At 47.1% G+C, this 70385-nt stretch overlaps 5 protein-coding genes and 2 pseudogenes across 5 annotated transcripts in view; 3 read left to right on the forward strand and 4 right to left on the reverse strand.

The window, feature by feature from the left end:
- Positions 1-1880, forward strand: part of LOC123054716 (importin subunit beta-1-like) — a 4217-nt gene extending 2337 nt beyond the window's left edge. Inside the window, exons 2-3 of the mRNA XM_044478548.1 lie at positions 1-1390; positions 1477-1880. The exon at positions 1-1390 is cut by the window's left edge and continues 1158 nt beyond it. Of these exons, the coding sequence (XP_044334483.1) occupies positions 1-1390; positions 1477-1657 (1571 nt within the window). The 3' untranslated portion in view covers positions 1658-1880. The remainder of the gene's footprint in view (positions 1391-1476) is intronic.
- A 10595-nt stretch (positions 1881-12475) lies between these two features.
- LOC123050172 (uncharacterized) lies at positions 12476-14806 on the forward strand. Its single transcript, XM_044473005.1, has 6 exons — positions 12476-12606; positions 12697-12736; positions 12845-13293; positions 13799-14053; positions 14124-14427; positions 14520-14806. The coding sequence occupies exons 2-6, from the start codon at positions 12698-12700 to the stop codon at positions 14619-14621; spliced, it is 1149 nt and encodes a 382-aa protein (XP_044328940.1). The 5' UTR covers positions 12476-12606; position 12697; the 3' UTR covers positions 14622-14806.
- A 5070-nt stretch (positions 14807-19876) lies between these two features.
- LOC123054717 (beta-1,2-xylosyltransferease XAX1) lies at positions 19877-22560 on the reverse strand. Its single transcript, XM_044478549.1, has 3 exons — positions 22069-22560; positions 21701-21964; positions 19877-21451 (listed from the first exon to the last, which is right to left on the reverse strand). The coding sequence occupies exons 1-3, from the start codon at positions 22265-22267 to the stop codon at positions 20238-20240; spliced, it is 1677 nt and encodes a 558-aa protein (XP_044334484.1). The 5' UTR covers positions 22268-22560; the 3' UTR covers positions 19877-20237.
- Positions 22561-23448: 888 nt separating this feature from the next.
- LOC123055980 (protein SDA1 homolog) lies at positions 23449-39608 on the forward strand (annotated as a pseudogene).
- LOC123054718 (uncharacterized) lies at positions 33390-35014 on the reverse strand. The gene is made up of 2 exons (XM_044478550.1): positions 33904-35014; positions 33390-33724 (listed from the first exon to the last, which is right to left on the reverse strand). The coding sequence occupies exon 1, from the start codon at positions 34675-34677 to the stop codon at positions 33958-33960; it is 720 nt and encodes a 239-aa protein (XP_044334485.1). The 5' UTR covers positions 34678-35014; the 3' UTR covers positions 33390-33724; positions 33904-33957.
- LOC123056322 (uncharacterized) lies at positions 34401-34539 on the reverse strand (annotated as a pseudogene).
- A 29211-nt stretch (positions 39609-68819) lies between the features above and the next one.
- LOC123050173 (uncharacterized) overlaps positions 68820-70385 on the reverse strand; it is a 1637-nt gene continuing 71 nt past the window's right edge. The window contains exons 1-2 of the mRNA XM_044473006.1: positions 69155-70385; positions 68820-69072 (exon numbers count right to left, since the gene is read on the reverse strand). The exon at positions 69155-70385 is cut by the window's right edge and continues 71 nt beyond it. Coding sequence (XP_044328941.1) covers positions 69045-69072; positions 69155-70320 — 1194 coding nt within the window. The 5' untranslated portion in view covers positions 70321-70385 and the 3' untranslated portion in view covers positions 68820-69044. The remainder of the gene's footprint in view (positions 69073-69154) is intronic.

The following is a 70385-nucleotide window of genomic DNA, read 5'->3' on the forward strand; positions in this document are numbered from 1 at the left end:
ATGAAAATGTGGAACAAGAGGGAGTAAACCTTGAAGACATTTTGGAACAAGACGAAGAGGAAGATGAGACTCTACAAGGCATTTCCATGACATGCCTAGGCCTTGCAGCTAGAATTATGAAGGGTGGAGTTGTCCCCCTTGTGATGCATTTTGTCAAGGAGAACTTGAATGGGCCACATAAGATAGCAGCATTGTCTCCATTAGGTTTTATCCTGGAAGGTCCCTCGGTCAAGCAACTTGCTCCTCTAGTTCATTTATTGCTTGTCTTGATGGACCATCCGGAGGAAGGTGTAAGAGGCAGGGCTGCCTGGACACTTGGGCGGCTGTTTAAGCTTGTTGGTGCACATAGAATCGTGAGAAATGAGGTGGTAGTCCTGGATCGGATCATGAAGCTCTTGATAGAAAGGAGCAAAGATGTCCCTGAAGTGTCCGTTGAAGTGCATGGAGCTCTATATTTTCTTGCAAGAGGTTATGCAGAAGATGCAAAGTCAAGGTCAAAATCAAACTCATGTGAGCTTTCACCTTCTGTTAAGCCTCTTATTGATGCTCTTCTTTGTGCTTCGGATCTGGCTAGGGAGACCCCTTTTTGCCTTCTTCCATCTCCTTATAAAGCTTTGAGTGAGATTGTGAGAGTTAGTGACACTGGGGACTTACAAGTTCGCCGGGCTGTTATAGGCTTGATGTCTCATATTATGAGGAGATTCAACATTGTGCTTAATGGTCATGGTGCAGTTTCATCTGTTCAGAGGAAGAACCAACTTGAGGTCTTGCTGTGTGGTCTAGTTGAAGTCTTGATCCACAAGCTTGGAAGTACACTCAAGGGGTCTGCTAAATGTGTGTTGATGTTGTTGTGCCCTCTCTTAACCCGTGAGAGTACAAGTGCACGAAATGGAGCAGCCCTTGCCATTGGTGCTCTTGCTCATGCCATTGGTGCTGATTTTGGACAACACATGCCTACGGTGCTACAATATTTCAGTGTGAAGCGACTCTCTCCACTTTATTTAGAAGTGATATGTGATATATGCCATGTCTTGGGAAAAGAGGGAAAAGAGGAAGAAGTGGTGCCATGCTTTGATCATATTATGGAAGTTTTGTATCAAGGTATGGGAGAATCGACACTTCAACCTCCAATTCTATCAAGCATTGGACAGATTGCTCTTGCTATTGGTGAAAAATTTGAGAAGTACCTGCCTCCAGTTATGGAAAAGCTTATAGTTATGGAAAAGGTTGCTCAACTCGATCAGGATCCTCTTGGGGATCATAGTAACAAGGTTAGAGAGGCGATATCTAAGGCCTACCATGGCATATTAGGGGGTATAACCGACCCAAAGTCTGGATTCAAGGTAGGAATGGCTCTACTTGACTTCACTGAAAAGGAGAGAAAGAGAAGGTAACAGATGCCTTGTTTTTTCTTGGTCGGTCACATAAGCACTGTTTATACTCGTTGACTGATTGATTTTTCTTTCTTTCTTTTAGGGACAGTGACAGAAGGTCCAGAAGGACTAGGACCATGACAGCCAGGGACACAAGGACCATGAAAGCGCTAGTTGATGCCTTGTCTCAGCTTTCTCCTAGAGTGGGGGTTTGGTCAGAGGCGTTGATTCGATCGGTGCACGAAGCAAATACGCCCTCCTTAAACAAATATAAGAGCGTTTAGATCACTACTTTAGTGATCTAAATGCTCTTATATTACTTTACAGAGGGAGTAATCATTGGGAGAGGAAGGACGGTGTGCTTTATTTTGATCCAGTCAACTAAAGTGTGTCGGTTAACTGTTGGAAACTCTGTTTTATGTCGAACTAACGTGTGTGGGCTGTGGGTTTGTTGGAAACTGCATGTATCCTCTCTAATTAATTAGAGTTATTATTATGGTGTTGACATATAGAGCCTTACGTCATATTGTCTCTATTACTCTATCTTGTTTAGGGACGTCTTTGGTTTGACTAAAGTGGGGACGTCTGTGGTTTGGTTTACTCTAGCAAAATTGTTTGTATGGAGGGTAAAGCGTATGGAGGCTTGTTTGTACCCGATACTTTTAGGGTTAATGCTATCAATGGTGAATCGATCATTCGCTATCCTTTTTTCTGGGATCTGCTCTTTTCAGTGCAAGGTTTGAGGGAAGGTAAGATTAGTGGGTCAATAACCTGCTTAGCTTTCCAAGTAAGGCAGTGAAGTTTCATATTTCTGTATGTGCTGCACCGGCCACCTATGGCTATGGCCGCGCCGGCCTCTGCGCGTCGTGCCTCCCCGGCCTCCTCTATTGGCCACGCTGGCTTTTGCGCACCGACTCAACTTCCCACTGATGCTATTTGCGCCGCCGCCCGCCACCATGGCGTGGCTGCAGTCCTGCTTCGGCCTGAAGAGGTCCCAGCGCTGCGTGTGCATCCTCCTGTTGGTGCTCGGGAGAGGTCCCGGCTAGACAAGGATGCTACGCTCCTCTCTCTTTTCTCTCTTGTGGCTGATGCTTCCAGTGTTGCGGCTACTACCAGTTCGTCCCCAGCAGATAGTACTAGGGAGCAGGGACAGTGCACACAAGCTCCCCTTTGTATCTCTCTATCTCTCTCTCTCTTTTTTTTTTTTGACATGCTCGTTCTTGAACTGCTGTGAGTGGTAAAAAAAGAAACAGTAGGTAATGGGGATCATGGAGCCATAAGATTTGCCTCGTCTATTAAATAAGGAGATAATAGATTTTAGAGGTTTAAAGCACGCCCACACAATTTCAGCATGACAATTACTCGCCCTGAAAAATATTCTCTAATTTCTTTGCGCCTGCGGCCATCCAAAGCTTGGCCTCCTCGACAAGCGGTGAGTAGGATGGTCGGTGGCGCACTCTTGTGGCGGAACACCCGTGCATTTCTTTCATTCCAAATGGTCCACGAGACGAGCATGGTGAGAGAGGTCATAGCTCGCCGGTTAGGGTTGCGGTTGTCGGTTCTCTTGTCCCACCACTCGTAGACGGAATCATACATGAGCCAGTCGGGATGTATCCATGTCCGCGAGACCAAGCTTCTCAATGAGAGACTCACATAGCCGAATCGTGTAGCGGCACTTAAAGAAAAGATAGGCTTCCGATTCTTGTTCCCTATTGCAAAGCTTGCAATGGCCACAATTTGGCCAACCTCGTCGCTCCAAGCGATCGGCGATCCAAATCCTATCTTGCAACACCAACCAAGCAAAAAACTTAATCTTTGAAGGTGTCCAAGCCTTCTAAACCATGCGATCCAAGGGGGAGAGAGTCATGCCTATGAATTGAGTCATTCTGGATGTTCCGCAGTCCTACAGCCTACAAGTTAACCTAGCTAGGTACGAGTGAATTCATGTCTCTTTAAGCTATCTTATACACGTAAGTAGTCTTGTACGGATGTTTTCTTTTGCTTTTGAACAAGTTAAGACTAATGCAAATGTAAATAGCATGGTAAATTACGGACCTCAGAGTTGATAATTCAAGTACAAACACCATATTAACATTTTTTAACCCTAGAAAAAGTTGTTGAAAACACATGCACCGTAATTTTCTATGTAAATAGCATGGTAACATACGTACTGTAGACCCGATAACTTACGCACAAATCCCATGGTAAATTTGAGCCGGGGGAAATTTTGTTGTAAAAGATAACCCCGTTAACTTACGTATAAATAACATGATATTCTATGCTCCGCGGACTTGATAACTTGCATATAAACACCGAGGTAACTTTGACCCAAGGGGAAGTGTTGTTAAAAACGTGCCCCCGATAATTTCTGTGTAAATAACATGGTAATATAAGCACCATATAACCGATAACTTACATACAAACACTTTGGTAAAAAAATTATCCAGGAAAAAGGTTGTTAAAAACGTACCCCGATAATTTCTGTGTAAACAACATGATAATATAAGCACAACACAACTAATTTAGAAAAAAATGTTGAAAAATATACCTTGCTAACTTATGTGAAAATAGCATGGCAATATATGAACCACATACGTGATAACTTACATACATACACCATGATAACTTTGACCAAGGAAGGAAAAAGTTGTTAAAAAAAGGAAAAAGTCCATTTTAAACCTTGAATTTGTAGAGCCTAGCTAAATCGAACCCTCAACTTCAAATCCCGGTCGTTGGCACTCTGAACTTATCAATCCCGGTCTAAATTGAACCCTGGAGCTATTTGGCGCACCGGGAAAGCGACGATCCTGGGATTGCATCTCTCAGTTTGCTTCTTTGGTGGGCGGGCCAGCCTAAAAAATAGTATGGAAAAATGTCCATGAACTAAAAAATGTTCGCAAATCAGGAAAAAAGCGGAAATCAAAAATATTCTTAAATTTAAAAAATCTCCAGGAGTTTGGAAATTTCACAAACTAAAAAATTGTCGCAAAATTGAAAAGGTTTCTTGCATTTGAAAAAAAATCGTGAACACCAAAAATGTTTTGAATTTCAAAAACTGTTCACGAATTTGAAAAAAATATCACGAACTAAAAAATGAAAAAATTCTCACGAACTCAAAAAATGTTCGCAAATATAAAATTGTTCTAAAAAATTACGTGAGATTGACAATTGTTTGCGAAGTTGAACAAATATCGACAAACTCGAAACATGTTGGCAAAGTCAAAAAATATTTGTTGAATTAGTTTACATGATTTAACAAAAAATCACAAGTTTGAAAGATGTTCACGAATTTTAAAAAACACCCGTAGTCTCATGCGGGCCACCCAGTAACTGATTCTTTTCGTACTCGTGCCCACTTGCATAGCAAACCTAAGCTAGTTTTTTTGAAAATGTCGTTCTGGCAATGGTCTAGTGCCTAGATCTTTTTTTTCTCTTTTGATTTTCTGTTTCTGTAATTTCTATTATCATCTTATATCCCATTTTGTTTATTTTTAATTTATAATTTCCTCAGGCATTTTATTTACATACTTGTTTTTATTTGTTTCTTTTTTATTTTCCTTTCTCTATTTTATTATCATATTTCGTTTTTAAATACATGAACATTTTTCTCTTAAATATATGTTGAACATTTTTCAACTTCGTACTTTTTTACGTGAAAAACAGCTTAAGGTTCGATCTGGACCGGGATTGATAAGTTCGTGGTGCCAACGACCAGGATTCGGAGTTGGGGGTTCGATTTAGCTACGGTCTACAAGTTCAAGGTTTAAAATGGACTTTTCCCTAAAAAAAATACCTGGTAACTTATGTGAAAATAATACGGTAATATACGAACCACAAATCCGATAACTTACGCACAAACACCACGGTAACTTTGACCAAGGAGGGGAAAATTGTTGAAAAACATACCCCGATAACTTATGTGAAAATAGCATGGTTTATACGAACTGATGTGAAAATAATATGGTAATATACGAACCGAATTCCCGATAACTTAAATAAAACCACCGCGACAACATTGACCAATGGAAAAAAGTTGTTAAAAAGGTAAACCTCATGTGAAAATACCACGATAACTTACATACCAGAAGCGTGGTAACATATGTAGCCCAAGCGCGCTAACTTTGAGCAGAAAAAAAGTTATTGGAACATAAAAATATGGGATGTAGTTTCAAAGATCTGGTCGCAACGAATCTTTTATGTGAAAACAATTTTTGCATCGGTCCAATGGTTTGATCTACAATTCTTTTTTGAACTTTTAAATAGGGAGATTTAAGATGACATCAGTTTTGTTGTCCTCTAGTGCATACATATATGTGTATGTGGAGAAGGATGGGGGAACCATTTTATGCGCCCGGTAACTTGTGTGAAGATATCACGATAACTTATATACCAACTTGAGATCTAGTTTCAAAGATCTTGTCGCGACGAATCTTTCATGTAAAAACGGCCTTTTGCATCGGAACGACGATTTGAGCTACAAAATATTTTGAACTTCTGAAATAGAGAGAATTTAAGATGACATCAGCTTTATTGTCCTCTAATACATCGATATATCTACCTCGCACACCAGATAGTAGACTTGATAACTTACGTGCAAACACTGTGATAACTTTGACTCGGTGGGAAAGAAGTTGTTGAAACACAACCCGGTGACTTCTTTTGTAAATAACATGGTGATACACGCAACGTATGCCGGTTTCATCAGACGCGGTGTCTTGGCTCCTAGGTGCATATGCACCCATTGTTTAAATACACATTTTGAAAAGATGAAAAATTCGGAACAAAAATCCTGCGGGTATATCCGGACATTATATGTGCGTGCACAAAGTTTCGATGAAAAACGACGTTTTTTGTGGCTTGTGTAAAAAAGATAAAGAAATGCCTCGTGAATAGTTATAATGGAGCACCCGAAATTGTCTTTTTTACACAAGCCACAAAAAACCTCGTTTTTTCACCGAAAACTTTGTGCACGCACATAGAATGTCCGGATATACACGCGGGATTTTTGTTCGGAATTTTTCAACTTTTCAAAATGTGTATTTAGACAATGGGTGCATATGCACCTAGGAGGCATAGCCAATTTCCGGGTTTCATCTCTCTTCACCCTTTTCTTAAAGTAGATCATTCGTTCAAATTCAAGCAAAAAGGAAATACGCCACGTACACATGTGAACACACTCTATAAAGCCATATGTGCTAAGATACTTCGATTTTTTTTTTACAGAGAAGTTCCTCCATGAACTTACACATAAAGTGCGGCATCAATGATGCACAAAAGAAAAACAAAGAATTCACTTTTCTATGTACCAAGACAGTAGTACAAAGGTTAAAATCTTTGATTTCCATCCAATTAACAACAGAGAAGATTTGGTGTGTTGGTTATTCGGTCTGGTAATTGTGGTTGTGAGAGTAATAATCTACCATGGCTACTGGTAGGGGATCTGAATGAAATCCAATTCCTCAGTGAGAAAGAAGGGGGAAATCCTAGGCCACCTCAATACATGGAAGCGTTCCAGAATGCCATTGATGACTGTGGCCTGAGGGATTTGGGCTACATTGGGGATCGATTTACTTGGCAGAGGGGGCGTATACGGGAGAGACTTGATCGAGGATTGATCAATGATGGCTGCGCAAACATGTTTCCAGCGGCTGCGCTACAGAATATGCACTATAACCATTCTGACCACCGTCCACTCTGTGTGGACACAGAATATTTTACTCATGTTGAAGGCAGTAGTGGAAACACTAGGCGTTTTGAAGCGCGCTGGTTACGGGAACATGAGTTCTCAGATATAGTGCAAGAGGCATGGAACTTGGCGGGGTCTAACCCAGCCCTTGCTACTGTCCAGGAGAAGTTAAACAATATGCATAATTCTTTCCATAATTGGGACAAGAGAGTTCTTAAGAAACCAAAGAAAAGGCTTAGGAAGGCACAGAAAGATCTCAAGAAAATCATGACCGGACCAATCAATGATGATTCAGAAGAGAAAAGAAAGGAGTTATCCGAGCTAATTGAATATTTACTTGAACTGGAGGAAATACACTACATGCAGCGATCTAGAGCGGAATGGCTGAAGAGTGGTGATCGTAATACGGGATTTTTTCAGGCCTATGCAATTGCTAGACGAAAGAGAAACCTTATTAAGAGGCTTAAAGATGGCAATGGCAATGAGATGGAAGGTACAGATGCTCTTAAACCGCATATTCGGAATTATTTTAATAACTTGTTCACGTCTGAGGTGAACCATGTTGATCCATCTATTATCCATAAAGTTCAACGTAAGGTAACTGAACAAATGAATAAGATGTTGATGGCCCCTTATACTCATGATGATGTGCGTAAGGCCGTTTTTAGTATTGGTGGTCTTAAAGCACCTGGGCATGATGGTTTACATGCTATTTTCTTCAAGAAATTTTGGCATATAATTGGAGAGGACATATCCCAAGAGGTTCTTTTTGCCATAAACTCAAGACAAATTCCTGCAGAGTGGAATGATACGTGCATAGTTCTTATTCCCAAAACTGATTCTCCTGAGTTAATTACACAATACAGACCCATAAGTTTGTGTAATGTACTGTACAAAATAATTTCTAAGATGCTGGCGGCCAGACTAAAGGGAATATTGCCGGAAATTATCTCTCCCACTCAGAGTGCCTTTGTCCCTGGGAGACTAATCACAGATAATGTTCTTATTGTGTACGAGTGTGTCCATAAAATAAAGAATAAGAGATCAGGGCAGTCAGGACTATGTGCTGTGAAGCTGGATATGCACAAAGCTTATGACCGTGTGGAGTGGATTTTCTTGAGAAGCATGATGGAAAAACTTGGATTTCATGACATCTGGATTGAAATGATTATGTCCTGTGTTTCATCAGTGAGGTATAAAGTAAGATTCAACTCTCAAGAAACTGATATTTTTACCCCTTCTAGGGGAATTAGACAGGGGGACCCTCTCTCCCCATATTTATTCCTCATTTGTGGAGAAGGATTATCTAGTATGTTGCAGTATGAAGAAGAAGTTGGTGGCATGGAGGGAATTAGAGTGTGCAGGAATGCACCATCAGTATCACACCTTTTATTTGCTAATGATTCTCTAATTCTCATGAGAGCAGATGTGTTAAATGCAACTTCCTTACAACAAGTACTGGATACCTATTGTGCAAGTTCAGGGCAAATGGTGAGTCTGGCTAAATCAAGTATATTTTTCAGTCCTAATACTAGTGTGGTGTCTAAGGCAGAAATTAGCCAAATTCTTCATATAGACACCGAAGCTCTTTCAGATAAATATCTCGGGCTACCAGCTATAGTTGGTGCAGATAAGAGTGATTGTTTCAGGCATTTTGTTGAAAGAATTAAGGAGAGAATACTAGGATGGATGGAAAAACAATTGTCTATTGGGGGCAAAAAAAATTGTTAAAGGCGGTGGCACAAGCTATCCCTGTTTTTGCTATGTCTATTTTCAGTTTGCCCAAGAGGATATGCAAAGAAATTACAGATATTATTGCCCAGTTTTTGGTGGGGTGATGATGTAGATCATAGGAGAATGCACTGGATGGCATGGTGGAAACTCTGTGTTCCAAAAAGTGAAGGAGGTATGGGCTTCAAAGACCTATATTCTTTTAATCTAGCTATGTTCGCTAAACAGTGCTGGAGACTGTCACTGATCCAGATTCTTTGGTGGCGAGAGTTTTAAAAGCTAAATATTATCCTAATGGAAGCATTCTTACTGGTACTCCAAAAAATGGGTCATCCTTTACTTGGCAAAGTATCCTTAAGGGACTGGAAACTTTTAAGAAAGGGTATATTTGGAGAATTGGGGCCGGGGAAGAAGTGAATATATGGAAGGATCCTTGGATCCCAGCTAGTTCTGATTTGAAGATTATCACTCCTCGGGGCCAAACAGTGTTGACACGGGTGTGTGTGAGTTAATTGATCCTATGACGGGCACTTGGGATGAGGACTTACTACAACATATTTTTGTTGGGGATCGTAGCAGAAATTAAAATTTTCTACGCATCACCAAGATCAATCTATGGATTTTACTAGCAACGAGAGGGGAGGAGTGCATCTACATACCCTTGCAGATCGCGAGCGGAAGCGTTCAAGAGAACGGGGTTGATGGAGTCGTACTCGTCGTGATCCAAATCACCGATGATCCAAGCGCCGAACGGACGGCACCTCCGCGTTCAACACACGTACGGAGCGGTGACGTCTCCCACGCCTTGATCCAGCAAGGAGGAGGGAGAGGTTGAGGAAGAAGGCTCCAACAGCAGCACGACGACGTGGTGGTGGTGGAGTGACAGTTCTCCGGCAGGGCTTCGCCAAGCACACGCGGAGGAGGAGAGGTGTTGGGGAGGGGAGGGGCTGCGCCTTGGATGTCGTCCTGCAGCCCTCCCCTCACCCCTCTATTTATAGGGAGAAGGGGGAAGGGGGCCGGCCCCTTTAGATGAGATCTAGAGGGGGGGCGGCGGCCAAGGGGGGAGGGAGCTTGCCCCCCAAGCAAGGGGGGCGCCCCCCTTTAGGGTTCCCCCCAAACCCTAGGCGCATGGGCCCTAGGGGGGTTGGCGCCCAGCCCACTAAGGGCTGGTTCCCTTCCACCTACAGCCCATAAGGCCCTCCGGGGCAGGTGGACCCTCCCGGTGGACCCCCGGAACCCCTCCGGTGGTCCCGGTACAATACCGGTATACCCCCGAATATTTCCGGTGACCGTATGGTGACTTCCCATATATAAATTTTTACCTTCGGACCATTCCGGAACTCCTCGTGACGTCCGGGATCTCATCCGGGACTCCGAACAACATTCGGTAATCACATACAAACCTTCCTTATAACCCTAGCGTCATCGAACCTTAAGTGTGTAGACCCTACGGGTTCGGGAATCATGCAGACATGACCGAGACACCTCTCTAGCCAATAACCAACAGCGGGATCTGGATACCCATGTTGGCTCCCACATGTTCCACGATGATCTCATCGGATGAACCACGATGTCGAGGATTCAAGCAATCCTGTATACAATTCCCTTTATCAATCGGTACTTTACTTGCCCGAGATTCGATCGTCGTATCCCAATACCTCGTTCAATCTCGTTACCGGCAAGTCACTTTACTCGTTCCGTAATGCATGATCCCGTGATTAACTACTTAGTCACATTGAGCTCATTATGATGATGCAATACCGAGTGGGCCCAGAGATACCTCTCCGTCATACGGAGTGACAAATCCCAGTCTCGATCCGAGCCAACCCAACAGACACTTTCGGAGATACCTGTAGTGCACCTTTATAGCCACCCAGTTACGTTGTGACGTTTGGTACACCCAAAGCATTCCTACGGTATTCGGGAGTTGCACGATCTCATGGTCTAAGGAAATGATACTTGACATTAGAAAAGCTTTAGCAAACGAACTACACGATCTAGTGCTATGCTTAGGATTGGGTCTTGTCCATCACATCATTCTCCTAATGATGTGTTCCCGTTATCAATGACATCCAATGTCCATGGTCAGGAAACCGTAACCATCTATTGATCAACGAGCTAGTCAACTAGAGGCTCACTAGGGACATGTTATGGTCTATGTATTCACACATGTATTACGATTTCCGGATAACACAATTAAAGCATGAACAATAGACAATTATCATGAACAAGGAAATATAATAATAACCATTTTATTATTGCCTCTAGGGCATATTTCCAACAATTTTCTATCCTGTAGATGTCCGCAGAATACTACAGATTCCTATCAATCTCCATGCCTTTGATGATTTTATTGCGTGGCAACCAAGCCGGACTGGTATTTTCTCTGTTCGCACAGCTTACCATTTACAATGGATGCATACTTTTCAAGCACATGCAACTAGGATGAAGACCCCTGGTGGATCCACACCTCTGGCAGTCTGGAGTACACTTTGGAAACTCCCAGTTCCACATAAAGTTCAAGTGTTTGGATGGAGGGTGTTACGAGGAATCATCCCGCTGCGAGCTATCCTCACTAATAGGCATGTCGGGTCTAATGGAGCCTGCCCAATCTGCCATCAGGGGGCGGAGGACATCAAGCATCTTCTATTCCAGTGCACACATGCAAGGAATTTGTGGGACCGACTAGGCTTGCTGGAACTAGTGAATCAGTCATTGCCAGTGGATAGATCGGGATCGATCGTTGTCGCGCATATACTGTCACTTATGGACAGTCATCTATCTATGCATCCGAACATCAATTTTAAACAGGCCATTTTGGTGGGAGCGTGGTACCTATGGTGGATTAGGAGGCAGGCCACACACAATGGAACATACCCACCCTCATGGAGATGGCCTATCTCAGTCCTGTCCATTGTGAGGAATTTCCAAAATGCCTCTAACCGAATGACCGAGTTGCCTGAAACAAAATGGAGGAAACCGGACCCAAGATTCATAAAACTTAATGTTGACGCAACTTTTTTTGCACATGAGGGCATTGGTGCAACTGCAGCTATTCTCAGAGACATCAGGGGAAATTTTATTGTGGCTCAGTGCAAATTCATTGCTATTGTAGCCGATGCTATCACCACGGAGGCAATGGCCATGAGAGATGAATTACTATTCGCTAATTCCCTTGGATTTAGTAGGATAGAAGCGGAGTCTGATTCCCTTCAAGTCATTAATTTCTGCTCTGGACAAACAAGATGGTGGGATGAAGCTACAACCTTATTTGCAGAATGCATAGATATTGGTTCATCTATTGGAAAGGTCACCTTTAAGCATTGCTTACGATCATGTAATAATGTAGCGCATGTGCTAGCTAATCATAGCTATCGTAATAAGTCCTCTTTTAGTTGGTTGGACGAGCCTCCCGATTTTTTGATGAGGGAACTCGTGGACGATGTAAGTGTGTTTTAATTCAATAAAGCTAGCCATGATGGCCTTTCCTAAAAAAAAAGGGTAAAAGTCCCATATAAGGGTCATTTTTTGTATCACAGTCCTTAATGTAATATAAGGAAAATGCAAAAGGGGAAATAATCGCACAGGCCCAAACAATGTGGCCCATGCAAACCAGGTGAGCCCACCCAGGTTATGAATGGCTGCGCCATTGGCCTTACAAAGGCACCCCCACCCGACTCCACCACCTAGGAAAACCTAAACCCTAGATCCCACTGCCGCCGCCGCCCTCCCTGCACGTTTGCTCGGGCTGCTCCGCTGCTGCTCCTTGGCTGTTGGCTCGCACCGGGAAGACGAAGAGAGGAAAAGAAAACCCAGGTATGTTTCTTTCCCCTCCCCTGTTCTTTGGTTTGTTTATTTTTGTTTTTCGTTTCTCATGTGTATTTCTTTGTTTTGTTCATTTTTCAGCATGGACCAAATGGAAGTGGATCAGCCACAACCACACCATGTAAGTATAAGCAGAGCATAACATTCCTTTGCATCCAAGTTTTTCCTCCTTTCCTTTTTCCCCCCTCAACCTAATAAGCTCATCCCCACCTGTTCTGTACAATTGCAGCAAAGTGAGAAACAAATATTCCATAGATGCGTGACAGATAAAACCAGAGACTTTCGTGCTAAAAGCTATGGTACTCTTATTCAGCCCTATGAGTTTAGTTGTTCTCAAAATGGAGTACTTGGAGAAAAACATGGTTTTATACATTATTCAAATAAAGCAATAGCTTTTGCTGGGAATCCGGAAGAAGGATTTCATTCAACAGAAGTGCAGAAACTAGCAGCTACTTTCTTAGTTGAGAATGAATTGCCCTTTAATCAGCTAGACTCAATTGGGCTGAACCCAGAAATTGATATAGGGATTGTTAAGACCCATGGTGTCGCCTATAATAGGGAGATTGCAAGAACTGTGACAGCTTATGCTCACATCCCCCAAAGTGTAGACTCCTGGTTAAATTCATTAAGTATTCAAGGTTCCGTTGACGTTCCCACAATTTTAAAAGATAGTATTAGGTATGGAAACCCTCCTCCCCTCTTTATCCTCTCTGGTTTATATTTGCTTACATTGCCTCATACACTTGTATTTGCTTACACTGCCTCGTACACTTGTATTTGCTCCATACATTAGTCTAGTCTTTTAGATTGTGCAAGTTGCTATGTCTCATAAGTTTCTCCCATTATAATGTGCTTTGCCTTGTATTCATATTAGATTTGTCACATTAAATTATGCTGTTTTGTTAGTGATGAAAATTTACCTAAATTGTGCTATTTTGTTAGTGATGCAAATTTATCTCTGTTAGGAATTTGTATGTGGCACTTGAGGTTCTGCTAGTGGCTTTTCATATTAGATTTGTCACATTAAATTGTGCTATGTTGTTAGTGATGAAAATTTATCTCTTGTAGGAATTTGAATTTGTATGTAGCACTTGAGGTTGTGCTAGTTGCTTCATATTAGTTCTGTCACATTAAATTCTATTATTTTGTTAGTGATGTAAATTTATCTCTTTAATCATGGTAGGGATTTGTATGACCTACTTGAGAGGTTATGGGACAAAAACATGACAGTAGATGATGTGCACCTTAGTGGAACTTATGGTCTCAATGGCGACATGATGCAAATTAAGCCATCCCATGTTCGTGTAAGGAATCTTGGTGATGCTAGGCGGCCTTCGCAAGGTTTGGCAGACATGATATTCCACAATATTCTGAACCGCTGGACAAATGATGTTGAACTAAGTCACTTTCATCAATTCCTCCTTAATACAAATATATGGTATGCACTAGCCAACTAATTCTTCTAGCATTGACCATCATATGTGTTTAACTCTAATCATTTTTGGCAGCAAAGAAGATGTCCTCAATCATCCATTCCTAGGAGGCTCCGGTGCTAGGGAGGGCATGTACAAGGAATTGTTTAGAAGAAATTTTACCCAACGTCAAAAAGATTGGTTGCAGAACAACATTAACACACAAGGGTGGCAAGTCCGAGTTGATCCTGCTGATCCAAATACAGATTTTGGTTTTAGAGAGATTATGATTTTTCAGAAAATTAATAAGTGGGCCCAAGCGTTTGAGCCAAATACTTGGGGTGCCTTACACTTTGCAAAAATAGCCGTATCCCATTATCACGAGCATGATCCTGTCGGGGTAAACTAACCAATCACAAATTATTATATTATTTTGTTTTGGGGCTGTATATATAAATAACAGACCCTTTTTGTGTGTTTTGTGTGTGATAGCGTCCCCAGCTTGATGCTAAGCTCAAGGATCTTCTACCTGGACTACTTGTTGGAGTATATGGTGCAACGTTTAATCCGGACTTTGTAAAAGGTCCCGGATGATCTACCTGGCCTTCCTTCGCCTAACTGGAGTGTATGGTGCCAAACCACTTTCAAGGTCTCGGCTAGTTGACTACTTATTATCTAAACTTTAGGGCTACTTATCCAACTTGTACGCATGTGAGCTTGTGAGCCACTGTGGCACTATTGACTTGGAACACATTTGTTGTTGTGTGCTTGCTTTGTTCGTTGGATTTTATCCTTTGTTGTATGCTTGTCAGCTTTGATCTGCTTGCTTCCTACTGTCAAAGCTTGCTCCTCCCCACGTTTCTTGTGCGCCGCCACCGCTGCACCTTCTTCCTCTAGCTCTGGCGCCAAATGCCAGGTCCTAGCCACTACACTCGTCACCCTTCTCCTTTGGTGGACCTGCGCACACACAGCTTGGATCAATCAACGCTGGCAAGGGCGTGAGCCAAGAACGGAGAGAGACACAGGTTGGTTTTCTCCAGTCCAGCATCCATTGCTTTGTGTGCCTTCTTTTTTTGTTTTTCTATTTTGCCTGGCAAACCTGCTACACAAATGCAGGGTGGCCTTTTACACTGCCCACTTCACCTCACCAGTGCACCCATGATGAGCTAGGCCATCCAGGGCGTGCTCTACAACACACTTTGTCAACCTCCCAAGCGTGCACACATACTGTTGACTAGGTGCTTATAACAATTGCAGTCTGACAAGTCACAAGTGACAACCCACTACATACATCACTATGCCATTTTACCAAATTTACCACAAGGACAAGATTAGACTGACAAGATGAAACCGACAGCCATGGACACGGCGATTAGCAGCTTCCTTTGGCCGAGCTTCGAGCTGGGGCAAGCGCGGGCGCAGCGCCTGAACACACAGACACACACTTTGTGAAAATTCAGGCGCAATGTCAGTTTTACGATACATGCAAGATGTGTATTGTACTCCCTTCGTAAACTAATATAAGAGCATTTAGAACACTACTTTAGTAATCTAAACATTTTTATATTAGTTTACAGAGGGAGTACCTGCGGGTGAAGGGCTGCGGATTTCGATGGGTTCCACGTGTAATGTAGCAGCTGTACGACCTCACATGACCAGTCGTGCTGTTAGCGCTCGCCAGATTCGTAAGTCCACGTTGCCTCAAAGATCGTGGTAGTGGGACGACCCAGTAGCTATAACACTAGTTAGCTTCCTTATTGTATATAAGCCCGTACGTCTCCAGCGAGGCGCCATACGAGTCCGCTTACGGCAGGCTGCCGTTGGCGAACCTCGCCGACGAGCCGGAGGCTTGAGGAACGAGCTGGCTCATCAGCTTCCACCGCGTCTCCTTTATGGGAGTATTTAACCAAAAATTACCACAATTCGTCGAATCATGCCTACGAACTATCACTTTACAACTTTGTGCCAAAAACTATCGCTTTTTTCCTAATCTGTTGCTAAAAACTACCAAATGTGAAAATTGCTCGCTTTGCCTGGGTTAAACCCGAATCTGACTGCCCGACCCCACCGTTTAGGTGCCAGCGTGGCGAAGCGCTTGCCGGCCGTTAACGCCCGTGACCGCCTGTCCTCGTAGCCACCCGCGGACCCAAGCTCCCGCCGAGCCCGTGCCCCCGCTCGTCTCCCCTTGCCCGCCGCAGTGGTCACCGGAGCACTGACGGCAATCGCCGATCCCATCGCGACAGGATCCTGCAGCCTCGCCTCCCTGGCGCAGCCCCGCCGTCCAGCGAACCGCCCCGCACCGCCCGTCGCCATGGCCTCGCCTCGAGCGGCCGCCGTCCCGGGGCTCGCCGCCGGCAGGCCTCCCCATCACCGTCCAGCCTCGTCGTCGCCAGATCCGGCAGACGCCGCCCCGAATCCGCCTCCCCCGGACCTCCCCGCCGCCCTGCTCGCACCGGAGCGCCGCCTGCAGGTCGCGCCGTCTCCTCCAGATGCGGCCGCACCGCCGTAGTACCTCATCTTCTCCGCCTCCGGTGAAGGCCGCCGCCGTCTCGATCTCTTTCTACGGTGATGGAAAACTTAACGGTGCTGACTTTTTCCGTCCTGACATGTGGGCCAACATCTATCATAAACGTGCCAAATCGGGCGCTTTACAAACTTGGTAGTTTTTAGCAACGGATTAGGGGAAAAAATGATAGTTTTTGGCACAGAATTGTAAAGTGATACTTTGTAGGCACAGTTCAATGAATTGTGATAGTTTTTTGTTAAATACTCCCTTCATGGCAACTATGTCATGGAACGAGCCGGAGCCGGACCAGTCGATGTATTCGACCTGAATACTCTCGCCGGGCACGGAGGAGGAGGAGTTGTTGGAGTATCGTAAGACGCAGGCGTCGTACATGGCCCCAGCGTCCCATGTGTAGGGGCACTGCTCGCTAGGAAAAGATTGTGCCGCTGCCGAACGGACGAGACTTGCCTGCTCCCTTCCCATGCTCCCATCCGTGCTCCCGCATACGTGGCTTGATTTGATTGGAAGAAAATAAGGCCCGGCCCCACCCCCTGAAAATCAGGGGGAAAATGATTAGATTAGAAAAGAAAAAAGGAAAAGAACAACCGTAGGATGAAGTGGGAGCACGGATGGGAGCATGGAGAGGGAGCAGGCAAGCCGAATCCCTGCCAAACAGCTCTCGCACATAGTCCAGTTATAGTTGAGGTAGCACATGATGTGGCCGAATACCTGGTCCGGCGGGTCGCAGTAGCTGCTGTTGCGGAAGCCGCCGTTGCCGATGGCACCAGCGCAGAGGTGTTCATTTGTCAGAACCGCTCTGTGCTGCCGGGCCTGGTTGTCACGGGAATGGCACGCCCCGTCAGGATAAGCCCAGCCCAGCTGGAACGGCCCAGGAGGGAAGCAAGGCCCAACATTTTTTCCAAATGGTACAAAACATTTTTCTAAATTACACGGACGTTTTTTCATTGTATAAATTTTTTTTTGAAATGTCACAAATATATTTGTTGAAACGTATGAATATTTTTAAATGTCACTTACATTTTTTAAAAATTGTATGGGTAATATGTTTACACTGCATGAACGCTTTTAAAAAATTATTTAATTTTTGGAATATGTATTTAGGATATTTTTAAAAATATAATCAAAATTTTAAAAAGTAAACAAAAACAAACGAAGAAGCACGAAAACGAAGCTAACAAGTGTTATAGCTACTGGGTCGTCCCAGTAAAGTGATCTTTGAGGCGATGTGGACGGCTGTCTCACACGCCGCTTAGCGAGAATTCACAGGTAAGCGTTTAGAAGTTTTAAGATGTTTGCCTAAAAAAACAGTTTTAAGATGTACCCCTAAAAGTTTTGTACCATTGAAAAAACTCTCAAAAAAAGATGTACCCCTAAAAAAGCAGTTTTAACATGTTACCAAAACATTCCTTCCTGGTTTTTTCTTTCTTCATCTATTTCCTCTTTCTACCCTAGTTTTTCTAGTTTTCTCTCGGTTTTTCAGTTTGTTTTTCTTATTTATTTTCTTTTTCATCCAGTTTTTATTTGTAATTTTCCTTCGGCCTTCCTTACATTTTCCTTTTTACTTTGTTAATTATTTAACTTTTTAAAATTGTATGAATATTTCCAATTCGTGGACATTTTTAAAATTCATGAACAAATTCGTGTCATTTTTCGAATTTTCACGCATTTTCCAAATCCACCAAAAAAATTGAAATCCATAAACGTTCATGAACATTTTCCGAATTCGTGGACATTTTTACATGCATGAGATCTTTTAAATTTCCCAACATTTTTTACATACATGAAACTTTTTCGAATTTATGAACACTTTTACTAATTCATGACATATTTTAAATTTTCCAAAAAAAATAAATTCATGAATCATTTTCAAATTCATTAACATTTTTTAATCAACAAACATTTTTTTGAGTTTATGAAATTTTGTGAATTTTTGAAAAATATTAGAATATAACTGCCTGAAATACAAAAAAAATGAAAACAAATGAAAAACTCGCTCGTAGCTGGGACAGACACACACACACTCTCATGATCGTATCTATCTTCTTTAGTTGGTAAGCGAGCGGCAGTGTTGGTGTTCCATTTTCGGTTCTGTGGTGGTTCCTATCACTACTATTAAAGAGGAGTCCGCGGTTGTTCGTTTCATTACTCCGCACCCCGTCACATTGATTTTATTTTTTTCATGTCAAGCCCAATTCCCATTGATTTTTCTCTCCTCCCACTTTTTTTTCTTTGTTAGTTGGGCGCCTCTTTCTCACCTCTCCCCAACACGAGCGAGCAAACCCTCCCACTATGGCGTATACCTAGATGGCCGCTGCCTCCTTCTCACCTCCGTCTCCACCCTCTGCGCCTTGCCTGCACCCTCCACCTTGTTTTTCCCTTCGATTTTCTTCATCCATGAATTTGGAACAAGTTCCTCGACGCCGATGCCTTCGTCTCTCTCTCTGGTAGCCCCGAGGTGCGTCTCCACGAACGATCTCTGTCTGCCTATACTCTAAGGAGTAATTTATTCGTTCACTCCACTCCGGTGCCTGCTGCTAAGGAAGAAAAATGTTGTTTTCTCCGGATCACCAAAGAACATGGCGTAGCTCAATAGATGGACGCAGTGTGACTAGGAAGAAAATAACAATGAAATCCTCAATAAAATGGCAAGTGAAATGAAGAACAAAGAACATACATTCTTCTTGCGTGCAGGTGCACTGTCCAAAATGAGTGTTACAAAACCAACCAACCTGTGCTGTTTTGTTCGTTCATGTGAATCTTTTGTTCCGCATTTCTTGTTGTCGCGTTTGCCTGCGTGTGTGCGTGCGTGTGCCTACCAACCTGGGCTGGGGATGGAGACGATAGTGCTGTTGCTACGCTTGCAGCTTGTGGAAGCCGCCGAGAGTTGTCGGAGCGAAAGCAATTCGACCCCAAATTAAGATAGCACAAGGTGGGTGGTCCGACTGTCTGGGGCAGCAAAGAGGGAAGGCGACTTCCAATTCCAGGTTTAGCAAACAAAAACAGAATCATTCTTGTGCGCTGTGAAATGATTTCCCGCTCGGTGGATGGCTAAAGGTAGGCCCATGCCCATTAACAAATACTCTATGCTTTCATTAGTAAAGTGGCCTTTTAACAGCCTACACGCGTGTTCCGGGGTGTTCCACAGAGCGTAGATGATTTCCCGCGCTTTAGTTTAATTTAACTTGCAGTGGCAAGGACAAGGATGGTGAGAACGTTCTACTTCTATCGCACGACCTGGATCGGCGCACCACGGCTTGCAGTCATCGGAAGGAAAAACGAGGGGCAAGGTTCATGATTCAAGCTGGAGTAGAGATGCAGCATATTTGCAGAAATAACATTGTAGTATTTCATCAAAATCAATCCACTCCAGCTAGCTGGGTTGGCTGGCTGTATCATTTTTTAAAATTCGACGAAACTAAGGTTCATACTGAAATCACACCGTGCTGGCGTGCTGGCCTATTTTGAACTGCAGGTGAACTGAAGAACAAATAATGAACATTACAAAACCAACCAACAAACCAATCTGATCATGACCCTTTCCAATGTGCACTAGTTTTACAATGTTCCGCGTTTCTTGTCGTCGTGTTGTTCGCTTGTGTATGTGTATGTGATTGTGACGTGAGTAGTATACCTGCCATCACCACCCTGGGATGACAATGGAGACGCCGCCGCCGCGGCCGCCGCTACTCCTGCAGCTTGTCGATGGCCTGGAGCAGGAAGGGCCGGAACCTGGTGAGGTTCACCTTCACGTCCTGCTTCATGATGGTCTCGGCGAGCGCCTGCCACCCCTGCTTGTGCAGCGCCTTGGGGTCGCTGAACACCAGGTGCTCCCGAGGGTACTTGTCCTTGAGGCTCGTCTCCTCCTCGTCCACGTAGTACTCCACGTACCGGAGCTGCATCTCCCGCGCCGGCTGCCCGTAGAAGTTGGTGGCCATCCAGTCCATGTTCCCCCACGGCACGATCTGCACCACCACCGCCTGCGTCGGCAGGAAGATCTGGTTCGTCAGCCCGGCCCCGTGCACCGCCAGCAGCACGTCCGCCGCGTTCACCAGCGCCGCGAACGCCGGCACGTCCGCGCCCGCCTCCGCCACCGTCACGTTGAACCCCAGCTCCGTCGCCGCCGCCGCCACCTCCTCCAGGTTCAGCAGCTTCCGCGTGCCCCCGCGGGAGATGATCAGCATCTGCGGCCGCATCCCGGGCACCTCCCCGAGCGCCGACGGCCGGTCGCGGCGGAGCGCGTAGGCCGACCGGATGAAGCGGTTGTAGTCCACCATGGTGTAGTTGCGCGGGTTGCGGGTCGGGTGCGGCGAGATGATGAGGTCCCGGTCGCGGTACAGGCCGAGGAACCCCGCCGCGAAGCAGTGCACGCCGGCGTCCGCGTCGAAGTTGATGGGGTCGTAGTTGGAGAGCTTGCGCAGCACCGGCGTGTACTTCTGCACCCACCATGGCTTGTAGTTGGTGATGAGCAGCTGCACCTCGCCCTTGAGGTGCGACGCCGTCAGGAACAGCGGGATCAGCGCGTCCGTGTTGTCGTGGAAGAAGTTGTCCGTGTAGCCGGCCACGGAGAACACCACCGCCGGCACGCGGTGCTTCTTCGTGCACTGCGGCGCGGCCGCGGCGGAGGGGACCGACTTGACGGTCACCTCCACCACGGCGGGCAGGAGGAAGTCGTCCTTGCGGGCGTACGGCCGGAGCCGCTTCTCGCCGTTCTCGTCGAAGCCCCCGGCGCCCGACGGGTTCACCAGGTACATGGTCTTCTGCTTGGGGCTGATCCGGATGTCGCCGGACAGCTCGCACACCGACGGCCGCGCGTACGGGAACCCCTCGTCCACCCCGTTCTCGTCGCAGCTCATCTTTGCTAATGCCGCCCCATCCCCGCCGGCGCCGCCCTCCGCAGCTGATTCCATTCATTCACCAAGAAACAAACAAAGCCGCATTAGAACTGAATTTAGAGCGCGGGCAGATCTCAAGCAAATCTCAAGCAAATTAACTGCGTCGACATCAAGTGGGCGACAAATGTTTGCCCAGATTGCAGAGTACAGAGCATTAATGTGCCCGCTGACCTGGGAGTGATGCCAGTTTTGTTCTGCTTTCCAGTTAAGGTGCGAGGAAAAAGGAGCTGAGGAAAGGGGGCGAGATTCCTTACATGGCTTTGGCACGGAGGTCGTCGCCGCCTCCGCCGCCTTCTCGGCTTCGTCCTCCTTCCTCGAGAGCACCTCCGGTACGCCGGGCTCTTGAGAGCCGGCCGCCGCCGGCCCCTCCTCCGGGAAATCGACGGGATCCACGGCGTTGCCGTTCTCGCGGCCGATGAATGTGGTGTCTTCGGCTGGGATGGCATCCGTCGTCTCCGGGACGGACGACGACGCCGGCGGGGTGTTCTGGAGCAGGCCGGACGTGTTGGCCGTGCTAGCTGAGCGCGGATTCAATCAGCAGCAGCAATTGTTAGATCAGGGAGAAAGCCAAGCTTTGGGGATCAATGGAATGTAGAGAGTGAGTAGTGAGTGGAGCACGCACCGAAGACGGGGGAGTAGATGGCGAAGAGCTTGGCGAGGGAGACGTAGGTGAGGAGCGCGAGGCAGCAGCCGGCGAGGAGGCCGGCGCCGAGCTTCTTGGGCTCGATCTTGGAGGCGAAGCCCCGGAGGCGCGTGGGCGGCCTCCTGTCGCCGGCGCCGCCCGGCAGCTTGGACGGCCGCGAGTACGCCGTCGAGTTCATCTCGGCCTAGCTCCTCCTCCGCGGGACGCGTCGCGTCGGGGATCTACCGGCGCATAAACAGCGGGGCACACGCGCGCGCGCAGAGAGAGGAGAGAGGGGCTTGACTGGCTCCGTGAGAGGGAAGATGAGGAGGGGTCAGTGGAGGAAAAGGCGGAAGCTTGGTGGCGGGCGCGGTCGTTGGTGGCGTCGGATTTGAGCTGGGTGGGGTGGGTGTGGCTGAGTTGGGTGCGAGAAAGGGAAAGGGGATCTGCTCGGGGCGTTGCGAGAGAGGCACGCTTGCGGCAGGGGAACGCCGGGCCTGTTGGGGACGAAGACGAGCTGGAGAGAGACGTGCGCACGCGTGCGCGCTACTCAAGAGTGACCGTGTGTTTTTTTAGGCCAAACAGTGAATGCATGTGCTCCTCGCTCATAATACTGTCATACTCATCACTCATCAGTGTATATTTTTTCTTCACTTTGTCTAATTCACATCTTTATGTTTTTTAAGGATGTCACATCTAAGCTCCCACAAATATATAATGCAGCAATAAAAAACAAAACAAAAAACTAGCAGCAGTCTGGGAAAAAAAGAAGGCCCTTATTAGAGGGCCCTATCCATCAGTGGGACATGCAGGAATGAAATTTATAAAGAGCATGGGGTTTTATTCAAAACATTTAATGCCATGATGATCGATTTGTGTAAATTATTTTAGCTTCGTATTTGTTTCAAAGGCGTGTTAATAGAACTAACTCAGAGTGATTTAGATGTGTTTGTACCCCTGCGTGATCAATTTGTGGATTGACCCGTTACTTTTTGCAGCTTTGTGGTCCAAAATGAAACCGTCGCAAAACTTGGTGTACCCTAGCGCAATCACCTCATTCTAAGAAAGCGCAAATAGATTCATCGTAAAGTATATAAAATAAGAAAAACAAAGAAATTTGATGCAGATGAATGTTTCAAAGTAGATTGAAAACCCGCCTCCGTCCAAGAGCCGCGTACTGCAGTGTTAACAAAAAAAAGGAGCCGCGTAGTGTAGCAACTTCTAAACTAAATAAAATCAACTCTTAGACTAAAATCTGCGTGTGCTTTCCTTTCAGTGCCATAACCGGCACCAGTGTGGTACTGTACGGGCGGGTAGGCGCTCATTTCTTTGGCAAGGCACGACTTGCGCCGTGTGCGACGGTAGGTTGGCTCACAGCACATGGACCGGCTGGCTGCTTGGCGCGCCGACGTTTGTTTGTTCAACCGGTAAGAACTCCCTGTCGCAAAAAGAAGTAGTAGAAAAGGGAGGCTCGTTCGTTGGGCAATCATCAGTGACACGCCAAAAGCGCGGCACCGAACATCCAAGGAAAATGGCGCCCGTGTTTTCTAGACTTGAGAGGTTCTCTTCCTACCAAATCTCTCGTGAACGCTGTACTGACAGCAATGCCATGCATCAGTAAAGTAAAGCGGAAGCTCGCACCGGCCGGCAGGTAGGAATAGGATGGGAGCGCCCGTATTTATTTCCCTGTGTGGATCGTAAGCAAAGGCGGCACCACTGGGATGTCGAGCAGGTGGTCTGGACTGGGATATGTTTCATGTTTTCCCATTTGGCGAGGTGGACGCCACAGGCGACCGTCGGCCACCGGCCCGACTTGCGACCGGTGTGAGAAACGTTTGCCATGGCTTGGTTTCGGCGCTTGCTTGTTTCTCATGATTCCTATTTTTGTCTGGTTTTTTTTAACACAGTACAGACGCAAACATCCATATATATGCGCATACACTCACTCCTATGAATGCACACACGCACACTCTATCCTTATGAGCACCTCCGAGAGACTGAGCCGGCATATCATCTTGAGATTTTACGAAATCATCGTAGGCGCCTTGTAATCGACGGGAACATCTCCTCCCACTGAAAGCGCATCGCCGGAAATCCTGGAATAAATGCAGGATAAATACGAGCACCAGGACTTGACTCTGGTGGGCTGGGGATACCATTGTCCACCTAACCATCCAATCACAGGTTGGTACGCTCTATGTCTGGTTTCGATGCTCTAGGTTTGGTGCACAACCATAGCAGATATAAACAATAATATACGCCCGGAATACTTGAGTTGGTAGGTGGGCGCGTACATTTTTATTTGCTTGAGCACCGCACATTACTTGGCAATGGCAAGCTTGTCCTCGCCTCACTGTATATCGACACTGCATGCATTCGGAGCAACTATTTTAATATATACTACCACCACACATCCATAATAAGTGTTGCAGTTTTGAATAACCTCAGTTTAAAACTTGGGCACTTATTTTGAATAGGAGGGAGTATATCTTTGCACTGCACATGTACACAAGAGGACAGTCCATCAACTGGAATGGGGAAGAAAAGAACGGCACCCATATTAGTACATGAAATTCCTTGCAAAAACCCAAATTCTCCTCACTTTGCCATGTGATCTACAAAAACTAATACACAATACTGGAAGATAAATCAATCTCATTGCCATGTATACCGGTATAGTCAGAAAATAAGCCGGTATTAAAAATGAACTTTGTTGACATATGTATCAGAAAAACATCAGACATTAAGTTAGTTCTCTGGATACACTTATTTCAGAGAAAGACATCAAACAATTATCTACGTTATGTTAGTTTGCCGCAATGAGAGAAAACTAATCATAGTTAAACCAATGAATAGCATTGCAACGTATATGTGCTTGTACCATGTTCACAATATACCCGAGACTTCACCGAAGTTACTTTCTCAAACTTGAAAAGTTTTTTTTGATGTCCTAGAAGTGAACAATATATTGAGGATCAATAAGTGGTTGGGCATGCGGTTGCGTAGCCTAACGACCCGAGTTCAATTCCTACAATTGACAGGTGATGCACAGGGGTTTTCCCTTATTTATTGAGGATCAAGTTTGGTGTGTGGTCGAACCACTCATCAAAAAAATATGTTGATACTCATTTAAAAAAAATTCCGAGGACCATGTTTAACTTGGTAATTATACTAAAATGGCCGTATGCATCCCTAGTTGGTGCAGAGGCCGGGGAAGTGAAATTCTTCCCCAATTTTTTAAAGACGCGCGGCGCCGCCCCGCACCGGGGAGCCCCCGCCCTCCTCCTACAGCCTCGCCCCACCTCCGCTCCCCTCCGCCGCCGTCGCCCGGGGCGTCACAGGGCAAAGCCCTTGTGGCGTGGCGGCGGCGGTTTTCTCCTCGGACCCCGATCTGGTTGGGAGGCGGCGCTCCTTTCCGACCATATCGGCGGCGGTGGCGCAGATCGATGGCGGCATGGAAGTGGTGCGGCGGCGGCGGGGGAGGACGGCAACAGCAACGACGGATCTGGCCTTGACTCTTGTCGGGCTAATTCGTTGTGCTACCGATCTCAATCGCCGTCGGCGGTGCACTGCTCCTGGACTTGATCTGCAACACGAGGATGTCTGGGGCGCCGGCCCTAGGCTTGGTGGTGGTGGCCTTCTTCTTCGTCGGAGTTGGTCGGCCGACTGGCTGTGCTCACATGGTCATGCAGTGACCGGCGGCTTGGCCGGTCGGCGGCGGCGGAACTTGGCCGGTGGCAGCGGCAATGTTCTGTCTGGATCTCGGGGCGGCGGCCCTGGAGGGTGGTGGCCGGTGAAGCTAGGGCTTCCCGCGGCGGCATGGCGTGGTGCAGTCCCTGTCCAAGGTGGATCTGTGACGGCGATCTGCTACGGATTGGTTCGGATCAGAGACGGTGACGAGCGCGCGGGATCCTTCTCGGCGGCTCTCGCGGCTTGGCGAGGCGGGGTGGGAGCCCCTCCTAGGCTCCAGTGGTGGCACACTCAGGCAGTGGCCGGTGCGCCAGGGATCCCACGGTGGCACTGTTGCTGCGGTTGGTCGCCGTATCTAGGTGGCTGGATCTGGGGCTTTGAAGGCGGTCGAGACAGTGCACAGGTTGTTGGGTGGATTTCTTGGGACGGATCCGAGTGAAAACCTGGTCTTCGGTCAATGGCCGGAGCCGGTGATGACGATGCCCTTATCATCGTTTCCTTCATGAAGGCATCATCGAGGTGAAGCTCCCAACTCCACTCAATACCTCCGGGGGAAACCCTAGATCAGATGATCGGATGTTGGCGGCAATCATGTGTCGTAACCCCCTTGGGGGCGGCATTCTTGGAGGTGCACTCGGCTTCGCGGGACCAGCGGACGGCTTCTTTGGTGGAGCGGTGCTTCATCCATACATTGATGGCGACGGATCTTGACGGCGTGGCACAGTGCAGATTCGGAGTTCGATGTGGGAGGATGGACTCGCGCAGGAGGACGACGCTGTCTGGCGTCGTGGTGGCGTCGATGGCAGTGAGACTTGGCACGGTAGATGCAACGGTACAACTCTGAAGATGGACTTGTGGCAGGTGGCTGCGGCGGCCTCATACCCGGCAGGCGTCCTGGTTGAGAAGTGCGCCGGACTGATAGGTGCCCCATACCAGACAGGCGTCCTGGTTGGGACCTCAGGTCTTAGATGTTTAGGTTTGGTTACGATGTATGTTTGGTATTAGGCCCAGGCTATCAGTGCCCCTTCATCAATTGGATAGGTGTAGCGACAGTTGTTGCTTAGACGGTGGCTTCAGTCTTGCTGTTGTATGATTTTGTAAGGTTTTGTGAGAATAATTAATAAAGTGGCTGTATGCATCGCCCAGATGCAGAGGCCGGGGTCATCCTCCTTTTCAAAAAAGAAGAAGTGGACAATATATGTAATATGGCTCAGAGAGACATCGCGGTTGACACTAGTACTAAGCAAAGGAACAAATTTCTTAGTCAGGTAAATCTGTGTCGATGCTTGTTAACCAGTCAACCTAAAAGGCCTCGTTGGATTGTAGGATTTCATCGGAATAATGGAGGATTCAAATCTTAATGATCTTTTTCTACGAAAGCCCTTTGGATCATAGGATCAAGACTACCAAATTTCTATAGCCCCATTCCTCAGAAATATCAACATGAACTCAAACCTCATTTCCTTTTTCTTTTTAAAGTCCAATGCACTTTCACTTTATCTATCTTCTCAACCATCTAAAATTTATTGTGTTCATTCCCTGAGCATCATCCAAATGCACCTCGCACAAAATTCCATTGTTTCAAAATCTTAGGAATTCACATTACATGACATCTTAATCATGCTTTTCCATATGGAAAACGCTAGTGCTCATCCGACAGCTTACGCGTAGCACGTCGGCCACCTTCGAGGCCGCCGAACCTGAATTGATCTGACAGCTCACAACAACCCCATACCCATAGTCCAGGTTTGCAACACGGGCCTTGTTGCAACCCTTTTCGAGCGCAACACATGGAACAATGTAAATGGTTGGAAGCAATTCGAACGACCGCAACACTTTCATGTTGCAAAGCACCCTAGCACAACACGGTCCTTGTTGCAAAGGTTGCACGTGACCGGAGATCAAACGGTTCGACCAACTACAACAGTCAGGTGCATGTTGCTAAGCCCCCTAGCGCAACACGGTCCTTGTTGCAAAGGCTGCACATGCCGGGAGATCAGATGATTCAAACTATCACAACACGGTTTGTGTTGCAAAGCCCCCTTGCACAACACGGTCCTTGTTGCAAAAGCTGTGTATGATGGGATGGAAATGGTTTGAACGACTGCAACACAGTTCATGCTGCAAAGCCCCCTAGCGCAACACGGTCCTTGTTGCAAAGGCTGCACATGTCGGGAGATCAGATGATTCAAACTATCACAACACAGTTTGTGTTGCAAAGCCCCCTTGCACAACACGGTCCTTGTTGCAAAAGCTGCGTACGATGGGAGGGAAATGGCTTGAACGACTGCAACACAGTTCATGCTGCAAAGCCCCTAGCGAACAAGGTCCTTGTTGCAAAGGTTGCGGCTGAGTCGACGAGAGAACTGTTTTCTGGTGCGCCATCTAACAACTGCTGAGGGACCGACCCAATCGAATCATCACCCGGCCGACGCGTAGCATCCGCCTTTTCATATCCCAATGTTTTTGATTACTTCAATCAAAAGAAGCCTTTAACCTTTTTTTTTGAGGAACTAAAAAAGAAGCCTTTAACTTAGACATGGCCGTCCTGCAAAAAAAAAAAAACTTGGCATGGCCCAGCAAACCATCATAGTACTCGACAATAACCACCGAAGGCCCAAGCCCAGCTACCGCCTCATCACCCCTCCCTCTCACAACTCCCGCACGGCCTGCAAGGCTGCAATCGGCCATCGGTGTTCCTCTTCCGCCAGCAGGCGGCGCTGTCCTCGTCCTCCTCGGGCGGCGGCGGCGGTGACGGCGGAGAGACGGCCAAGGAGCTCGGCGACCTCGCGCTCTTCCTCGCCCACGTCGCGCCCTTCTACCCCAACGACCTCGCCGACCTGCCCGACCAGATCGGGGGCCTGCTCGACACTAACGCCCGCGCGCTGCCGTCCGGCCTCCGGGTGCACCTAGTGCAGGTGCTCATACTGCTGGTCAATCGGAAGGTGAACTCCTGTTCAATTCATTAGTTGCCTTCAGATGGAAAAAATTGTTTGGTATTGGTGGGCTAGAGGGGATGCTGAGCTATTGGTACGAATTATTGTTCAAATTCATTGATGTGGGGTCTGTTTGTCGCGGTCATTGTTTAGTTGAGATGGTTTTTCTGCTAGTACATTGGAAATATGTTCTGTTTCAGTTTTGTAGTGTCGGATTTACTATGTTTTGCTTCTTATAACCACACAGAAGATTTGTTCAAGTTGGTTACATTAGGATAGCAGCAAATTAGGCTGATGGGCTTTGCATTGTCCAGGAATTCATTTATTTATTTTGAATAAAAGGGGTTTCCCCCCGCTTCATTTTCATTCAAACGAGTCAATGAAGCCAAAAACTACACTGTTGGCAGCACTCGGGCTCAAGCCAAAATTACAATGCCTCTCTGCAATTTCCTCTCGCCCGCCAGATTCTTCATCTCCAGGCAATCCTCAGGAGTTATCTTCTTGCCTGATCAAGGAGTAAGAGACATCTCCGCAGTAGCACCGATTGATCGTCCATGCACAGGATTTTCCTTTGATGAATCATGACACTCACACGTCCCAGCAGATTTTGAATACTTGTCCACACCGTACCCTGGAAACAAATATCATTTCGCATCGTCCATAAGCTCCAGATAACAGCAACACAGGCTATATTGGCCACAGATTTCTTATTGTCATTACACCATAGATCAGCCAATTCAAACATACTACAGGGAATTTGAAAGTCGAAACCTAGGATACTACGATAGATCATCGTCCAGGAATTCATTCATACCTATACCGCGATAATGCAATGGCTGAAGCCTAGGATAAATCATCTCAACCGAAAGTTTTGGACTTTGTCCTGAACTGTAATCAGCACTGTTCCCAGAGTATATGGTCTTGGTTTTGTTCCTTCCTAATTTGATGTTCTATCAGCCCCATTAGGAAGTGTAACCGGACCGCGAGTCCGTGATTGTCTGGCTGTCATCTTTAAAATTTAAGGGCCTCTGGGTCGCAGTGGAGTTTCTAGAGGCGTTTTTTATTTGGTAATGGAGGAGGATAGAGAGTGGATTATTACCGAATGAAGAGCTTTTTTTCTTTGCCTTGTAGAGTTCAGTTTTGCAACCTCATATCATTGTAATCTTTTGATAATTAAATGTTTAGATTGTTGATCTGGAAGACACCATGGAGTTATTTATGGAGCTTCAAGTCATCGGAGACCGAGCAGTAAAAAAGCTTGCATTTTCACATATTGTACACAGCATCAGAAGGATGAATCAGAAGCACAAGAATGAAGCCAAGAATCGCAAACTGCAAGGCATCCTTTTTAAATTAGTACAGGTTTGCAACATCTTACACTTGGTTTGATAAGAACTATTGCGCTTAACATTGTAGCTGGTAAGCATACACTTGAGACCGTACCCGGTTCAGGGCGACGGTTGCATGTTATATAGGCAGGGGCGCGACTCCCTGATAGCGTACAAGTTGTTGAGATTGAGACTTGAGATACAAGGGATAAGCTACTTGGAGTACAAGGGATAAGCTGGAGAAGGAATATTGTTACAGAGAATAACTACCTAGCCTATCTACGGTTGCAAACCAGATTACCTAGCCGCACCACCTTGACCCATAGTAACGTTGTTTAACACCCTCCCTTAATCACAACTTGGTCAAGTTGAGATTACGCTTGAACTCCTCAAAACTTCTTGTGGGCAATGCTTTTATGAAGCCATCTGCAACCTGATCTCGTGAATGCACAAAGCGAATATCCAATTGTCTGTTTGCAACTCTTTCTCTGACAAAATGAAAGTCTATCTCGATGTGTTTTGTCCTTGCATGAAAAACTGGGTTACTAGACAAGTAAGTAGCACCCAGGTTGTCACACCATAAACATGGGACCTTAGTGTGCTTCACACCCAGCTCTCTCAACATGGACTGGACCTAGATAATCTCTGCAGTAGCATTTGCTAGTGCTTTATACTCAGCTTCAGTACTAGATCACGATACAGTAGCCTGTTTCTTTGCACACCATGATATTATATTTGGTCCAAAGAAAACTGCAAATCCACCAGTAGAGCGTCTGTCATCTATACACCCTGCCCAATCAGAGTCAGAAAAAGCACTGACAAGAGTTGGTGAAGATTTGCTGAATGTAAGACCAAGACTCATAGTATTTTTCACATATCTCACTATTCGTTTGGCAGCAGTCCAATGAACTGTGGTGGGTGCATGAAGAAATTGGCATACTTTGTTAACAGCAAAGGATATATCTGGCCTTGTTAAGGTGAGGTACTGAAGTGCTCCTACTAGACTTCTGTATCTAGTACTATCCTCTTGGTTCAAGAGATCTCCCTCTTCAAGTGACAATTTTTCTGTGCTAGATAAAGGGGTTGAGGAGGGTTTACACCCTTGCAAGCCAAATCTCCTTACCAAATCAGTAGCATACTTTTCCTGAGAGAGATGAAGACCATCTTTATTTTTCTTTACCTCAATCCCTAGGAAAAAATGTAAGTCTCCCAAATCTTTAAGAGCAAACTCAGCACTTAGGTCCTTCAACAATCTTGTCACTGCTTCATTAGATGAACTTGTGACAATAATATCATCAACATAGATAAGCACACATATAGATGTTTTCGACTTATTGTAGATGAATAGAGATGTATCAGACTTAGACGGAACAAAACCAAGTGCTTGCAATTTCTGACTGAGACGAGAGTACCATGCCCTGGGAGCTTGCTTCAGTCCATATAGAGCTTTGTCAAGCTTACACACATGGAAGGGTTTATCCTTGTTCTCAAAACCATGAGGTTGTTTCATGTATACTTCCTCTTCCAGAACACCATCAAGGAACACATTCTGCACATCTAGTTGTCTGAGACTCCATCCCCTGGAAACAGCAATAGACAGCACAAGACGAATAGTAGCAGCTTTAACTACAGGACTAAAAGTGTCCTCATAGTCTATACCATACCGCTGTTGCAACAAGTCTGGCTTTGTAGTGATCTATGGTTCCATCGGACTTTCTTTTGATCCTATAAACCCACTTGCAATCAATCAATTTTTTACCTTCCCGTGGAGAAACCAGATGCCACGTGTTATTTTTCTGAAGTGCCATGTATTCCTCTTCCATGGCCTTTTTCCAACGTGTATCACTGAGGGCTTCATCAAGAGTACTAGGTTCACTTGTGGTACACGCTAAACCAAACTTGGTTATCTGTTTATAATTAACTGGTTGAATTACTCCCTTCTGTAGCCGTGTACGAGGTTGAACAGACGAAGTAGTGTTGTTGGCGAGCGCAGAAGATCCAGCATCTGGACCCAGCAATCCCAAGGCAGATCCCCCTGGCGCTCCTAACGCGCCAGCCGCTGTATCAGCGGGATCTTCTGTGGCGATGGACGACGCTGGAGCTGGGGCAGTGGGCGCAGAAGATCCAGGCCGCGCCGATGGCACAAGCCTGACCGGATCGGCCTCGGATCGCAGGCCTGTCGTCAGCTGGGGCGAATCCGCGTCGGATCTCGCGCCCGACTGCTGGCGGCGTATGTAGTGGTGGGGTCCGCTCGCGGGCTAGCGGGCCGGAGGCTCCTGCCGCGTGGCCTTCGAGGATTGGCGCGGGCCGGACGCCGCATCTGGCCCAGTTGAGGCGAGCCGCGTGGCCGCCGCTGGATCGCTGCCGCCGCGCCTGGAAGGCGACACGGGATCTGGCGCGCTGTCGCCCTGCTGGGGCGCGGATCCCGTGACAGATTTGCTGCCACGTGCTGGAGCGCCGATCCCGATGAAGATTTGTCCCCCGCCGTGTGACACATAAAATGTGAAGCGTTTGGGGTGATTTCTTCACCGTTTTCTGTGATTCCTTCATCATTTTCTGCACCATTTTCATCTGCATCATCACAAGACTCAAGTGCACGGTTATGAGGATTAGTCAACATGTGATCTTTACAGTTATTTCCCCCTTGATCAAGACCGGTAAGACTAGATGGTAGAAGGAGAATTTCTTGGCGAAGTAGGGCACCGGCATTGGGATGAAGAGTGGCGAAGGGAAATTTTGTTTCATCAAAGATGACATCTTGTGAGATATAGACGCGTCCGGTTGGAACATCAAGGCACTTGACGCCTTTGTGTTGAGCACTATATTCAATGAACACACATTGTTTGGATCTAAAACTGAGTTTTCGATCATTGTAAGGGCGAAGATTGGGCCAACAAGTGCATCCAAACACACGAAGAGAAGTGTAGTCTGGTTTGGTATGGAGAAGCCTTTCAGTGGGAGTTTCATTGTTTATAACACGACTAGGTAGCATATTAATGATATGAACTGCAGTGAGAAAAGCCTCGTCCCAAAACTTTAAGGGCATGGAGGCACCAGCAAGAAGGGCAAAGCCAACTTCGACAATGTGTATGTGTTTGCGTTCAGCAGACCCATTCTGTTGATGGGCATGCGGACAAGACACATGATGAGAAATGCCAAGTTTTTGGATAAAAGAGTTGAGCTTCTCGTATACGCCACCCCAATCAGATTGGAGGGCTATGATTTTGGTGTCAAATTTTCTTTCAACTAAAGCTTGGAAATTGAGAAAAACTTGGCATACATTGGATCTTTTCTTAAGAAGATAGATCCAGGTAAATTTGCTATAGTCGTCAATGAAACTCACATAATATGTATGTCTACCAACAGAGGAGGGAGGGAGCGGGTCCCCACACATCAGAAAAAAATAAGCTGCAAAGGCTTGGTAGAAATACTTGTAGAAATAGGATAAGACAACTGATGACTTTTAGCTCTTTGGCAGGAATCACAAATTGTTTCAACATCACGCTCTCCAACATATGGGAGCTTATTTTTCCTAAGCAAACGCTCAACTAAAGAAAAAGATGCATGTCCTAATCGATCATGCCACTGTGTTGATGAGACTTTGGTGGCACTAAAAACTTGTTTATTGAGTCTTCTAATCTCCGGAATCAATGGGTAAAGCCCGCGAACACATCTACCTCGATATAGCACCTTCCTCGTGGCCTGATCCTTGATTAAAAAGAAGAAGGGGTGAAATTCAAGAAAGACATGATTATCAATGGCAATGCGATGAACGGAAAGAAGACTTTTGGAAGCACTAGGAACATGCAAAAAATTTCTGAGATGAATTTTTCTATGAGGGGTTTTAATAACAGAGTGACCAATGTGACCAATCTTCATACCTTCTCCACTAGCGGTGTGGATGTGATCTTGGCCACGGTACTTCTCGCGCACGGTCACTTTTTCCAGCTTGCCGGTGATGTGGTTTGTGGCTCCGCTGTCGACGTACCAGTTCGTGTCAACACCATATGAGGCTTCAGCCGCCCCGGCCACCTTTTCATCTTGGGACGATGCATCATAATCATCCTCAAATTGGTACCAGCAATCTTTTGCTGAGTGTCCCAGCTTGCCACAGATTTGGCACCTAACAGCGTCCGGGCGTGATTTATTGCTGTTGGAGGAGCTGGTGCGCCGACCCCTATTGTTGGTGGAGGAGGGTCGGCCGCCGCCGCGCGGGTTGCCTTTCTGGCCGCTGCTGTTGCCCCCACCATGGCCCTTGCCCTTGTTGCGAGGAGGTCCACGGTAACTGAGCCGCCACCGCCGCGGCCGCGTGTGGCGATGTTCGCCGAAGACTTGAAGCCGCCGCCGGTCCCTGCCCCTTGGAACAAAGCCACCCTTTGATCAAAGTTACTCATCTGAGCAAACAATTCATCAAGAGTGACCGGGATGGTGCGGGCGTCAAGGGCAGAGACCAACGGTTGGTAGTCCATGTCGAGGCCGTTGAGGATGTAGGAGATCAGCTCGTCATCCTCAAGTGGCCGCCCTGCCGCTGCAAGCTCGTCGGCGAGGGAGCGCATGTGCGCAAAGAACATGGCCACCAATTGTGTTCCCTTCTGCGGGTTCGTGAGGGCAGCGCGGATGTTGTTGATGCGGGACAGCGAGGTTGACGAGAACATCCTTGCCAACGCCGTCCAGAGCTCGTGTGCGTGGGTGATCGCGGTCACCTGTACGAGCACTTCTTTGGACAGATTATTCAGAAGATAACCCAGTACCTGCTGGTCTTCCCTGATCCAAAGTTGATGTAGAGAATTCGGGATGGTCTCCTTCTTGCCATCCTTGTCCTTGGAGACACGACCTTGGCTGGCTCCGGCATGCTCCCGTCCACGTACCCGAAGAAACCAGCACCGCGGAGTTGTGGCGTGATTTGGGTACGCCACAGGATGTAGTTGGTGCGGGTGAGGCGCTCGGTGACTTGGCCGGAGAGGGTAGGGTTGGAGGCGCTGGAGGAAGCCATGGCAGGAGGTTTCGGTGGAGGAGAGAAAACCTAGATGTGATGGAAGAGTTAGGCTCTGATTACCATGTGGGAAACGTCGTACCCGGTTCAGGGCGACGGTTGCATGTTATATAGGCAGGGGCGCGACTCCCTGATAGCGTACAGGTTGTTGAGATTGAGACTTGAGATACAAGGGATAAGCTACTTGGAGTACAAGGGATAAGCTGGAGAAGGAATATTGTTAAAGAGAATAACTACCTAGCCTATCTATGGTTGCAAACCAGATTACCTAGCCGCACCACCTTGACCCATAGTAACGTTGTTTAACAGAGACCATTTCCCACCTTATCTGATTATGTCCTGTTTCTCAGGGCGAGGAAGAGTCGAGAGCAAAGAGGGCTTTCACTATCCTATGTGATCTTCACCGTCGAAGGGTCTGGTTTGATGACCGCACAGCAAATGCTATATGCGATGCTTGTTTCCATCCTTCTTCGAGGTGCATTTTTGTAAGGAAATGTTGGTGTCTGCTGTTGGTTGCTTCCCATCTAAACAAGTGTATTCTACATGCAGGCTTATGTGACAGCTGCTATTTCATTGCTCATTGGGTATGAAACTGTTGAGCAAGAGGATGATAGTGATGCCAGCAGTGAAGATGAAGCAATTCAAAACCCAAATGTTATACTTAGTAAAGAGGATGTTTACAAGGTGATTTGGATGTTTCTGCATATTGGCGCTCTATTGATAGTATTTTAGATCTTATGGTTTCATTTGTCTCTTCTGATGCATTGTGTCTTTTCTTTATTTACTTTCTGCAGTCAAATCACAAGGGTACCTCTGCTAGTAAGAAAAGGAAGAAAGCTAAATTGGAGCGTGTAGTTCGTAGTATGAAAAGGCAACAACGTAAATCCAATGAGGAGACTGGCTCCAATTACTATTCGCCCCTTATGTATTTAAAGGATCCCCAGGTAGAGCAACATCATAAATTTTCAAGCTGTTGTCATTGTCACAATAAAATGAGATGCCACATCCACTTCTTGCTGTTGATGAGATAATCTTCTATTATGCTGAAACTCCTTTTGGGGCTCTTACAGGGTTTTGCAGAGAAACTCTTCTCTCGGCTACAGAAATGCAATGAACGATTTGAGGTTGGTCTTATTATTCCTATATCTAATATTCCTTCATGCTGCTGTACTGTTCTTTTGTATGTAGACACGGTTTACTCAGTTACACAGTGACCATTATCTACTATGCAAATATGTTCACTCATACTTCATGATGAACGTATTGTATCAATTTGGTGTCATAGATGTCTGTAATTTCTTATGTTGATGGTCAATCTTTGAAAGTTCGCTGACACAGATTGTAACATTACTTGTATTATGACTTGAGTAAGAACAACTCTCAAAGTAGGAGAATACGGACTTAAATCTCAATTATTAAATTGTGTACAGCAAGATCGGTTGGTCAGCTCACTAGGCGGTTAAAGGGTAATCTACATGGGTATAATTATTAGAAGTGTTCTCCGAAACCAAAAAAGGTTGCTTTAGATGATTGGTGTGAGCTAGTTTTCATCCAATGGTTAAGATTGTTAAATCCCGTTCTTCTGATTATTCGGCTTGTTCTGACTTGATATGCTATCATATCAACCTTTTCCACATTTAGTATGCGATTGCATGCTCTTCTGTAGCATAGGTTTCTGCCACTTTTTTTAGTAAACACGAACCATACAGTATAAAGGAAAACCATTGCATGTGCAGGTAAGGATGATGATGTTGAAGGTCATAGCAAGGACTATTGGGCTGCATCACTTGGTTTTGTTGAACTTCTATCCATATCTTCAAAGATATTTTAAAGTATGTTACTTAACTGAGAGTATGCCTAGCTTGCATCAGCCTTTGAAAAATTGCTAGTTTTATTCTATGCTGATATGGTCATAATATTTTTCACCCTTATGCAATGCAGCCTCATCAACGTGATGTCACCACTCAACTTGCTGCAGCAGTACAGGCTTGCCATGAGATGGTTAGACACTGCACTTTTCCTCTGTATTTGTAGCCAATGATGTTGCTTCTCTGGATATTTTTAAAATACAACAAAATTAATTTGTTTCGATTGCAGGTGCCTCCTGATGCTGTTGAACCGCTGTTCGAGCAGATAGTAAATCAATTTGTGCATGATCGTTCCCGTCCGGAGGTTTGCATGACTCGCTTATTCATCTTTTGTAATGTGTGTTCTCCTGACTAACATGAGCATATGTGTAACTAACTCACTCCTTTTAGGCTATGCTGTTGGCCTGAATGTTGTGAGAGAGATCTGCATGCGAATTCCATTGGTACTTAACTTGCTCTTCTCTGACATCTCAATTTGTGCATTTACATGGTTTGCAGTGCTACCTTAAATCACGACCTAGAATCATTATGCTGGTCATGTTGCATTGTTTGCTACCTTGTACCCTTGGGGAACACGTATGATTATACTATTGTGGTAGTTAAATCATAAATTTTGTTTGTAGACTTGTGGATGGTAGACTGAAAAGATTGTGATAGTTGTGTAACTCCAAGTTTTAAGCATAACTAAATGAAGATGTATAAATTTGGCTATACTTGACCATGCTTAGTTTATTTTGTTTTTGTACTATTCTACCATTATTGTCGATCTGATGTTTGGGAAGTTTCATTGATGCTGTTCTTTTTATGCATGTAAAATACACATGCAGTCTTGCATACCTTGTGTCCTAGTGCTCTCTGGATTCTAGAATGCACAGGAAGATAATCTTGGTTCGTTTACTCACCTAAGTTTCCTTGATTCTTTCTCTAAATCTGCAGACGATGAATGAGGATCTACTCCAAGACCTTGTTCTATATAAGAAGTCCCACGAGAAAGCTGTTTCTATTGCCGCTCGCTCACTTATCACATTATTCAGGGAGGTCAGATATTTTCTTGCAGATTCTATGTCTGTTTTGGCATTTACAGTTTTGTTTCACTTAGCTAAACCTACTTTTGTTCTGAATTCAGATCTGTCCTTCATTGTTAGTCAAGAAAGATCGTGGCCGTCCTATTGATCCAACTGCTCGGCCAAAAGCATTTGGAGAAACCACTATTGCTAGTGATGTGCCTGGAGCTGAGTTGCTAGATGGAGAGATGTCACCAGAAGGGGGTTCAGACGATGAGTCTGATGCTTTTGATTCTGATGACGAGTAAGTGTTGCCATCTGCGAGTGGTACCCGACAAAGTTTGGAGAGTTTATCAAACAAGCTTGATGCCAGTGAAGATCATGAAGATGAAGTATCTGGGGAACAAGATGATGCAGAGGAACTAGACGAGGATGATAGTGATGACGATATGGATGAACTAGATGACGACTCTGACGTGGATGGTGATACTGATGTGTCTGATGAGGATGAAGATGAGAAGCTCAATGACGATTCAGAGACAGAAGACTCGGACCCGGAGGTTCAAGACAGTGATGAGGAGGATAAATCAAAGGGTAGCAGATCCAAGGTGCAGAAGAGAAAGTTAAGTGATTATATTGGACAACTTGATGCTGCAGATGCAAGCCTTCGAGCTCTGAAGAAGTTAGCAGGAGCTAAGGAGGCCGAAGCCTCAACAGATGAAGCTGGCAGAATTTTCGGCGACGAAGATTTTAACCGCATAAAAGAGCTCAAGGTATGTGAATTTTGCATAGCTTCTCCACTTATGTTATACATTCATTCATTGTGTTTCAAGCTTAGAGTACCCACTCTTGTTAAAAATTAAAATTGCTGTTACGCGAACATTTTACTGAAAGTGTATGAGTTTCAGGCAGAGAAAGCAGCAAAGTTGGCTTTGGTTCAACATGGGCTCAGCAAGGGTGACACAAGATAAGCGACCTTCAAACTTCCTTCTACTGATGAGCTTAGCTTGAAGCGCATCGATCCATCGCAGCTCGCGGTATCCTCTCGCTCCCCGCACACAAAATCACATACATTTTATCTATATAAACTATTCTTCCCACCCACCACACGCGCAAAATCACATACGCTTGACCTATATAAACTATTTATGCAGACTCACGTCAAGAGAAAGATGACCGAGGAAGAGATATTAGAGATGGTGAAAGCTGGAAGGGAGGATAGAGGAAAATACCAAGCAAGAGCAGCTATTAAACAGAAAAAGGTAACCTGAGAACCTTATTCCCTTGTTTTACCCCTTGCTATTACATGTTCGTGGCTTGTGAAAATGTGATCTCGTGCCATTTCAGATACGTTATCGATGTCTTAGCTTTCTCTTCTGGGGATTCTTTTTTTAATCTTCTGTTATTTGTCTGATCAATTTCTTTTTAGTGTTTGTTAGACGGGTGGCTCGAGCAATAAGCAGAAACAGCACCAGAAGAGGATGCCTTTGGCGGCAAAGAGAGCAAAGGCAGCGCGTTCTCGCCAGGAGAAGAAGTCCAAAGCGAAGCACTCAGGAAAGCAGTTCAGGGAAAGGAAAGCCTGGAAATAACGAGGGCTCGTATTTTCTTCTTTGCAATTGTTGCCTGGACATTTTGACTGCCTTAAGGATATTGTGTCTGATATGTTTACATATGATATGCAGTTTACAGCAAGGCTGTTTTTTAGTTATTTGTTTTTTTTTTCTGGGAAAGAATGGAGCCTGTAGTTTCTTCTCGTTGGAGGATTTAGCCAACTAATTCTTGAATGTTTTTGCTCGACGAGTCCTCTGAATCCCGCTAATAGAACTGGCCTAAAAAATTACTAACCTCTGTTTAAGACGTTTTTGTAGTTCAATTTGAACTGTAAAACCGTCTTATATTTATGAACAGAGGGAGTGCATTACATAATACCGGTATATTTGAAACGAACATGACATGCACGAGGGGATGTCCAGAAATAACATGATTCGAGTGCGTTTCTCATTGGGCCTGCATGTGCAGCATTTTGGTGGAGGGAGGTGCACGTGTACGTCGTGTGATGTAGGGTGCAAACAGCCGCCAGCGCAAAACAAAGGGGCGTTGATTTTTATGTTGTTGCGGGGAAGGAATACATGTGATGAACGACGAGGATGTATGGGAAGAAAGAGACTAAATGTTTAGTAGGAAACTTTTGATTCACCCGGCTGAAAAGAGCCGCTGAGTTCGGGACGCAAAGTTATTGCTCCCGAGCACATTTGCAACCAGGTAAACAGTAACACTGAAAAACATTGAAAGAAAGTAAAAAAAAAATGATTTTTTTGGCAAACTTTGACAAATTATCTAAGTGCTTGCAAAATTTCATCGTGTAATCACATTTGTGAAAGCATTTTGGAGCACTGATTTTTTTTTTTGCCACGACTTCCACGCATGTGATTTCATCATGAAACTTTGCAAGCACATACAACATTTGTCAAAGTTTACCACAAAAAAAATTAGACATTTTTGAACTTTTTTTCAATGTTTTTTGGTGTTACTGCTCATCGCGAGCTGATGAGCTCGCGAGCAGAATGGGACTTCCGTTGAGTTCACGGCTTTTCTCCTCCCATCTTTCCCTCATCAGCTAGAATCGATAGGCGAAGACCTCCCATCTTTGACTCGTCCGATAGGATCGATAGGAAAGAGATCACTCCCATGGCCAACCACCGCGCTTCAAATCGGTAGGACTAACACTACTAGGGAAAAGCCTAGCAGCAGCGCGGGTTTTGGGTGTATCAGTAGCGCGGGTGCCCGCGCTACTGATACGGCGCCACAGCTAACTTGTAGCAGTAGCGCGTGTTGACACACGCTACTGCTATACATGGTTAGTTGTAGCGTGCGTTGCAGACAGCGCTGCTGCTAATTATCTGTAGCGGGTCTTATACCCCGCGCTACTGCTATTACTTTCAAAAACAAAAAAATCTCGATCCCGTGCGTGTTGTCAATGGCAGCAGTGGTTTGATCTAGCGACGGTTGGCGTCGCCGGAGGCATGACCGGACAGCGGAAGACCAGATCCAGCAGTGGCTGTTGGAGAGGGCCCGTTTCTATGGCAGAGCCAGGCCGCGGTGTGGGGCTCCTCTTCCCGACCATGCCAGATAGCTCCGGGTCGTCCATGGCGACGACCTGCACGGGCATGGACATGGGAGGGTGAGTCAAACCAGAGGGAGAGGGAGAAAAGGAAAACCGAGGGAGAGAGGAAGGTGATGGAGGGAGCAGCGGAGCTAGTCACCGGTGGTGAGGTGCTCCGGTGTGGTGGCGCGGGGCGGCGGCCTCCTGGACGTCGGTGGAAGACCGGCGAGCTCCTGGACGCCGGTGGCGCGAGGCGGCGGCCTCTTTCGGCCCCACGGAGGAGGAGGAGGGGCGCATGGGCAAGAGGTCCATGTGAGAGCATATGGAAAGTGAGAGGAGAGAGTGGCGGAAGAGAGGAGGGATTTGGGGGAGGAGATGGGGATTCGGCCGAGGATATGGCGACTTCACCTACCTCATACTTAGTAGTAGCGAGGGGGTATAAAACCGCGCTACTACTATCTGAAGAAAATATGCCCTAGAGGCAATAATAAAGTTATTATTTATTTCCTTATATCATGATAAATGTTTATTATTCATGCTAGAATTGTATTAACCAGAAACATGATACATGTGTGAACACATAGACAAACAGAGTGTCACTAGTATGCCTCTACTTGACTAGCTCGTTGATCAAAGATGGTTATGTTTCCTCGCCATAGACATGAGTTGTCATTTGATTAACGGGATCACATCATTAGGAGAATGATGTGATTGACTTGACCCATTCCGTTAGCTTAGCACTTGATCGTTTAGTATTCTGCTATTGCTTTCTTCATGACTTATACATGTTCCTATGACTATGAGATTATGCAACTCCCGTTTACCGGAGGAACACTTTGTGTGCTACCAAACGTCACAACGTAACTGGGTGATTATAAAGGTGCTCTACAGGTGTCTCGGAAGGTACTTGTTGGGTTGGCGTATTTCGAGATTAGGATTTGTCACTCCGATTGTCGGAGAGGTATCTCTGGGCCCTCTCGGTAATGCACATCACTATAAGCCTTGCAAGCAATGTGACTAATGAGTTAGTTGCGAGACGATGTATTACGGAACGAGTAAAGAGACTTGCCGGTAACGAAATTTAACTAGGTATTGAGATACCGACGATCGAATCTCGGGCAAGTAACATACCGATGACAAAGGGAACAACGTATGTTGTTATGCGGTTTGACCGATAAAAGATCTTCGTAGAATATGTGGGAGCCAATATGAGCATCCAGGTTCCGCTATTGGTTATTGACCGGAGACGTGTCTCGGTCATGTCTACATAGTTCTCGAACCCGTAGGGTCCGCACGCTTAACGTTCGGTGACGATTTATATTATGAGTTATGTGTTTTGATGTACCGAAGGTAGTTCGGAGTCCCGGATGAGATCAGGGACATGACGAGGAGTCTCGAAATGATCGAGACGTAAAGATCGATATATTGGACGACTATATTCGGACATCGGAAAGGTTCCGAGTGATTCGGGTATTTATCGGAGTACCGGAGAGTTACGGGAATTCGCCGGGGAGTATATGGGCCTTATTGGGCTTTAAGGGAAAGAGAGAGGAGAGGCTGCGCGCCCCCCCCAAGGCTGTGACGCCCCCGATTTGACCGTACACCAATCATGCACGCAAATGTGTACGATCAAGATCAGGGACTCACGGGAAGATATCACAACACAACTCTACAACATAAATAAGTCATACAAGCATCATAATACAAGCCAGGGGCCTCGAGGGCTCGAATACAATTGCTCGATCATAGACGAGTCAGCGGAAGCAACAATATCTGAGTACAGACATAAGTAAACAAGATTGCCTTAAGAAGGCTAGCACAAAAGTAGCAACGATCGAAAAGGCAGGGCCTCCTGCCTGGGACCACCAAACTACTCCTCGAAGCCGAACTCCATGTAGCATCATCCTCGGGATCTCTAGCTCCTGGACTCCAGCATCTGGTTGCGACAATCCGGTATAGAAAAAGGGAAAAGAGGGAGAAAAGCAACCGTGAGTACTCATCCAAAGTACCCGCAAGCAAGGAGCTACACTACATATGCATGGGTATATGTGTAAAGGGCCATATCAGTGGACTGAATTGCAGAATGCCAGAATAAGGGGGGATAGCTAGTCCTGTCGAAGACTACGCTTCTGGCAGCCTCCATCTTGCAGCATGTAGAAGAGAGTAGATTGAAATCCTCCAAGTAGCATCGCATAGCATAAACCTACCCGGCGATCCCCTCCTCGTCGCCCTGTTAGAGAGCGACCACCGGGTTATATCTGGCACTTGGAAGGGCGTGTTTTATTAAGTATCCAGTTCTAGTTGTCATAAGGTCAAGGTACAACTCCGGGTCGTCCTTTTACCGAGGGACACGGCTATTCGAATAGATAAACTTCCCTGCAGGGGTGCACCACATAACCCAACAGGCTCGATCCCATTTGGCCGGACACACTCTTCTGGGTCATGCCCGGCCTCGTAAGATCAACACGTCGCAGCCCCACCTAAGCACAACAGAGAGGTCAGCACGCCGGTCTAACCCTATGCGCGCAGGGGTCTGGGCCCATCGCCCTATGCACACCTGCACGTTGCGTACGCGGCCAGAAGCAGACCTAGCCTAGTGGCGTTCCAGTCCAATCCGGCGCGCGCCACTCAGTCGCTGACGTCACGAAGGCTTCGGCTGATACCACGACGCCGGGATACCCATAACTACTCCCGCGTAGATGGTTAGTGCGTATAGACCAAATGACCAGACTCAGATCAAATACCAAGAACTCGTTAAGCGTGTTATGGATCCGCGAACGCCGACCAGGGCCAGGCCCACCTCTCTCTTAGGTGGTCTCAACTTGCCCTGTCGCTCCGCCATAAAGTAACAGTCGGGGGCCGTCAGGAACCCAGGCCCACCTCTACCGGGATGGAGCCACCTGTCCTTTCAGCCCCCTCATCAGAATCACTTGCGGGTACTCAACGAGCCGACCCGACTTTAGTCACCACATGTGTCATGTATATAATGTATATAGTATATACCCGTGATCACCTCCCGAAGTGATCACGGCCCAGTAGTATAGCATGGCAGACGGACAAGAGTGTAGGGCGACTGATGGAACACTAGCACCCTATACTAAGCAGTAGGATAGCAGGTAAGGGTAACAATTGTAGCAACAATGGCAGGCTATGCATCAGGATAGGATTAACGGAAAGCAGTAACATGCTACGCTACTCTAATGCAAGCAGTATAGAGAAGAATAGGCGATATATGGTGATCAAGGGGGGGGGGCTTGCCTGGTTGCTCTGGCAAGAAGGAGGGGTCGTCAACTCCGTAGTCGAACTGGGCAGCAGCAGTGTCGGTCTCGTAGTCTACCGGAGAGAAGAGGGGGAAGAAACAGTAAATACAATGCAAACATAAACATGACGATGCGTGACATGACAATGAGCAGTGCTAGGTGTGTCCTAACGCGACAGTAGGTGGTACCGGCGAAGGGGGGGGAAGAACCGGGTAAGTATTCCCGATGTTTTGCGTTTTTGGACAGACGGACCGGAGGGGGAAAGTTGCGAGTTCGATATGTTAGGGAGGTGTGGTGGACGAACGGACTACGTATCCGGATTCGTCTCGTCGTTCTGAGCAACTTTCATGTAGAAAACATTTTCATCCGAGTTACGGTTTAAAAGATATGAATTTTCAAAGATTATTTGAATTTCTGGAATTATTTAATTAACAGAAAAGGGATATGACGTCAACATGACGTATGAGTGACGTCAGCAGTCAACAGTCCGGCTGACTGGTCAAAACTGACACGGGGGACCCACCTATCATAGACAGTGGGTTAAACAGAGTTCAAACTAATCTAAATTTAGTTAGTAAAACTACTGGGCCCACCTGTCAGTGACTGATCAGGTTTTAACTAATTAAGTTTATTTTTTAAAAGCGTTTGACTAACCTAATTAGGTGGTGGGGCCTATATGTCAGTGGCTGGGGAATAGTACCCCGCGTTGACCACGGTCAACGCAGTCAAACAGAGGCGCAGGGCCCCACTGTCAGCGGCACTGGGCGGGCCCCACGCCACGCCAGGTCAGGGCCGGCGCCGGAGGAGCTCCGGCGACCAAATCAAAGGCGGCCCCTCGCCGGAGTTGGCCGGAATCGCGCTACAAGTGACCATTTGGCCCGGGGTTTGGCCCTACGGGACGCGCACGTCGCGCCGCGTCAGATGTGGGCAGTGGCAGGAGCGGAGACGGCCGGAATCGGGCGGGGCGTCGACGGGCGGCGGCAGCCGGAGTTGGGCAAGCACGGGATCGACTCTACGGGCGCTAATGCGATGGACTGGCGGCACGGGCGGTATCGGGGCGATGCACTGAGCACGACCGAGTGCTTGCCCGGCCCTGAAACGAACGGCAGCAGCAGCGACGATGACCGCAGTGGCGGCGAGGTTCGGCAATGGCGGGGAAACGAAGCTAGGGGCGCGCAGGGAAAACGGGGAGAGAGGGGAGGTGTGCGAGCTCACAGTGGTCGCAGAGGAGGGGTGGCGAGGTCTGGGGCGCTGTGTAGCTCGTGAATCGACGGCGAGGTTGTGCGACGGCGGACAGGGAAGAAGATGAAGCAGGCGTCGTCGATGGGGCCTCCCGTCTTCGATCTAGCACCGTAGTCCACGTAGGGGGGGCACGCACTTCCTCCTGGACAGGCCGGTGCAGCTGGAGGCGGCCGGGGGGCGGGGGGCGGTGGTTCGCGTTGGCGAGCTCCGGCTTGGGCGTTCGGCGAGCTGGGAGGAGCAGGGAGAGTGGAAGAGAGCGAGGCAGATCTGGACGAGGTGAGAGGGGGGTATCGGGCGGCTAGGGTTCCAGGGGAAGGAGAGTGGGAGCCGGGGGTTCTTATCCACTCGCCGGCGCCAGCGAGCTGGTCCGGCGGGGCTCCTCCCCTGTAGCGACGTGCCTGAGGAACAGGACGAGCGACCGGGTGGGGGTGGGCCACTGGGCTGAGCTAGCTGGGCCGGTTCGGCTGGCTAGGCCCAGGGGGCAGGGGTCTTCCCCTTTTTTTTGCCTTTCTCTTTTTTTTAAAAAACTTTTTATTATTTTCTATTTTTTTGTTTTCCTTTTTGTTACTATTTATGTTAGTTTTATAAATTATAAAATTAGTTCCTAAAATAGTATTACTACTTATTCTAATGCCACAATAACTTGGGCACCCAAACAAATTAGTTTAACATTTTATATATTATAAAAGGAATTTAATTATTGGTTTTAGCTATTATCTATTTACTTTCGAGCATTCAGTTATTTTATAAAAGTGTGGTTTCTCCCCCATTATTATCTATGCAATATTTGGTTCACTCCGAACATTTTAGTTTTAATATTTGAAAACTTTTATTGTTTGCTTGATTTTGAACTTTGAAATTTGGACCGGTTTTGATCTAACGATAGATTAGCAACAGTAACGGAGGTAACGTGGCACCATTAGCAGAGTTTTACTGTAGCTTGATTATCCGGGCGTCACAATTCTCCTCCACTACAAGAAATCTCGTCCCGAGATTTAGGAGCGGTTATAAGGGGGAAGGGATCTGGTTACGAAACTCTAATGGGTCTTCTCGGTGTTGGTTGCTCTTCTTGAAGAGGTCGATCCATTAGATTGAAGTCTTCATTTGTCTGCTTGAGGTTATCCTGATGAAGTCGTCATTCTTCCTTCAGGATCTCTATCGTACTTACGGGAAGCTAAGGGGGAAAACTCGGGAAGGACGGAGCTCAACATATGTTAGGTACCTGGGGGCTATCTCAGTGAACGTGGCATAGAGGCATCTCTCAAGTTGAAATTCAAGAAAGTTATCGAGAGCAAGGTGAGGATGGGCAACAAGAAGCTCCAAGCGGGTAGGCAACCGTCTGTTGCCTGAAACAGAGGGTGAAAGGGGTTCAAAGAAACGGGGATAAGTATTGCGTCTGATACCAGAATTGATGATATCTCGGAAGGTGGCTCGTGAATTACATATGAGGCCACGCGCGAGGAATAACTTTGGAAACAGGGGGTGTATAGGAGAGTCAGGTTTCGATCCTGTGGAACTGTGGGTTATGGGCCCACCATGTGGGTTAAAAGTAGGAAGGGCGGAGACGTCTTGCATGATCATGTAAGCAAGGCATGTCAGAGGATAGCATGTCTTTTATGTCGGCAACCACATCGGTACCAAGGGCGAGGGACGAAGAGAACCATTTTCCTGCTCGTCGAAACGAGGCGGACCAATAGGCAAAGTTTTCGTCCATCGGTGGTTACCGGAATATCATCGACAATAGTAACAGGGTCTTACTGACAGAATTGTACACCGGGGTGTTTACATAAGCAGGAGAATACTACTGCTTAGATCATATAGATCACCAGAAAGGTTAAACCAAACAATGGAAAGGAAAATATGATTATCAGATTAAACAGAAGAATGGAAAGGAAAATGTGTTTAAACACATATTTCAAGGGTGTATCCTCCCCAAGGACAAGCAGAGCATGATATCCAGGACAGGATATAATGTAGAAAACTCTTTAGGTAAGGTGAGAGAAATTTCATGACATCACCCATACAACGGTGTTTGGATAATGGACAAAGAAAATTTTGCATTGTTCTTCAAATGCTCTTATTGAAAATCAGAGTACCACAGACATGCTTCGAGATAACATTGGCATGGTCTTCAAGGAAAGGTCAGACTTTGGATACAAAGGATCCATCGGAAACAACTTATAGAATAAGTCTTACCACTTTCTCATGGAAGAATAGCTAACCTTGCTAAAAGGGAAAACTTATAACAATAGGTCCTCCCGCCAGGGGTGCTGGGTATCATCACCTTACCGGGTCATAAATAGGCCAATGTTATAACTCTTGGAAATATGTTCCAACCATCATATCTGACCGAGATTCAGATCTGATTGGTGTCAGGATACCTCAGACTCAGGATGTCTGAGAAGAAAAGTGCAACACAAATTGATGGGATGACATTATAAGATTCTCGGGAAATGAACTATGAAAGCAAGTTCCGAAACCAGAGTTCTTCACTAAACCAAAGAGAGGGATAGGAGGTGGCTGATGGACTCAGCGACATTCCATTGAGAGTTCCAAAAGATGGATTTCCACAACTATGTGAACAAGGAGATAACAATAGCTAGATCGAATGACTTAATGATGTATGCTCGAGGAAAACATACATAGTTAAACATTGGTTGAAATATGCACCCGAAATGTGGGCTAGGTAGCACGATCAATGTTCGAATGATGATTCATTAAGCCATAGACGTAGAATCAAACTATAGACCAATAACTTCAAAGCAATAGGGTTGCTAGAAGTTTAGAATTTACACGCCACAGACCATTTGTCGGTATTTCGTTTAGAAACAACACGGGGACCAAGAAAGAATGGTGATGGTGAGAAGTATCACTGTACCAAGAATTCTTAAGAGGTGGAGTAATGCTCACGACATTCTTGACATCGAAGATGGTAATACTCCACGGTAGAACATAACGTAGGTTGGATAGCAGGGAAATCAAGATACAACACAAAATATGAACAAGTTTGCGTTGAGGGGAGGCAAGAATGTTGTCGATGATAACACAATTCATCGAGGGGCAAGGATGGTATTTCTCATCCTGAATTTTGACACACAACTTGGAAGAAATCAAATTGTTGACAATGATCACGACAAATTTGTCGAGAGGTTTTCCAGAAGATGTAATTGATCGACGATGACATCAAGTCAAAGGAATGATGAAAGCGAAAGGTTATTGGAACCACGGGTAGGGCACAAACTCGAATTCAAGTTTGCTATTCAAGGAGAAGTGATATGACGAGGGAGATCGACGCAAGATTAGCTCACTGTCGAAATTTGTGCGCTGGGAAGGTCGAGGTAACACTGTTAAAATCATCAAGGTAATGATATAGCCAAACAGGCTAGGAATGGCGTGATCGGGTACAAACTCGTACTTAAGGAAGATTACTAAGAGTTGTTGAACCGTAGTGCGGACTCGGTTCAGTTATCGGTGTCTTTGCGTGATTAATAACTCAGAGCCCGTGGAAAATTGGAATCAATGAGAATGTAGCACTTGATGGAGAACTCATAATAAGTTATGCAGTTCCGTGATAATCTCGAGATACCAGGGGGGTAATGCTCGACGACAGATCAAAGTAGAGGTTGGACTAGGGTATTGCTCTGCAGAAGACAAGTGCTTAAACTTGCACGAGAAATGGTATTTAAAGGAGAACATGGTCGGAACCACGATTGAAAAAGGCCAGATCCCAGATATAAGATGAACTTATACCAATGGAATAATTAATTTAAGAAAAGCTTTAATGATAAGATCTACATCGTGTCCATGGGCATGAACGCAAAGTTCAAGGTCGACTCCCACTTCTCCAATGCATAACCTTTCATTTACTTCTCGCGTTCGATGAAGTTATTTAGTAGAAACTTATCTGGTAAAATACCAGAAGGGTATGGCTTGTGAAAACCTTCGGGTTCATACGGTTTTTTTAGGGAAGGTATAGGTTCAACCCATCAGGGCATCTTAGGAACTTATACCACAAACTTCGGAGTAAATAATACAAGCTCGAAAGTAGAGCATGGGTGTCAAAACGAGAGGATACAATTTACTAAAGGCATTATGTATCAGGGAAAGAACTCACAAGGTTATTCAATATGAAGGACACTGTCGGATAAAATCCAACGAAGGAACCGATGGTCCACAAGGGATCTGATGTGAGCACCGGTACTCAACCAGAGGAAGAAGAAGGCAAGGAGATCTGATTATAGAAACAACTGACTAACTCAAAGTTCGAATGCAAAGAATTATGATTTCCAAATCAGGGGGTCAGAAGCAACGCTCTGATCAAGGATGGATAAGTGAGTAGGCTTAGGGGTACAATCGATGGCAATTTGATAGGTCGAGATCCAGCTCATGTTAAAAATGACGTTTGAGCCAGAAGGAAGAATTCTAGGATCTGATTGAGGATTGTGAGCATTCGCAATATTTTGAATCAAGAGACTCAAAATGATAATGACAAGGAATGACTATAAGATTACGAGACTTATGGGATTATCCATAATGCAAGCAAGCAAGAGTTTCAAGAGCAATAGGCTGCTCAGGATTTTTGGTAGATCGAATGGTATTTTGAACACTTTTGTGAAATACTTGAATCAACTGGGGGAGCGGATACTCGATAAGGGCGAGAAATTATCCGTAGGGGTACTCAGGTGACAAAGAACAGCAAGGCAGTAAGCTCAAGGATTCTTGGAACAACAGAGCTAACTTCGGGGTATCTTGTAATAACAAGATCAACTGGGAAACATTGTAAGAATGGCGAGTATACGCGGTTATCCATAGGAGTTTATCGATGAAAGGGAATTGCAAAAGCGATGAACACAAGTTCTCGGGTTATCAGCGGAGAGTATCTTCAGGGTCTTCACGTGCAGCAGACGATCATCAGTAATAAGGGGCTCTCCGGGTGAAAGTGATAACGAGATCCTAATGTTAGATTTAGTAAAATTCACTTAACCCGATTAGAAGAGAGATCAGAGTCCCAGAGTATAGGTTGAGGAATAAAAGATCCTAATACCACCCAATGGCGACGTGGGCCCGTAAGCCACACAGCCATGTTAGTAAAACAGTTTTCACTGACTAGACTCGACTTCGGCCAAGGAGTGTGGAAAGGGGGATTCCTACAGGCAGTCGGCTCTGATACCAACTTGTGACGCCCCCGATTTGACCGTACACTAATCATGCACGCAAATGTGTACGATCAAGATCAGGGACTCACGGGAAGATATCACAACACAACTCTACAACATAAATAAGTCATACAAGCATCATAATACAAGCCAGGGGCCTCGAGGGCTCGAATACAATTGCTCGATCATAGACGAGTCAGCGGAAGCAACAATATCTGAGTACAGACATAAGTAAACAAGATTGCCTTAAGAAGGCTAGCACAAAAGTAGCAACGATCGAAAAGGCAGGGCCTCCTGCCTGGGACCACCAAACTACTCCTCGAAGCCGAACTCCATGTAGCATCATCCTCGGGATCTCTAGCTCCTGGACTCCAGCATCTGGTTGCGACAATCCGGTATAGAAAAAGGGAAAAGAGGGAGAAAAGCAACCGTGAGTACTCATCCAAAGTACTCACAAGCAAGGAGCTACACTACATATGCATGGGTATATGTGTAAAGGGCCATATCAGTGGACTGAACTGCAGAATGCCAGAATAAGGGGGGATAGCTAGTCCTGTCGAAGACTACGCTTCTGGCAGCCTCCATCTTGCAGCATGTAGAAGAGAGTAGATTGAAGTCCTCCAAGTAGCATCGCATAGCATAAACCTACCCGGCGATCCCCTCCTCGTCGCCCTATTAGAGAGCGACCACCGGGTTATATCTGGCACTTGGAAGGGTGTGTTTTATTAAGTATCCAGTTCTAGTTGTCATAAGGTCAAGGTACAACTCCGGGTCGTCCTTTTACCGAGGGACACAGCTATTTGAATAGATAAACTTCCCTGCAGGGGTGCACCACATAACCCAACACGCTCGATCCCATTTGGCCGGACACACTCTTCTGGGTCATGCCCGGCCTCATAAGATCAACACGTCGCAGCCCCACCTAAGCACAATAGAGAGGTCAGCACGCCGGTCTAACCCTATGCGCGCAGGGGTCTGGGCCCATCGCCCTATGCACACCTGCACGTTGCGTACGCGGCCAGAAGCAGACCTAGCCTAGTGGCGTTCCAGTCCAATCCGGCGCGCGCCACTCAGTCGCTGACGTCACGAAGGCTTCGGCTGATACCACGACGCCGGGATACCCATAACTACTCCCGCGTAGATGGTTAGTGCGTATAGACCAAATGGCCAGACTCAGATCAAATACCAAGAACTCGTTAAGCGTGTTATGGATCCGCGAACGCCGACCAGGGCCAGGCCCACCTCTCTCTTAGGTGGTCTCAACCTGCCCTGTCGCTCCGCCATAAAGTAACAGTCGGGGGCCGTCAGGAACCCAGGCCCACCTCTACCGGGATGGAGCCACCTGTCCTTTCAGCCCCCTCATCAGAATCACTTGCGGGTACTCAACGAGCCGACCCGACTTTAGTCACCACATGTGTCATGTATATAATGTATATAGTATATACCCGTGATCACCTCCTGAAGTGATCACGGCCCAGTAGTATAGCATGGCAGACGGACAAGAGTGTAGGGCCACTGATGGACACTAGCACCCTATACTAAGCAGTAGGATAGCAGGTAAGGGTAACAATTGTAGCAACAATGACAGGCTATGCATCAGGATAGGATTAACGGAAAGCAGTAACATGCTACACTACTCTAATGCAAGCAGTATAGAGAAGAATAGGCGATATCTGGTGATCAAGGGGGGGGGGCTTGCCTGGTTGCTCTGGCAAGAAGGAGGGGTCGTCAACTCCGTAGTCGAACTGGGCAGCAGCAGTGTCGGTCTCGTAGTCTACCGGAGAGAAGAGGGGGAAGAAACAGTAAATACAATGCAAACATAAACATGACGATGCGTGACATGACAATGAGCAGTGCTAGGTGTGTCCTAACGCGACAGTAGGTGGTACCGGCGAAGGGGGGGAACAGCCGGGAAAGTATTCCCGATGTTTTGCGTTTTCGGACAGACGGACCGGAGGGGGAAAGTTGCGAGTTCGATATGTTAGGGAGGTGTGGTGGACGAACGGACTGCGTATCCGGATTCGTCTCGTCGTTCTGAGCAACTTTCATGTAGAAAACATTTTCATCCGAGTTACGGTTTAAAAGATATGAATTTTCAAAGATTATTTGAATTTCTGGAATTATTTAATTAACAGAAAAGGGATATGACGTCAGCATGACGTATGAGTGACGTCAGCAGTCAACAGTCCGGTTGACTGGTCAAAACTGACACGGGGGACCCACCTGTCATAGACAGTGGGTTAAACAGAGTTCAAACTAATCTAAATTTAGTTAGTAAAACTACTGGGCCCACCTGCCAGTGACTGATCAGGTTTTAACTAATTAAGTTTATTTTTAAAAACGTTTGACTAACCTAATTAGGTGGTGGGGCCTATATGTCAGTGGCTGGGGAATAGTACCCCGCGTTGACCACGGTCAACGCAGTCAAACAGAGGCGCAGGGGCCCACTGTCAGCGGCACTGGGCGGGCCCCACGCCACACCAGGTCAGGGCCGGCGCCGGAGGAGCTCCGGCGACCAAATCAAAGGCGGCCCCTCGCCGGAGTTGGCTGGAATCGCGCTACAAGTGACCATTTGGCCCGGGGTTTGGCCCTACGGGACGCGCACGTCGCGCCGCGTCAGATGTGGGCAGTGGCAGGAGCGGAGACGGCCGGAATCGGGCGGGGCGTCGACGGGCGGCGGCAGCCGGAGTTGGGCGAGCACGGGATCGACTCTACGGGCGCTAATGCGATGGACTGGCGGCACGGGCGGTATCGGGGCGATGCACTGAGCACGACCGAGTGCTTGCCCGGCCCTGAAACGAACGGCAGCAGCAGCGACGATGACCGCAGTGGCGGCGAGGTTCGGCAATGGCGGGGAAACGAAGCTAGGGGCGCGCAGGGAAAACGGGGAGAGAGGGGAGGTGTGCGAGCTCACAGTGGTCGCAGAGGAGGGGTGGCGAGGTCTGGGGCGCTGTGTAGCTCGTGAATCGACGGCGAGGTTGTGCGACGGCGGACAGGGAAGAAGATGAAGCAGGCGTCGTCGATGGGGCCTCCCGTCTTCGATCTAGCACCGTAGTCCACGTAGGGGGGCACGCACTTCCTCCTGGACAGGCCGGTGCAGCTGGAGGCGGCCGGGGGGGGGGCGGTGGTTCGCGTTGGCGAGCTCCGGCTTGGGCGTTCGGCGAGCTGGGAGGAGCAGGGAGAGTGGAAGAGAGCGAGGCAGATCTGGACGAGGTGAGAGGGGGGTATCGGGCGGCTAGGGTTCCAGGGGAAGGAGAGTGGGAGCCGGGGGTTCTTATCCACTCGCCGGCGCCAGCGAGCTGGTCCGGCGGGGCTCCTCCCCTGTAGCGACGTGCCTGAGGAACAGGACGAGCGACCGGGTGGGGGTGGGCCACTGGGCTGAGCTAGCTGGGCCGGTTCGGCTGGCTAGGCCCAGGGGGCAGGGGTCTTCCCCGTTTTTGCCTTTCTCTTTTTTAAAAACTTTTTTTATTTTCTATTTTTTTGTTTCCTTTTTGTTACTATTTATGTTAGTTTTATAAATTATAAAATTAGTTCCTAAAATAGTATTACTACTTATTCTAATGCCACAATAACTTGGGCACCCAAACAAATTAGTTTAACATTTTATATATTATAAAAGGAATTTAATTATTGGTTTTAGCTATTATCTATTTACTTTCGAGCATTCAGTTATTTTATAAAAGTGTGGTTTCTCCCCCATTATTATCTATGCAATATTTGGTTCACTCCGAACATTTTAGTTTTAATATTTGAAAACTTTTATTGTTTGCTTGATTTTGAACTTTGAATTTTGGACCGGTTTTGATCTAACGATAGATTAGCAACAGTAACGGAGGTAACGTGGCACCATTAGCAAAGTTTTACTGTAGCTTGATTATCCGGGCGTCAGAAAGGCCTAGTCCGAATTGGACTAGGGGGAGGGGCTGCGCCCCCTCCTTCCTTCTCTTCTTTTTTCCCTTTCCTTGACTCCTACTGCTATTACTTGGAAGGGGGGGGGATCCTACTCCCGGTGGGAGTAGGACTCCTCTAGGGCGCGCCATAGAGAGGGCCGGCCCTCCCCCTCCTCCACTCCTTTATATACGGGGGAGGGGGCGCCCCATAGACACAACAATTGATCTCTTGATCTCTTGGCCGTGTGCGGTGCCCCCTCCACCATATTCCACCTCGGTCATATAGTAGCGGTGCTTAGGCGAAGCCCTGCGTCGGTAGCAACATCATCACCGTCATCACGCCGTCATGCTGACGGAACTCTCTCGTGAAGCTCTGCTGGATCGGAGTTCGCGGGACGTCATCGAGCTGAACGTGTGCTGAACTCGGAGGTGCCGTACGTTCGGTACTTGGATCGGTCGGATCGTGAAGACGTACGACTACATCAACCGCGTTGTGCTAACGCTTCCGCTTTCGGTCTACGAGGGTACATGGACACACTCTCCCCTCTCGTTGCTATGCATCACCATGATCCTGTGTGTGCGTAGGAATTTTTTTGAAATTTCTACGTTCCCCAACACTATCAACTTAGTAGTAGCGCGGGTTTATACCCCTTGCTACTACTATGGCATGTCTCGGGGGGCACGGTAGAGACCGCTTAGTAGTAGCGAGGTTTAAAAACCCGCGCTACTACTATCAACTTAGTAGTAGCGAGGGGTAAAATCTTGCGCTACTAGTAAGTAGCAGTAGCGAGGGGTATAAACCCTCGCTACTAGTAAGCGTCTGCCTATAACCTTTTCCCTAGTAGTGTAAAGCTACCCACTCGCAGGGGATGCGCCGTGCTGCGTGCAACCAGGAAACGACTATGTGTAAGGGTCAGTTGCCGTCGTTGTCGACGCTACAAGGCAAGCTCGGCGTCAGTGCTGCAAATAGACCACAACATGGTCCATGTGAAATGGGTGACCAAAAGTCCACGTGTTTCCGACGTTATGCAAGCTAAAGGTGACTGCACTATACTCCATGTTGCAAACGTCCACTTGCGACTCTCGACGAGCTGACACGACACAACAACAAGCACAACATGGCTTATGTCGCAAATGGCAAGCGCAACATGGCCACTGTTGCAAACGGATTGGTCGTGATACGGCACCTCCTATGAGTGCTATGTATATTCTTTTCCCTGTTGCTGATGTTGTCAAGCGACAGTTGTTGTTCTTATTTCTACCGCGCAAGGAGAAGATCAAAAGAGACATGGTTGTGTTTGCAAGAATTTGGTGGAGCGTGCTGTGTTTGAAGGAGTCCGGCTGGGGTCCACCTACAGGCGTGGCAATTGTGGCGCACCAAGGAGTCCTTTTATTTTTAGTTGTGTTATTTTATTTTCTGTTTAGGAAAAGTGGGTCCGAGTCAAGTTGTTTTTATTTTCCCGTTGGTTTCGTTTTCCTTGTAGGACAACTTGAGTCGGCTAATATATGAAGCCACGTGCGGCCATGTAATAGGGGGTTATGTTTTGAGTTTATAAACATGATGTGTTTTTCAGGGTAGATACCCGTATTGAGTTTTGAGGAAGCTGTCTAAAATCCTCCGTGCTTGCTGATTCATTAGAATCTGTGTTGCGTATCGAGGAGTAGATTCAATCTATTCACCGATTGAAGTTATTATCTGGTTCGCCGTGAAAGATCGGGCCTAAAAACCTTTTGGATCACGTTGATCCTTATCAGGTCGCCCTAAACGACTGACGACATGTTGGGGACAACCGCCACACCTTAAACTCCGGAGCAATCTGCTGCTGAAACGACTGGAGAGAGACCGACTCCCCATTGAGGATAACCTTTTTCCAATGCTGTCATAAGCACCAGAACACCAGAACCAAGCAGGTCAAGATATCATGAGCTAGTCGCGACGACACACTTGGAAGTCCACCAAGCTACAAGATCCAAATCCGCCGCTGTCATGGACTCCATCTTGCCCCACCTGAGAAACACTGAGGCCCATACCCGATGAATCACCACACCTGCAAGGTCTCCTAGTGCTGATCACACAATAGGCAAGCGGTCGGGTGAGGAATTCCATGCCGATGCGGACGGTTAGCTACCGAGCAACGGTTGCGGGCCAGTAGCCAAGGAAAAAAAAAGCGGCACATATATAGGTAGAGCACAGGAGCATCAAAGCCAAGGCGATCACGGGCAGAAGCCAAGCAAAAAGCGGCATATATATAGGCGGACCACGGGAGCACCAAATCCAAAATGCCCATATGGCTCCGACGACCAAATGATGGAGTCAGGCACCCCATGCACCTGCTAGCATCAGGGAATTTGAGGATTTGCCATAGGTTTCTTTGCACTTTGAGGATTTGCCCCTATTTTCTTTGTCATCAATTATTTGCCACAACTATCCCAGATTATTAATGATTTGCCCCTTATGCACAGTTTAGAATTACACGATAAAATCTTTGACCAAACTAGCCCTTAGCCCAAATTAGGCAGCTCGTGTTCACCCATCCCGTTTACCTTTCTGTTTGTGCGTATCCCATTGCTCGCCATGACTCGCAGTCGTGCCTTGCCGTTGGGATGCCTTGTTGTGATCGTACTAGTTGTGCTGCTCCTCTCCCCATGCTGTGCAGCTGCTTGCCGCCGTGCTTCCTCCCGGTCGTCGTTTTGCTGTGCTGCTGCCTCCCCGCATCTCCTCCACGGACGTGTGTCTCGTTGCCGTGCTCTTCCACCTCGCGTCCTCCACGACCACCTCCAGTCGCATCCTGTGCCCAGCCCCTCCATGTCGACCATACGAGACCCCGCTCGAGGACCTTCACTGGCAGGTCTAGAACAAGTAGTACGATGTCGATCCTGAAAGAAAAGCCGAGGTCACGACCTCAACCAGTAGCTCGCCGGGCACACGCATCCACTGTCCTCCACCAATACGCTGCTAGCAAATTCTCCTCCCTCCTCCCGCCATGCTTGGAGGTGGCCATCGTGGAGGTGAGCACCGGACATCGCGCATCCGTGGACACCGGGGAGTTCATGCGTGTCTAGCTCAGTTCGAAGATGTAAAGTGGTCGCATACGCATTGGGGCCGGGTCACGGGACAAATACGAACAAGTGGAGCCGGCCGTGCTACCGTGGAGCTTCTGTCCGCCACCATGCCGATTTTTGGGCGAGATGAGGACAAGGGAACGAGAACGACGCTAGACCTCACCAGGGGCATGTTGGACATTTTGCTGTAGGTCCGTATCAGCAGCGACAACAGGGGCAAATCATCAAGAATCCGGGAAAGATGGCAAATAATTGATGTCAGGCAAAGCGGGGGCAAATCCTCAAAGAGCAACAAACATATAGCAAATTCTCAAATCCCCCGCCCGCGTTTCCCTATGGACGAGAAACTCACCAATCTTCACCACATGAAAAAAGAGAATAAACTTCAGAAAAAACTTGATAAAGATGCATTTCATCACACCCTCGGTAGCTTATGAATAACAATACATAGGGACAAGGGGTAATCGGTTCATTCATCTCATATGCGTATGATATAATAATAATCAAGATCAATAAATTCCTTCCTACATCTTACATGCACACATAGGCTGGCCATATATGCATATAATTGCCGAATGAAGTGAATCATCTTTCAGATGAAAAGAAAGCAAGTAAGCACCAAACTCATCTTGTGACAACATAATCTCCCACGGTCCGGCGCTTTCTACCCATTTGGCCTAAGTCCCTGCATGGATACGTACATATAAGTTGCAATATTTTTTCGGTTAATAAAAATACTCAAGTAAATTAGGAGTGGACCCCTGGTAAGCAACAAAAAGAAAAATAGAGTGAAAAAACCCAGCTCACCGGTTAACAGCACAATGGCAGACACCATACATATGGTTTATGAGGTGACCAGTGCTACAAGTACAGGACATATGACCATCATATTTGAGGCATCGCTCCGCTCTTGGCGACCAACTGCTTCTGTTGAGGTGATATTGTCCAAGAGCTTTGTCACTTAGAGGGTGACTTCGTATGATGGTGTCACCAGTAATGGTAGGCATTGCCTTGATACTGACACTCAGACTCCATCCGATGGCACATCGACTCCTTTCGAAACCCATCAGGAGAGCATTGTCCCCGATGCTTGTTAGCGGGATAATTCTTCCTAGGATAAGATCCGCTATTCTATAGACTCCCATGAAAGCGACCAGCAGAATCTCTGAGTCATATTCTACCAATCCGAAAGGGTTGTGGATCCGACTCGTGCATACCCGGATAATCTTCAATGACGGAAACCAAGACGAGCTGAACCCCGACATCTCCTCACGAGGTGGGTCGATCCGGAGAATCTGTACTTCACCGGTAGAAATGAACTTCCGCACCATGTAAAGTTTTCCGTGGGATGAGATGATGGTCTCATATAGGGACGACATGTCGGTCTCATCTGTGGAGAAACTCCAAGATGAGAAACTCCATTGCTCGTCCTTGGTGGTAGCGAAGAGTACGCGACGCGTACGTGAAAGCACCATCATCATCATGGCGACTCCCTTGGCACTAATGCTCAAGGAGGCAGTCGCGCTGCCAGGCAACAAATAATAATGCATGCCACTTGGATTCGATCCCAAGGTTATTGTGTGATACGTGATAGGTGGGAACCTTGCAACGTCCCCCGTAAAGGGGTGAAGGAGGCAGATGCTGTTGTGTTGGTCACCGTACTGCCAGTATTGTCGCTGCAGGAGGAGAAGGCTTCGACCGGACAGAGGATGACATGGTCCTCGAGAAGAGGAACTCGAGTGCGGACAAAAAATACTCCGGTGTCGAGGTTGAGGAAACGCTTCCTGCCATCTCTGAGGTGGAGTCCATGGCCGTCGGGCAGCATCATCCATCAACGCAGATGGAAGCGCGGGTCGGTGATGCCACGTCCCCGTGGGCAGATGGTGCTGGATCGCCAGTGCGCGCACACGGCACGAAAGCGGATGTAGTCGAGCAGGTCTCCGGCCAGCACCCGCTGGCCGACCAGCTGAACCAAATCAGCGGGCATGGACGCCGGGAGAGACATGCCACGAGCCACCGGAGCCGATGGCGGAAGCAGCTGTGGTGATTGCTGGAGGGCGTTTGCAGTACGCCAAGGGCAAGGAGGACTTTGGTCTATAGATCCCAAATACTAATAACTAATTAAATAGATCGATGGATCTAGGTTGTTTTTTTAGGATAGATCTAGGTTTTTTTTTAGGGATAGATCTAGGTTCTTTCTTGTTGCCCTCCGGTAATCCCGCCGTAAATTATTTTTTTGGAAACCTCCGATATTTCTTTTTTCCGGGTGATTTGGAAACCTCCGATCGACTTGGCGACGAGATGGCTCCTGAGATGCTACTGTTGGGCCTGCCGATGGTGCTAAGTTTCGGCACGTCATTCTCTGGTAAGTTCAAATGAAAAAGGAAAATGCTTTCTCCTAAGTGGCCAATGCTAGTTGCTAAAAAAAGTGGCTAGTGCTAGGCGTCGGCGCGCGGCGCGCCGGCCCAATAGTTGGGCCAGTCGCGTTCCAACCGTTCGAATCAAGCACGTATTGCCGTTGGATTGGGGCTTCTCTTGTCCTTTTCAACATTTTCGAATCGAGCACGTATTGCTGTTATATATAAAGCGGGGCGAAAGCTTGTTTCGAGTTCTCATGTCCTTTTCTCTCCCAATACTAAATCTAACGAAGGCAGTGGGGAAAAGGAGTAGCGGCGCCACTGGCAATCTTGAAGCACCGCCGACCACGCCGCCGGTTCGCCGTTCGCGACGCCGGTCGCTGCCTCCCAAGCCTTTCTTGCCGGCTTCGCGCATGCAATACCGTGCGCCCACAGGTTGCAGTAAAAACAAACGGCAACGGTCGCAACTCCGACTAACGACGCGGCGCAGCTCGGGTGGCGGCGGTCGCCGGCCGCGGCACCCATGGACAAGCTCGCAATGTACCTTCCTCGAGTGCTGGTCGTAGCAATACCTCTCGACGGTCGTAGCAAATGCCTAGTACGGTTGCAGCAAAATAAAGTTGTCGTTGTTCGACGCCACTCAACGTTGCAACAATTCGGCTCGCTGTTCCAGCAAATTTGACCCCCTGATCCAGCCAAAAATTCCTTCCATTGCACCTCGCTGCACTGCGGCTGTAGCTCGCCGTGCTGCCGGTTGTAGCAAAATACGACACTGAATGTAGCAAGAAGCGACGCTAGTTGTGTAGCAAAAATCACCATGCTGTTGCGCGATGCAAGCAAAACACAACGTCGGCTGTAGTATTTTTTGGTGCTAGTTCTAGCATGTAGCTAGCAAAACCACTGATACGGGGTGCTAAAAAAGAAAGCCCCACCCCGTCCTCGCCGTCCGCGGCCACCCAGCTCGCTGTTTATGGCTGAATTCCCCTCCATGGGCACTGTTGGCAGCTTTCAAAATCCATGACGTTTGTTGTGGGCTGCAGCCTGCAGGGCTGTTGGGGAAGAAGAGATTGAGTTTTGGGAAAGAAAAGAGAAAAAAAAGTGGATGGCAACGGCCGCTGAGCGGATATGGTGGAAGTGCGTGGGGCCGCCAGCCACATGCTCCCCCGTACAAAAACGCTAGCACGTGCAGGCACCGCAGGATATGCGTGTATCCAACGACGCGCGAGCCATCGACCGAGGACGAGACTTGCCTCCTCTGCCATCCATGCTCCCGCCTAGGTGACTTGATTTGATTGAAACAAAATAAAGCCCGTCCCATCCTTTAAAATTAGGGGAAGATGATTAGATTAGAAAGAAAAAAAAACACAGTCGTAAGATGAAGTGGGAGCACGGATGAAGCATGGGAGAGAGCAGGCAAGCTGGATCCATCGACCGAAGTTTCGGCCAGCAGCGTGTAGGCGTGATACGTTTTCCTTTTTGTATGCTTGTGTGAGGGTGATTTGCATGCGCGGATTAGTAACACACTTATCAATAATACACTGATGTTTTATGGTTAAATATATGTAAATCATAAACATAGGTGTTTCCCCAACAATAAAAAATGCAAAGTGTTTTTATTACTTATAAAACCCAGGCAGTAATGAAAACACCTTCAATCTCACAGGGTGCATGATACCGGTGTTTTTCTTTTCCCTCTCACAAGGTGACTAGGGAAAGCCTCCCCCTCCCCCCCCCCCTCGATCCGCGCATGGAAGAAGGTAGAAAAAAAAGTTTAATGGGGTCATGTGTATGATAGTGGGGGTCATCCTTTATAAATGAATAGGGATTAGTACTAAGTTTGTGAAGGATTTGCTAATTTCATTTGGGTCAATTGACCCCAATGCATAAGAGGCAGCTCCATCGCTGGATCCGCGCTAGAGTCGGGCGAGGAATCTAGTTTGAACGGCTGCGGTCGCGCCGGCGCACTTGAGGAGGACGATGTCGTACAACGCACCGAGGCGGTCCTCGCTGCCTCCGGTATCAGCAGCGTCGGAAAGCTTCGGCCACCAATCCACAAACATGTTGTCTGTGGATGCAGCAGCGATGCGACCGCGCGGGTCACTGGTGGCGGTGATGGGGATGCGTTAGGAGCCGTGGGTAGCAAGATGTGGCGCTGAAAGGCCGGGGAGGTCAGGGGAGAGGAGTTAATTGTATGAAAGAGAGATAGAGCGAGGAAGAGGAGAGGGAGAGACGGGATGCAGGGTGGCGGCTCAGCTTCTCCTGCTTTGTGGCGTGTCAGCGAGCAGGAGACGCGCGAAGATGGCGTTCAAGCTATGGGCTGGCCCAAGCGGCAGCCTCGCCCACCCGCTCGGCTGGCTGGGCCGGAGTGGGTCAAGTAGAGTCGTTATATATATTTGAGTGACTGTGTGGTGTGAAGGTAGGAAGGTAGAAACGGCTAGATGCGAGGCATGTTGCTTGTGTGCTTCTCTCTCTGAGGAAGACAACTCTCTCCTCCTCCTTGTAGCTCGAGATTTGAATTAGCGGCAAATTCCGAACCCTAGCCCTCACAATCTGGTATCAGAGCCCTCAAAATCCTGGAGCTCCCAACCCACTTTCGCCACACTCGCCTAGCCGTTCGCCGACGAGCTGAAGCCATGGACAAAATTCCGTCGGAAACTCGCGCAATCTACGAGCTCCTCCGCGTGGATTTCGACGCCGCGCTCGCCAAGTCCTCGTCAGATCGCAATGAAGAATTGGTCTCCGCCTTCACCAAGTTGGACAACAAGCTGGATCAGCTGTCTGGGCGTATCGACGACGTCAAGCTCGCCATCGGCGTCGACCTCGACGAGCTCCGCGGGGAGATTGGGGCCAATTCATCTTCTCCGTCGGCTCCAGTATCTCCGAGAGAGCCACAGCCAGGGCCCCATCCAGCAGCGATCGGCGGGGGCTCGAACGGGATGGACGGCTTTCGGTCAGATCTGGAGCAGAGGAATTCGGGCCCGAGGTATGTTCCACCCCCAACTAGAGGTGTACCATCAGAGGTAGTTCAATCGAGGCAATTGGTCCCAGCTCCTGAAAATTTGCGTTCACCGTTGCCTGATACTTTTAATTTTGCCCCGCGTATGGAGTTACCGTGTTTTGATGGCTCTAATCCCAAGCTCTGGCAGTCTCGATGTGAAGATTATTTCAAATTGTGGGGTATTCCATCGAGTCAGTGGATATCGTTTGCTTCTGCTCAATTTGATGGTCCTGCAGCTCGCTGGCTTGAATCTGTCCAACGACGTGCTCCCAATGTCAATTGGTCTGAATTATGTTCCTTGCTGCAGTCTCGTTTTGGGCGAAACAAGCATCAGAACTTAGTTCGTCAGATGTTTCACATACGGCAAACTAGCTCTGTTGAGGACTATGTTGAGTGCTTCTCTGAACTGTATGATTAGTTGACAGCTTATGAACCGAATCCTAGTATTGTTCATTATGTTATACGGTTTATGGAAGGTTTGGTACCATCAGTTCGTTTATTAGTTGGAATTCAGCAACCCACTGACTTGGATTCAGCATATGCCCTTGCACTTTTGTCTGAAAAATTGGGTGACTCTTCTCTGATTCAGCACACTGTTCCTGTTAACACCAAACGTTTTGTGGCATCGACTCCTTCTCGTGTGTCTCACACCAGTTCTGGTTCCAAAACAATTGATGACAGGAAAAGTATTGATGTGATCCGTCAACTGTCCCTATTGATGATCGTTGGGCAGCATTACATGCTTATAGGAAATCCAAAGGGCTTTGTTTCACCTGTGGTGAACGTTGGGCTCGGGAACATAAGTGCAAGCAGGAAGTGCAGTTGCATGTCGTGCAAGAGATGTTGGATTATGTTCAGAACATGCCATCTGAGTTTAGTGATACTGAAGAGGAAGTCGTTGATGAAGCTAATGCTATTTGTTTGTCAGCTGCAGCAATGGGAGACACTTCAGCTCCAGCAATCTCTACGATGAAATTGAAAGTTAAGTTGCAGGGCCTGTCTTTGGTTTTCTTGGTTGACTCTGGCAGTACTCATTCTTTTGTTGACTGCACTGTTGCTTCCAAACTCCAAGGAATTTCTCAAATTCCAGTTCGTATGGTTAAGGTGGCTAATGGTGGTCTGATCCCTTGTACACACCAGTTACAGCAAGGCTCCTGGAGTTATGCTGAGCACACTTTTCTGACCAGTTTCAAGGTTTTTTCCCTTGGGATCTTATGATGGCATTTTAGGGCTTGATTGGTTAGCTGCTCACAGTCCTATGCAAGTTGATTGGGCAGAACATTGGCTATCTTTCCAGTTGAATGATACTTTGGTTACTTTGTTAGGACAGGATGTTGTTCCTCAATATTGTGCTGTCATAGAAGTCTCTGCATTATCAGTTTCTAAAATTTCAGAACAACCTGACCTTCCTGTTGAGATTAAGGAATTATTGGCTCAGTTTGCTCCTGTGTTTGAAGCTCCAAAAGGATTGCCCCCCAGAAGGAAATATGACCACACCATCCCTCTCATCCCTGGTGCTCAACCAGTATCTATTCGTCCATACAGGCTTGCACCAGCTTTGAAGGACGAAATGGAGAAGCAAGTAACTGAAATGTTGCAGTCTGGTATCATCAGACACAAAAATAGTGCCTTCTCCTCGCCCATGCTTTTAGTTCAGAAGAAAGATAAAACATGGAGACCAGTGTCTGATTACAGGCATTTGAATGCAATCACTGTCAAAAGCAAGTTCCCTATCCCAGTTATTGATGAACTCCTAGATGAACTTGCAAGTTCTGGTTGGTTTTCCAAACTTGATCTGAGATATGAATATCATCAGATTAGGTTAGCTCCTCGAGAAGAACATAAATCTGCAATTCAGACTCATTTTGGGCATTTTGAGTTTTTGGTCCTTTCTCAAGGATTGACTGGTGGACCTAACACCTTCCAGTTTGCTATGAATGACACCTTGTCACCTTGTTTGAGAAAAAATGCAGTTGTTTTCTTTGATGACATCTTGGTCTTCAGTGCTTCCTATGCTTTGCATTTACAGCACCTGCCAGAAGTATTGAAACTGTTATTGCAACATCAGTGGCAAGTCAAGATGTCTAAATGCTCTTTTGCTCAAACACAAATTTCTTACTTGGGGCACATCATTAATGAGCAAGGGGTTTCTACTGACCCAGCAAAAATTTCTGCTATTCAGGATTGGCCTGTTCCTGAAACTGCTAAAGAGGTTAGAGGTTTTCTGGGTTTGGCTGGTTATTATAGGAAATTTATTCATCACTATGGCATTGTGAGCAAACCTTTGACCAATCTGTTGAAAAAGGGAGTGCCATTTCATTGGACAGCAAATGAGCACCAAGCTTTTGTAGTGCTTAAGCAGGCTTTAGTGACAACTCCTGTTCTGGCCCTACCTGATTTCTCATCCACTTTTGTGATCGAGACAGATGCTTGTGATGTGGGTATTGGGGCAGTGCTCATGCAGAATGGACACCCATTGGCTTATGTTAGCAAAGCTCTGGGCCCCAGGAACCAAACTCTTTCTGTGTATGAGAAGGAATACTTAGCAATACTGCTGGCTGTTGACCACTGGAGGCAGTATTTGCAGGTTTCAAAATTTGTGATTCGTACTGATCAACGGAGTCTGGCTAGTCTTTCTGAACAACGTTTGCATGCTAAGTGGCAACAGAAAGCTCTCACAAAATTGTTGGGCCTTCAGTACAGCATCTGTTACAAGAAAGGTGTTGAAAACAGTGCAGCAGATTCTTTGTCTAGGAAGCCACACAAATCTGCTGATGTATTACCTGAACTGCATCTTGTTTCTTCAGTTCAGCCTGCTTGGCTTGAAGATATTATGCAGAGCTATGTGGGGGATAAGTTTTGCACTGAATTACTTCAGAAATTGTCTGCGAGTCCTTCTGCTGACAGCCAGTTTACTTTGACAGCTGGCATTCTCCGTACTGATAATTGTGTTTGGGTGGGTAATGCTCCTGAGCTACACAAACAGATTGTGTCTGCTTTCCATGATAGTCCTATTGGAGGGCACTCAGGCTTTCCGGTTACTTATCGCCATGTCAGACGGCTATTTCGTTGGAAACACATGAGGGGGTTTATCAAACACTATGTGCAGCATTGCTTAATCTGTCAGCAAGCAAAACCAGAACGTGTGCCCTACCCTGGCTTGCTGCAACCATTGCCTGTTCCTAAACTCCCTTGGGACATGGTGACAATGGATTTTGTCGAAGGGTTACCATCATCTGGTCAGTACAACTGTCTGTTTGTGGTCATTGATAAGTTTTCTAAATATGGCCACTTTGTTCCCATGCATCACCCATTCACTGCGGAGGTTGTTGCTTAAACCTTTCTCAATTCCGTCTATCGTTTGCATGGAATGCCCCAGTCCATTGTTTCAGACAGAGACCGCATATTCACCAGTGTTTTCTGGCAAGAGTTGTTCTTTAAGTCTGGTACTATGCTTCGAATGAGCTCTGCTCGTCACCCGCAATCTGATGGACAGGCTGAACGGGTCAATCAACAAGTGGAATGTTTTTTGCGTTGCTTTGTCAGTGCTCATCCCACTAAATGGGCTAAGTGGATTCCTCTTTGTGAGTTCTGGTACAATACCAACTGGCACTCTGCCACAGATACTACTCCCTTTGAGATCATATTTGGGCATGCGCGTCATCATTTTGGTATCTCTCCAGATGCAGTGATTTAGTAAGTGGATGTGCAGAAATGGCTGGATGATCGCAAAGTGGTGTTTGCTTCTGTCAGACAACACTTGTTGAGAGCTCAACATCGCATGAAAAACCAAGCTGATAAACACCGTACTGAACGTGTGTTTAATGTGGGCGATGCAGTTTTCCTGAAACTTCAACCATATCTTCAGTCTTCGGTTGCGCCGCGCGCTAACCACAAACTTGCTTTCAAATTTTATGGCCCTTTTGAAGTGGTGGAACGTGTGGGTGAGGTGGCTTATTACCGTCTAGCTCTTCCTCCAACCAGCCATGTGCATCCAGTCTTCCACGTTTCATTACTGCGTAAAGTCCTTGCTCAAGACTGTCAGGTGCTTCCCTTGCTTCCTGCTCCTGATGATCAGTTTCAGTATCCAGAGCAAATTCTGGAGCAGCGAGTGGTTCGTCGGGGTGCTGATTCCTTGGTTCAGGTTTTGGTCAAGTGGAGTGATGCACCTAGAGAAATGGCTACTTGGGAAGATAAAGTGACATTACGACAGAAGTTTCCTCGTGCGCTGGCTTGGGGTCAAGCCGCTTCTAAGGCGGGAGGGATTGTCAGCGAGCAGGAGACGCGCAAAGATGGCGTTCAAGCTATGGGCCGGCCCAAGCGGCAGCCTCGCCCACCCGCTCAGCTGGCTGGGCCGGAGTGGGTCAAGTAGAGTCGTTATATATATTTGTGTGACTGTGTGGTGTGGAGGTAGGAAGGTAGAAACGGCTAGATCCCAGGCATGTTGCGTGTGTGCTTCTCTCTCTGAGGAAGACAACTCTCTCCTCCTCCATGTAATCCCCCCTTGTAGCTCGAGATTTGAATTCAATGGCAAATTCCGAACCCTAGCCCTCACATGGCGGGCCGATGGCAATGGCGTTATGAGAGAGGGAGGGAGAAGAAAGAGAGATAGGAAGAGTAGATAGACCGATCAACGTACACATGTGACATTTTTTTTCAAGCCAGGTTCTTACTATCAAGACCCACCGGTCGGAAAAGTGCTCAAACGGCCAAATCCTTCGATCAGTGTATTCTGCAAAAGAATTACTGAATATGCTGTGGTTTTTATAAAAAAAATTAGGGACGAGGTGGTCTTTTGCAATAATTTTGCTAAATTTCAGTCGACTGAGACTTTTATGTCTTAGTCGATGCATATTTCTTTGATCTTGCCTTAAGATTCATAAAAGAAAATTATGTTTATTTTTTGTTTTCTCTTATATACTGTGTTGCTTGACTGAGACGTCGACTGAGAACTAAGCCACACCCTTTTTGCAAACCTAACCGCAAATGCGTTTGTTTTGTGCAATTGACTCCCACCTGGACAAAGACGCCGGCGGGCCTGGACAAACATCTTGCCGCCACCGACGGTAACATCCAGGACATATACATGGACTACCACACGCATCGTACACCAGGCTCCAGCATCATTTCATCACCGTGCTGCACAAGGTCCGGGCGGTCTCGCACCGCCGGCGAGGTATTGAAATTTGAAAACCAAATCGATCGAGAAAGGATGCAGTTGTAGCTTTACAGACGCACTCTTGATACAACGGTGGATGGCCGTCTGTAGCGTTCGATTTTCTAGCACTACCGATCGTCTACAATTCTACCGACGGACTATTACCCTCTTCATTCTCTCTCCTCACCATCTAAAATCCTAGTCTCACGGCGTCAGGCACACTAATGGAAGTCCACCAAGCTACACGATCTGAATCCACCGCTAGCATGCACTGCCCCACCTGAGCAACACTATGGCCCATACTCGACGAACCACCAAACCCGCTAGGTCTCCTGGTGCTGATCGCACGGTAGACACGCAGTCAGGTGAGGAAGTCCAAGCTGATGCAGACGGTCAGCCGTCAAGCAACGATCACAGGTCAGAAGCCAAGCAAAAGGGCGGTAAATAATAGGCAGAGTACGGGAGCACCAAATCCACAACACCCGGTCGAAAACCTCTCGGCCTCTAAAGAAAGCCGCATAGGCAGAGCGCGCAAAGTACTGTCTGTCCAGCTCCCACAACCGCAGGATGGAGTCAGGCACCCGTCCACCTGCTCGCATTTCCCCAAGGGCAACAAGCTCATGAATCTCCACCCCTGGATGAAGTGAATAAACTCTGGAAAAAACTTGATAAAGATGAGTTTCATCACATCCTCGGCAGCTTATGAATAACAATTGATAGGGGCCAGGGGTAATCGGTTCATTCATCCCGTATGTGTACGATATAATAATCAAGATCAATACTACTTTCTTTCCTACATCTTACACGTATAGAAAGGCTGGCCATATGCATATAATTGTCGAATGAAGTGAATTATCTTCCCATGAAGAGAAAACAAGTAGCACCAAACTTATCTTGTCACAAACATAATCTCCCTCGACCCGGCACTAGCTACCAAAGCCTCTTTCGGCCTGGGTTCCTGCATGGACACATACAAATAAGTTGCAGTTTTTTTACGGTTATGCACTCAAGTAAATCAGGAGCGAAAAAGACCAGCTCACCAGTTAACAGGACAATGGCAGACACCATAGATATGGTTAATGAGGTGAACAGTGCTACAAGTACAGAACCGGCCATCATATTTCATGCATCGCTCCTCTCTAGTTGACCAAGTGCCAGTATCGAGGTGATATTGTCCAAGTGATTCGTCACCTAGGGGGTTATTACGTATGATAGTGTCACCCCTAATGGTAGGCATCGCCTTGATATTGACACTCAGGCTCCTTCCGATGCCACCCTGACTTGTTTCAAAACTCATCAAGAGAGCGTTTTCTCCGACGCTTGTTAGTGGGGCAATTTTTTCTAGGACAAGATCCTCTATTCTATAAACTCTCGTGTAAGCCACGAGCAGGATCTCCGAGTCACATTCTACTAATCCGAAAGGGTTGCGGATCCGAGTCGTGCATACGGGGATAACCTTGAGAGGCAGATACGAAGATGAATTGAACCCAGACATCTCATGAGGTGGGTCGACCTGGAAAATCTGTACTCCACCGGTATCCATGGACTTCTGCAGCATGTAAAGTTTTCCCTGGGATGATATGGTGGTCACATCTGGGGAAAAACTCCAGGATGAGAAGCTCCATTGCTTGTCGTCGGTGGTAGCAAAGACTACGTGACGCGTACGTGGAAGCACCATCATCATCATGGCGACTCCCTTGGCACTAATGCTCAAGGAGGCGGTCGCGCTGCCAGGCAGAAAATTAAAAAGCATGCCATCTGGATTCGATCCCAAGGTTATTGTGTGATGCGTGATAGGTGGGAACCTTGTGACGTCCCCTGTGAAGGGGTGAAGGAGGCAGATGTTGTTGCGTTGGTCACCGTATTGCAAGTATTGCAGCTGCATGAGGAGAAGGCCTTCAACCGGACAGAGGATGACATAGTCCTCGAGAAGAGGAACTCGAAGGCGGACAAATACTCCGGTGTCGAGGTTGAGGAAACGCTTCCTGCCATCTCTGAGGTGGAGTCCATGGCCGTCGGGCAGCATCATCCACCGACGCGGATGGAAGCGCGGATCAGTGATGCCACGCCCGCGTGGACAGATGGTGCTGGATCGCCAGTGCGCACACACGGCGCGGAAACGGACGTAGTCGAGCAGGTCTCCGGCCAGCACCCGCTGGCCGACCAGCTCAACCAAATCAGCGGGCATGGACGCTGGCAGAGACATGCCGCCGGAGCCGGTGGCGGAAGCAGCCGTAATGATTGCTGGAGGGCGTTTGCAGTACGCGAGGA

The sequence above is a fragment of the Triticum aestivum genome, chromosome 2D (genome assembly GCF_018294505.1).
Source record: "Triticum aestivum cultivar Chinese Spring chromosome 2D, IWGSC CS RefSeq v2.1, whole genome shotgun sequence".
Taxonomy (NCBI): Eukaryota; Viridiplantae; Streptophyta; class Magnoliopsida; order Poales; family Poaceae; genus Triticum; species Triticum aestivum.

Excerpts from the sequence above, each read along its gene's own strand:
- LOC123050172 (XM_044473005.1), top strand. The coding sequence starts at position 12,698 with ATGGACCAAATGGAAGTGGATCAGCCACAACCACACCAT. Across the intron at positions 12,737-12,844 it reads ATCAGCCACAACCACACCAT|CAAAGTGAGAAACAAATATT; the intron begins GTAAGTATAAGC and ends GTACAATTGCAG. Across the intron at positions 14,428-14,519 it reads ACGAGCATGATCCTGTCGGG|CGTCCCCAGCTTGATGCTAA; the intron begins GTAAACTAACCA and ends TGTGTGTGATAG.
- LOC123054717 (XM_044478549.1), bottom strand. The coding sequence starts at position 22,267 with ATGAACTCGACGGCGTACTCGCGGCCGTCCAAGCTGCCGGGCGGCGCC. Across the intron at positions 21,965-22,068 it reads CATCTACTCCCCCGTCTTCG|CTAGCACGGCCAACACGTCC; the intron begins GTGCGTGCTCCA and ends ATCCGCGCTCAG. Across the intron at positions 21,452-21,700 it reads GACCTCCGTGCCAAAGCCAT|CTGCGGAGGGCGGCGCCGGC; the intron begins GTAAGGAATCTC and ends GAATGGAATCAG.
- LOC123054718 (XM_044478550.1), bottom strand. The coding sequence starts at position 34,677 with ATGTTCTCGTCAACCTCGCTGTCCCGCATCAACAACATCCGCGCTGCC.